This window comes from Crinia signifera, chromosome 1, assembly GCF_055691185.1.
Source record: "Crinia signifera chromosome 1, ASM5569118v1, whole genome shotgun sequence".
Classification (NCBI taxonomy): domain Eukaryota; kingdom Metazoa; phylum Chordata; class Amphibia; order Anura; family Myobatrachidae; genus Crinia; species Crinia signifera.
The window spans coordinates 354,031,717-354,103,805 of record NC_139217.1 but is presented as its reverse complement, the minus strand read 5'-3'; positions in this window follow the sequence as shown (position 1 = coordinate 354,103,805).

The window sequence follows — 72,089 nt, the reverse complement described above, 5'->3', positions numbered from 1 at the left end:
TCTGAGGGCGCTCTTGGGGTATGATGCTCTGAGGCCCCTCCTCGGGCTGGAAGGCCAGAATCCCCTCTTGGGGCTGGATTGGCGGAACCCCCTCTTGGGGCTGGATTGGCGGAACCCCCTCTTGGGGCTGGATTGGCGGAACCCCCTCTTGGGGCTGGATTGGCGGAACCCCCTCTTGGGGCTGGATTGGCGGAACCCCCTCTTGGGGCTGGATTGGCGGAACCCCCTCTTGGGGCTGGATTGGCGGAACCCCCTCTTGGGGCTGGATTGACGGAGCCCCCTCTTGGGGCTGGATTGACGGAGCCCCCTCTTGGGGCTGGATTGACGGAGCCCCCTCTTGGGGCTGGACTGACGGAGCCCCCTCTTGGGGCTGGACTGACGGAGCCCCCTCTTGGGGCTGGACTGACGGAGCCCCCTCTTGGGGCTGGACTGACGGAGCCCCCTCTTGGGGCTGGACTGACGGAGCCCCCTCTTGGGGCTGGACTGACGGAGCCCCCTCCTGGGGCTGGACTGACGGAGCCCCCTCCTGGGGCTGGACTGACGGAGCCCCTTCCTGGGGCTGGACTGACGGAGCCCCCTCCTGGGGCTGGACTGACGGAGCCCCCTCCTGGGGCTGGACTGACGTAACACCCTTTTCAGGGTTTTCAGAATCGGGTTTTTGGCCTTGGAACCGATCATCGATAGAAACATCGGTCATTCCTCCTGATGTTGCAGGAACAGATCTCCCACTGACTTTAAGAGATTTGAAAACTCTCTTTTGAAGTCCAAACCTGTAATTGGGTGCTTTTGTCACAGGACCCCAATCTTGAACTTGAATTCCTCTTTGGACACTCTCCTTAACACCCATAGTCTGAATGGTGCAAACTGGAACTGATGAGGACCCTCGAGATGTTTTATCACTGATGCCATTACTCTGATTCCTGGATTTGCGCAGGGAGCAATTCTCAATGAAATGATCAGGACCCGCACAATAAAGACAAAGTTGCAATTCCTTGCGCCGTTGGCGTTCAGCTTCCGACAACTTGGGCCTTAGAAAGCTCTGATGCCTCTCTCTTTTCTGTCCAGAGAACGTTATCTCAGTTTTTAGGGCTCCTAAATCAACAGACTCCTTAAATGCAGTGCCTTGCGCTGGGGTTTTAATGGAATCAGGCATTTTTTCAAAAAGTTCTGGTAGAAACTGAATAATCCTGATTAATATCTTTTGCAGCTGCTCTAACATCTGCCCAAAAACTCTCAGTCTCACAGAAGTCTGGATACCTGGTGACTGGAGGGTCTGTGAATAATTGTGAGTGGTCCCTTTAACTGATTCATCTGTTTTCAGATTACCAGCAAATTCATTGGAAAAGACTGGAGGAATGCAAGGGTTAACTGAGTCAGCAAAAAGTCTTTGGGACTGAGAAGCCATGGTAAAACAATCAGCTAAATAATGCAACATGGATGCTTGCGACCTCTCACATATCTTCATTAAGTCCACATGAAGGTCTGTCACCTGGGTCTGACCAGCAGTGTCCATTTTTATTGGGCCAGAAGCAATCTGTCACGGATCACAGAGGAGGACACTACCTGTGTGAGAATTTGACTGTACCTGAGCAGAGGCGCGGAGTCTAACCGTGCCAGAGGTTTTCTGCCAGTGACCCCTCCAAGCGGGATTTGGGCTTTTGCGGCACCTGGCACGTCGGTCGCGGCCCTCTGCCCAGGCTTCTCGTACAGGTGCTGGTTACACTGGAAGTAGCAGTAGTCAGACAAGGGTTTAGCAGGTGCAGGTCACAGGTATAGCCGGGTCGGTAGCAAATAACAGATGGCTGGAGGTACACAGGGATTGAGCAGGTTCTTTGTCACAGGAATAGCCAGGTCAGTACCAGATATCAGGGAGCGTAGTGCAGACAAGGATTTAGCAGTTGCAGGTCACAGGGATAGCCAGGTCAGTACCAGATATCAGGGAGTGTAGTGCAGATAAGGATTTAGCAGTTGCAGGTCACAGGGATAGCCAGGTCGGTAACAGTAAATCAGAAGGCTGGATACACACAGGTATAATGCTGGAATGGTGTGAGTACCTGAGACACTGGACACTGATAATACTATGCAGCACTGGATGACTTCAGGTATGAGCTTGAAAGCAACAAGCAGTGAACAGAGACTGAATGAGCAAACTGAGAGTGGATCTCCCCAGGTACTGTGCAGATGGTGATTGCAGTCAGCTGTATAGGCAGGTAACACTGGAGTTTGCAGGATGAGCTTGGTGAACAGGTATTTGCAGGATTGATTACTTGCAGACAAGTACTTAGCTGGAGTGCAGGGAATTACAGCAACAGCAATTCTGGGCCAGATAACAGAATCTTTCACTTGACATGGGAGACAAGGAACAGCATGTAGCTCAGGGAAATAACACCTTGCTTCTGGCACCAGTGGGAATTCTCACAGGGAGTATCACTCAGCTGTAGGGGTGTGATAGGCTGCTGAGATCAGCTGACAAGGTGATGTCAGAGTACCAGGTATTCACACAATATAACAGAGTGTGACAACAGCCCTCAAACTAACTATGTGTGTAGTGCGACACAAACTAACAATACTAACAATTCTACAGAGATGCCCTGCACGGAAAACAGCATACAACACGGTACAAGATTTCACCAACAAAACAGTCCCTTCAATCTTTGCCTAACCTTTGTTGTTACACTCCCTTCCTACCTAGAGCTGGCCAGCATATGCACACTCTAACGATACCAGTTAGCTACTTGGGGAACCACGAGGGGACTGCCGCGGCGCACGTCTACCTGTTAACCCCAACCACCCACCGGGAACCACAAAATGGGGCCTAGAGCCCTTTTACTAATCACTTGCAGGCCTAGTACCTGCCTATTAATTACACCAGTGCCTTACACTACATTCACCCCTAACTACGGCTCAGGCCTAGTGCCTGTCTATGTTCACAAGCCTAGTGCCTGACTAGGGGCACAGGCCTAGAGGCCTGATTCAAGTAGCCCCCGAGCTATGGGGGGGCCTCGGGCCTTACGCCCGGCTATTGTGCAGCGGGCCTAGCGTCCGGCTAAATACACCCACGGGCGTACTGCCCGGCCTATCACAACAGGGGCCACGGGGAGGGGGCCCAGTGGGATACAAAAGGGCCAGGAGGGGCCAACAATCAATTGGCCACGGGCCAAGAGGGCCCGACTACAATGCCCACAGGCCGGAGGGGCCTGTAAGTGCCCACAGGCCGGAGGGGCCTGAAAGTACCCACGGGCCTAGTGCCCGATACCCGGTGGTCTAGGGTAGGGGTAGGTGGCCTGGGACCACCTACCTGATGTTGGGAGAGGCCGCGGGGGGGACCTTCCTCAGCTCTGAAGCTTCCTACCCCCGCTGGCCTCTCCGTGCATGGCCGCCATCTTGTCTTCTGCCACTGGCCAGTCCTGGCCAGCGCCGGCGCCACTTCCTCTCCTCGTCCAGGAGGCGCCGGCGATTCCCCTTCTTGAGCCCGGTGTCTTCTGGCTTCTTCAGTGGCTTCTTCAGCGGCTTCCTTCTTCAGCCGGGGCGCTCCGGCCCTCCGCCGGCGTGGGTCCTTCCTGCTTCACCTCCCGGCGGCGCCTGGCATCAGACGCTGGGGGCGGGGCAGAGTACGGCGTGGCGAGTGCTGATTGGCTCGCCATAGCCGGTTTCTATTGGCTGCCGATTCGGGAGCCGTGATTGGCTCCCGAAGGGCGCCAGGATTCAAATGCCGGGGGCGGCGGTTTCTATTGGCGGCCACAATGGCGCCAACTTCAAACAGCCGCCCCGCCGATCTCCGCCACACTGGCAGCGCTGGGATCAGTGCCCTGATCCCAGCGCTGTCTCTCTCCGCCGCTGCCTGCACTATTGGAACAGGGATCAGACAGCTGATCCCTGCGCCGGGGGAGGCGCATTCCCGTGGGGGACCCAGCCCTACTTCTCCCCGTCCCTGCTGCTGCTGCTCCAGTACTGGGAGCAGGGGAGCTGTCCCAGCACCGGGGCACTCCATTACATCACCACACTGTATACATAAGAAAAGATGGCAAGGTCACCTGCAGTGACCATAGCTGAGGTAACCTGATGGCACTGCATGCCCTGGAAACTGGACGCAAAGCACAGTAGTCCATAGGTGATGACATGGCACAGGCCCTGATACATGGTGACTAATTGATAGGGGATAACTTCAGTTAATGCAATATAAGGCAGAATAATATCATGTAACATATAGATGAAACATATTTGCCTGGTAAATATTTGAAAACTGTGGCAACATGCATATATAATACAAGCATATGACAATGAGAAACCTCTATCACAAATGCATGTTCACAATATACCTGTACAATGCATAGTGAAAAAGTTTTCATAAATACATACGTCCAGTGAGGAGACTCAAAGTCCAACATTGATATCATTGCTGTCATAATACCTGTTGCATAAAAAGAACATATTAATAGCAAATGATTATCCATGCAAAGAGGACAATAATGTCTAGTAGTCTATAAATGACCCTTTGTTAATAGATGGCTTCAGTGTTGTCTAATGGCTATCACAACTAGATGGTAAATGACAAACATTGATGCTATCCAACAAATCTATTGCATAATCATGCTTTATCCTAATGCAAAAAACACCTACTGTATATTGGAGTATATTGGATCCGAAACCATCAGAAGCCATGGCAAGATGCTGTGTTTAAGCCTGATGAAAATACATATTTTGTATTGAACGTTGCTGTGTTAGTCACGGAATAAATTCCCTTTGTTCAAGTGGATGGAGTTCCGTTACTATGTTGAAATGTATTATTGCCGGATAACGGGCACCCTCCCCGCATTGTACTGTTACTATGTTGAAATGTATTATTGCCGGATAACGGGCACCCTCCCCGCATTGTACTAAGTGGCTGTGCCTGACCCATGTGGATTGTGGATTGGAATCAGAGATTCCTGGTCGGGGCACCCCTGCTGTTTTATTACAAATACGCTCATCAAGGTGACTTTTAACCATGAAGAAAAAATATATAGGGTTTGTGTGTTGCGCAATTAGCAGCAGCTGGCACAGGGGTAGTCACTCCCCAATGTAGGCTGAAGGAAAAAAAAAAATATTGGGCCAGCGCTGGCTGAATGAATTTGCAAGATGTTTATAAAATTATATATCAGTTTTTAATAACTACACATGACAAAATGACAAAACATTTATCTAAAAATTCCAGTGTTCATAAAAAAGATATAAATCTAAAATGATGCAATTTTGAAACTGTCCGATGCCTTAATCAGATAAAAAAAACAAGCACAATATAGTTCCCACTGGATGTGAATGAATATTACCAATCCACACTGTGTTGGAGTTGATGCTGGATGTAAATAGCCATAGAGGTGAGAGATGTGGGGTGAAATGTAATATTGTGCGATTTTGCAGTTTTTTGCGATTTTTTTTCGCAAATGGCCAAATTTGCATTTTTTTTTGCAAATTCGCACATTTAATAAATTGCAAGTTGCGTTAAAACTCGCACTTTTTCCCATAAATTCGCACTTGACAGTTGCAATTTTTGATTCTCACTTCAATTCGCATCCAGGTGTTTTAACATTGTTAAATAATTATGGCCACCTGTGAGGTTTTCTGAGGAAGATTTAGCAGAGTGGACTGGAGATTGATAAAAGAGATGATAAAAGCCAATGACACACTTCCCAAGGAAATAATGTTCAAGTGGTAGAAGAAGAAGTGGCCATACGTCACCTTGAGCTGACCACTTAGAGCTCCTATGATGTATCCCAGCAAGTTATATGTTCTACAACCGATAAAGGCCTTGTCATACTTTTCAGCTGTCACTGTGAGATGGGTGTAGGGGCGGTGCGGTGTGGTGCCTGCTGCCGTGCAGGTGTCTCTGGACCACTTACCTGGTGCCGCACCCTCTCACCTTCAGGCGGTGACAAACCACGGTCCTGGAAATTTTCCGGCACCCGGACACGAACACCTAGGAGGAAGGAGAGTAGGTGAGATCTGCTCTGCCTGGATAAAGACCGATGCGCCCTCCGTCCCGCAACGTCTCTACAGAGGCACCCTCCGGGCTCCGGGAAATATAATCATCGGCACACTGCCTCAGAGCCTGGAGTGTCACCTATTGGCACTTGCGCACCTAGGTGATGCCTTGACCTCGCATGGAGATGCAAGGTCCACGTACGCCCTGGATTGATGAAGGAAGGGAGACAGGCAGAGACAAACACACACGACACTCACCGTCGTCAGACTTGTACCCTCTCCAACACGTCCCTTACAGGTCCCTGTAAGGAAGAGACAACACAAAAATAACACAGTGCAGGGCCTAATGCTTACTAGTGTGGTACGTAACTGGGTAACTACATCACACAGTGCCTTACACTACATTCACCCCTAACTACGGCTCAGGCCTAGTGCCTGTCTATGTTCACAAGCCTAGTGCCTGACTAGGGGCACAGGCCTAGAGGCCTGATTCAATTAGCCCCCGAGCTATGGGGGGGCCTCGGGCCTTACGCCCGGCTATTGTGCAGCGGGCCTAGCGTCCGGCTAAATACACCCACGGGCCTACTGCCCGGCCTATCACAACAGGGGCCATGGGGAGGGGGCCCAGTGGGATACAAAAGGGCCAGGAGGGCCCAACAATCAATTGGCCACGGGCCAAGAGGGCCCGACTACAATGCCCACAGGCCGGAGGGGCCTGTAAGTGCCCACAGGCCGGAGGGGCCTGAAAGTACCCACGGGCCTAGTGCCCGATACCCGGTGGTCTAGGGTAGGGGTAGGTGGCCTGGGACCACCTACCTGATGTTGGGAGAGGCCGCGGGGGGGACCTTCCTCAGCTCTGAAGCTTCCTACCCCCGCTGGCCTCTCCGTGCATGGCCGCCATCTTGTCTACTGCCACTGGCCAGTCCTGGCCAGCGCCGGCGCCACTTCCTCTCCTCGTCCAGGAGGCGCCGGCGATTCCCCTTCTTGAGCCCGGTGTCTTCTGGCTTCTTCAGTGGCTTCTTCAGCGGCTTCCTTCTTCAGCCGGGGCGCTCCGGCCCTCCGCCGGCGTGGGTCCTTCCTGCTTCACCTCCCGGCGGCGTCTGGCATCAGACGCTGGGGGCGGGGCAGAGTACGGCGTGGCGAGTGCTGATTGGCTCGCCATAGCCGGTTTCTATTGGCTGCCGATTCGGGAGCCGTGATTTGCTCCCGAAGGGCGCCAGGATTCAAATGCCGGGGGCGGCGGTTTCTATTGGCGGCCACAATGGCGCCAACTTCAAACAGCCTCCCCATCGATCTCCGCCACACTGGCAGCGCTGGGATCAGTGCCCTGATCCCAGCGCTCTCTCTCCGCCGCTGCCTGCACTATTGGAACAGGGATCAGACAGCTGATCCCTGCGCCGGGGGAGGCGCTGTCCCGTGGGGGACCCAGCCCTACTTCTCCCCGTCCCTGCTGCTGCTGCTCCAGTACTGGGAGCAGGGGAGCTGTCCCAGCACCGGGGCACTCCATTACATCACCACACTGTATACATAAGAAAAGATGGCAAGGTCACCTGCAGTGACCATAGCTGAGGTAACCTGATGGCACTGCATGCCCTGGAAACTGGACGCAAAGCACAGTAGTCCATAGGTGATGACATGGCACAGGCCCTGATACATGATGACTAATTGATAGGGGATAACTTCAGTTAATGCAATATAAGGCAGAATAATATCATGTAACATATAGATGAAACATATTTGCCTGGTAAATATTTGAAAACGGCGGCAACATGCATATATAATACAAGCATATGACAATGAGAAACCTCTATCACAAATGCATGTTCACAATATACAATGCATAGTGAAAAAGTTTTCATAAATACATACGTCCAGTGAGGAGACTCAAAGTCCAACATTGATATCATTGCTGTCATAATACCTGTTGCATAAAAAGAACATATTAATAGCAAATGATTATCCATGCAAAGAGGACAATAATGTCTAGTAGTCTATAAATGACCCTTTGTTAATAGATGGCTTCAGTGTTGTCTAATGGCTATCACAACTAGATGGTAAATGACAAACATTGATGCTATCCAACAAATCTATTGCATAATCATGCTTTATCCTAATGCAAAAAACACCTACTGTATATTGGAGTATATTGGATCCGAAACCATCAGAAGCCATGGCAAGATGCTGTGTTTAAGCCTGATGAAAATACATATTTTGTATTGAACGTTGCTGTGTTAGTCACGGAATAAATTCCCTTTGTTCAAGTGGATGGAGTTCCGTTACTATGTTGAAATGTATTATTGCCGGATAACGGGCACCCTCCCCGCATTGTACTAAGTGGCTGTGCCTGACCCATGTGGATTGTGTATTGGAATCAGAGATTCCTGGTCGGGGCACCCCTGCTGTTTTATTACAAATACGCTCATCAAGGTGACTTTTAACCATGAAGAAAAAATATATAGGGTTTGTGTGTTGCGCAATTATCAGCAGCTGGCACAGGGGTAGTCACTCCCCAATGTAGGCTGAAGGAAAAAAAAAAATATTGGGCCAGCGCTGGCTGAATGAATTTGCAAGATGTTTATAAAATTATATATCAGTTTTTAATAACTACACATGACAAAATGACAAAACATTTATCTAAAAATTCCAGTGTTCATAAAAAAAGATATAAATCTAAAATGATGCAATTTTGAAACTGGCCGATGCCTTAATCAGATAAAAAAAACAAGCACAATATAGTTCCCACTGGATGTGAATGAATATTACCAATCCACACTGTGTTGGAGTTGATGCTGGATGTAAATAGCCATAGAGGTGAGAGATGTGGGGTGAAATGTAATATTGTGCGATTTTGCAGTTTTTTGCGATTTTTTTTCGCAAATGGCCAAATTTGCATTTTTTTTTGCAAATTCGCACATTTAATAAATTGCAAGTTGCGTTAAAACTCGCACTTTTTCCCATAAATTCGCACTTGACAGTTGCAATTTTTGATTCTCACTTCAATTCGCATCCAGGTGTTTTAACATTGTTAGATAATTATGGCCACCTGTGAGGTTTTCTGAGGAAGATTTAGCAGAGTGGACTGGCGATTGATAAAAGAGATGATAAAAGCCAATGACACACTTCCCAAGGAAATAATGTTCAGGTGGTAGAAGAAGAAGTGGCCATACGTCACCTTGAGCTGACCACTTAGAGCTCCTATGATGTATCCCAGCAAGTTATATGTTCTACAACCGATAAAGGCCTTGTCATACTTTTCAGCTGTCACTGTGAGATGGGTGTAGGGGCGGTGCGGTGTGGTGCCTGCTGCCGTGCAGGTGTCTCTGGACCACTTACCTGGTGCCGCACCCTCTCACCTTCAGGCGGTGACAAACCACGGTCCTGGAATTCTCCGGCACCCGGACACGAACACCTAGGAGGAAGGAGAGTAGGTTAGATCTGTTCTGCCTGGATAAAGACCGATGCGCCCTCCGTCCCGCAACGTCTCTACAGAGGCACCCTCCGGGCTCCGGGAAATATAATCATCGGCACACTGCCTCAGAGCCTGGAGTGTCACCTATTGGAACTTGCGCACCTAGGTGATGCCTTGACCTCGCATGGAGATGCACGGTCCACGTACGCCGTGGATTGATGAAGGATGGGAGACAGGCAGAGACAAACACACACGACACTCACCGTCGTCAGACTTGTACCCTCTCCAACACGTCCCTTACAGGTCCCTGTAAGGAAGAGACAACACAAAAATAACACAGTGCAGGGCCTAACGCTTACTAGTGTGGTACGTAACTGGGTAACTACATCACACAGCCCTCAAACTAACTATGTGTGTAGTGCGAAACAAACTAACAATACTAACAATTCTACAGAGATGCCCTGCACGAAAAACAGCATACAACACGGTACAAGATTTCACCAACAAAACAGTCCCTTCAATCTTTGCCTAACCTTTGTTGTTACACTCCCTTCCTACCTAGAGCTGGCCAGCATATGCACACTCTAACGATACCAGTTAGCTACTTGGGGAACCACGAGGGGACTGCCGCGGCGCACGTCTACCTGTTAACCCCAACCACCCACCGGGAACCACAAAATGGGGCCTAGAGCCCTTTTACTAATCACTTGCAGGCCTAGTACCTGCCTATTAATTACACCAGTGCCTTACACTACATTCACCCCTAACTACGGCTCAGGCCTAGTGCCTGTCTATGTTCACAAGCCTAGTGCCTGACTAGGGGCACAGGCCTAGAGGCCTGATTCAATTAGCCCCCGAGCTATGGGGGGGCCTCGGGCCTTACGCCCGGCTATTGTGCAACGGGCCTAGCGTCCGGCTAAATCACCCACGGGCCTACTGCCCAGCCTATTACAACAGGGGCCACGGGGAGGGGGCCCAGTGGGATACAAAAGGGCCAGGAGGGCCCAACAATCAATTGGCCACGGGCCAAGAGGGCCCGACTACAATGCCCACAGGCCGGAGGGGCCTGTAAGTGCCCACAGGCCGGAGGGACCTGAAAGTACCCACAGGCCTAGTGCCCGATACCCGGTGGTCTAGGGTAGGGGTAGGTGGCCTGGGACCACCTACCTGATGTTGGGAGAGGCCGCGGGGGGGACCTTCCTCAGCTCTGAAGCTTCCTACCCCCGCTGGCCTCTCCGTGCATGGCCGCCATCTTGTCTTCTGCCACTGGCCAGTCCTGGCCAGCGGCGGCGCCACTTCCTCTCCCCGTCCAGGAGGCGCCGGCGATTCCCCTTCTTGAGCCCGGTGTCTTCTGGCTTCTTCAGTGGCTTCTTCAGCGGCTTCCTTCTTCAGCCGGGGCACTCCGGCCCTCCGCCGGCGTGGGTCCTTCCTGCTTCACCTCCCGGCGGCGGCTGGCATCAGACGCTGGGGGCGGGGCAGAGTACGGCGTGGCGAGTGCTGATTGGCTCGCCATAGCCGGTTTCTATTGGCTGCCGATTCGGGAGCCGTGATTGGCTCCCGAAGGGCGCCAGGATTCAAATGCCGGGGGCGGCGGTTTCTATTGGCGGCCACAATGGCGCCAACTTCAAACAGCCGATCTCTGCCACACTGGCAGCGCTGGGATCAGTGCCCTGATCCCAGCGCTGTCTCTCTCCGCCGCTGCCTGCACTATTGGAACAGGGATCAGACAGCTGATCCCTGCGCCGGGGGAGGCGCTGTCCCATGGGGGACCCAGCCCTACTTCTCCCCGTCCCTGCTGCTGCTGCTCCAGTACTGGGAGCAGGGGAGCTGTCCCAGCACCGGGGCACTCCATTACATCACCACACTGTATACATAAGAAAAGATGGCAAGGTCACCTGCAGTGACCATAGCTGAGGTAACCTGAAGGCACTGCATGTCCTGGAAACTGGACGCAAAGCACAGTAGTCCATAGGTGATGACATGGCACAGGCCCTGATACATGATGACTAATTGATAGGGGATAACTTCAGTTAATGCAATATAAGGCAGAATAATATCATGTAACATATAGATGAAACATATTTGCCTGGTAAATATTTGAAAACTGCGGCAACATGCATATATAATACAAGCATATGACAATGAGAAACCTCTATCACAAATGCATGTTCACAATATACAATGCATAGTGAAAAAGTTTTCATAAATACATAAGTCCAGTGAGGAGACTCAAAGTCCAACATTGATATCATTGCTGTCATAATACCTGTTGCATAAAAAGAACATATTAATAGCAAATGATTATCCATGCAAAGAGGACAATAATGTCTAGTAGTCTATAAATGACCCTTTGTTAATAGAGGGCTTCAGTGTTGTCTAATGGCTATCACAACTAGATGGTAAATGACAAACATTGATGCTATCCAACAAATCTATTGCATAATCATGCTTTATCCTAATGCAAAAAACACCTACTGTATATTGGAGTATATTGGATCCGAAACCATCAGAAGCCATGGCAAGATGCTGTGTTTAAGCCTGATGAAAATACATATTTTGTATTGAACGTTGCTGTGTTAGTCACGGAATAAATTCCCTTTGTTCAAGTGGATGGAGTTCCGTTACTATGTTGAAATGTATTATTGCCGGATAACGGGCACCCTCCCCGCATTGTGCTAAGTGGCTGTGCCTGACCCATGTGGATTGTGTATTGGAATCAGAGATTCCTGGTCGGGGCACCCCTGCTGTTTTATTACAAATACGCTCATCAAGGTGACTTTTAACCATGAAGAAAAAATATATAGGGTTTGTGTGTTGCGCAATTAGCAGCAGCTGGCACAGGGGTAGTCACTCCCCAATGTAGGCTGAAGGAAAAAAAAAATATATTGGGCTAGCGCTGGCTGAATGAATTTGCAAGATGTTTATAAAATTATATATCAGTTTTTAATAACTACACATGACAAAATGACAAAACATTTATCTAAAAATTCCAGTGTTCATAAAAAAGATATAAATCTAAAATGATGCAATTTTGAAACTGGCCGATGCCTTAATCAGATAAAAAAAACAAGCACAATATAGTTCCCACTGGATGTGAATGAATATTACCAATCCACACTGTGTTGGAGTTGATGCTGGATGTAAATAGCCATAGAGGTGAGAGATGTGGGGTGAAATGTAATATTGTGCGATTTTGCAGTTTTTTGCGATTTTTTTTCGCAAATGGCCAAATTTGCATTTTTTTTTTGCAAATTCGCACATTTAATAAATTGCAAGTTGCGTTAAAACTCGCACTTTTTCCCATAAATTCGCACTTGACAGTTGCAATTTTTGATTCTCACTTCAATTCGCATCCAGGTGTTTTAACATTGTTAGATAATTATGGCCACCTGTGAGGTTTTCTGAGGAAGATTTAGCAGAGTGGACTGGAGATTGATAAAAGAGATGATAAAAGCCAATGACACACTTCCCAAGGAAATAATGTTCAGGTGGTAGAAGAAGAAGTGGCCATACGTCACCTTGAGCTGACCACTTAGAGCTCCTATGATGTATCCCAGCAAGTTATATGTTCTACAACAGATAAAGGCCTTGTCATACTTTTCAGCTGTCACTGTGAGATGGGTGTAGGGGCGGTGCGGTGTGGTGCCTGCTGCCGTGCAGGTGTCTCTGGACCACTTACCTGGTGCCGCACCCTCTCACCTTCAGGCGGTGACAAACCACGGTCCTGGAATTCTCCGGCACCCGGACACGAACACCTAGGAGGAAGGAGAGTAGGTGAGATCTGTTCTGCCTGGATAAAGACTGATGCGCCCTCCGTCCCGCAACGTCTCTACAGAGGCACCCTCCGGGCTCCGGGAAATATAATCATCGGCACACTGCCTCAGAGCCTGGAGTGTCACCTATTGGCACTTGCGCACCTAGGTGATGCCTTGACCTCGCATGGAGATGCACGGTCCACGTACGCCCTGGATTGATGAAGGAAGGGAGACAGGCAGAGACAAACACACACGACACTCACCGTCGTCAGACTTGTACCCTCTCCAACACGTCCCTTACAGGTCCCTGTAAGGAAGAGACAACACAAAAATAACACAGTGCAGGGCCTAACGCTTACTAGTGTGGTACGTAACTGGGTAACTACATCACACAGCCCTCAAACTAACTATGTGTGTAGTGCGACGCAAACTAACAATACTAACAATTCTACAGAGATGCCCTGCACGGAAAACAGCATACAACACGGTACAAGATTTCACCAACAAAACAGTCCCTTCAATCTTTGCCTAACCGTTGTTGTTACACTCCCTTCCTACCTAGAGCTGGCCAGCATATGCACACTCTAACGATACCAGTTAGCTACTTGGGGAACCACGAGGGGACTGCCGCGGCGCACGTCTACCTGTTAACCCCAACCACCCACCGGGAACCACAAAATGGGGCCTAGAGCCCTTTTACTAATCACTTGCAGGCCTAGTACCTGCCTATTAATTACACCAGTGCCTTACACTACATTCACCCCTAACTACGGCTCAGGCCTAGTGCCTGTCTATGTTCACAAGCCTAGTGCCTGACTAGGGGCACAGGCCTAGAGGCCTGATTCAATTAGCCCCCGAGCTATGGGGGGGCCTCGGGCCTTACGCCCGGCTATTGTGCAGCGGGCCTAGCGTCCGGCTAAATACACCCACGGGCCTACTGCCCGGCCTATTACAACAGGGGCCACGGGGAGGGGGCCCAGTGGGATACAAAAGGGCCAGGAGGGCCCAACAATCAATTGGCCACGGGCCAAGAGGGCCCGACTACAATGCCCACAGGCCGGAGGGGCCTGTAAGTGCCCACAGGCCGGAGGGGCCTGAAAGTACCCACGGGCCTAGTGCCCGATACCCGGTGGTCTAGGGTAGGGGTAGGTGGCCTGGGACCAACTACCTGATGTTGGGAGAGGCCGCGGGGGGGACCTTCCTCAGCTCTGAAGCTTCCTACCCCCGCTGGCCTCTCCGTGCATGGCCGCCATCTTGTCTTCTGCCACTGGCCAGTCCTGGCCAGCGCCGGCGCCACTTCCTCTCCTCGTCCAGGAGGCACCGGCGATTCCCCTTCTTGAGCCCGGTGTCTTCTGGCTTCTTCAGTGGCTTCTTCAGCGGCTTCCTTCTTCAGCCGGGGCGCTCCGGCCCTCCGCCGGCGTGGGTCCTTCCTGCTTCACCTCCCGGCGGCGTCTGGCATCAGACGCTGGGGGCGGGGCAGAGTACGGCGTGGCGAGTGCTGATTGGCTCGCCATAGCCGGTTTCTATTGGCTGCCGATTCGGGAGCCGTGATTGGCTCCCGAAGGGCGCCAGGATTCCAATGCCGGGGGCGGCGGTTTCTATTGGCGGCCACAATGGCGCCAACTTCAAACAGCCGCCCCGCCGATCTCCGCCACACTGGCAGCGCTGGGATCAGTGCCCTGATCCCAGCGCTGTCTCTCTCCGCCGCTGCCTGCACTATTGGAACAGGGATCAGACAGCTGATCCCTGCGCCGGGGGAGGCGCTGTCCCGTGGGGGACCCAGCCCTACTTCTCCCCGTCCCTGCTGCTGCTGCTCCAGTACTGGGAGCAGGGGAGCTGTCCCAGCACCGGGGCACTCCATTACATCACCACACTGTATACATAAGAAAAGATGGCAAGGTCACCTGCAGTGACCATAGCTGAGGTAACCTGATGGCACTGCATGCCCTGGAAACTGGACGCAAAGCACAGTAGTCCATAGGTGATGACATGGCACAGGCCCTGATACATGATGACTAATTGATAGGGGATAACTTCAGTTAATGCAATATAAGGCAGAATAATATCATGTAACATATAGATGAAACATATTTGCCTGGTAAATATTTGAAAACTGCGGCAACATGCATATATAATACAAGCATATGACAATGAGAAACCTCTATCACAAATGCATGTTCACAATATACAATGCATAGTGAAAAAGTTTTCATAAATACATACGTCCAGTGAGGAGACTCAAAGTCCAACATTGATATCATTGCTGTCATAATACCTGTTGCATAAAAAGAACATATTAATAGCAAATGATTATCCATGCAAAGAGGACAATAATGTCTAGTAGTCTATAAATGACCCTTTGTTAATAGATGGCTTCAGTGTTGTCTAATGGCTATCACAACTAGATGGTAAATGACAAACATTGATGCTATCCAACAAATCTATTGCATAATCATGCTTTATCCTAATGCAAAAAACACCTACTGTATATTGGAGTATATTGGATCCGAAACCATCAGAAGCCATGGCAAGATGCTGTGTTTAAGCCTGATGAAAATACATATTTTGTATTAAACGTTGCTGTGTTAGTCACGGAATAAATTCCCTTTGTTCAAGTGGATGGAGTTCCGTTACTATGTTGAAATGTATTATTGCCGGATAACGGGCACCCTCCCCGCATTGTGCTAAGTGGCTGTGCCTGACCCATGTGGATTGTGTATTGGAATCAGAGATTCCTGGTCGGGGCACCCCTGCTGTTTTATTACAAATACGCTCATCAAGGTGACTTTTAACCATGAAGAAAAAATATATAGGGTTTGTGTGTTGCGCAATTAGCAGCAGCTGGCACAGGGGTAGTCACTCCCCAATGTAGGCTGAAGGAAAAAAAAAAATATTGGGCCAGCGCTGGCTGAATGAATTTGCAAGATGTTTATAAAATTATATATCAGTTTTTAATAACTACACATGACAAAATGACAAAACATTTATCTAAAAATTCCAGTGTTCATAAAAAAGATATAAATCTAAAATGATGCAATTTTGAAACTGGCCGATGCCTTAATCAGATAAAAAAAACAAGCACAATATAGTTCCCACTGGATGTGAATGAATATTACCAATCCACACTGTGTTGGAGTTGATGCTGGATGTAAATAGCCATAGAGGTGAGAGATGTGGGGTGAAATGTAATATTGTGCGATTTTGCAGTTTTTTGCGATTTTTTTTCGCAAATGGCCAAATTTGCATTTTTTTTGCAAATTCGCACATTTAATAAATTGCAAGTTGCGTTAAAACACGCACTTTTTCCCATAAATTCGCACTTGACAGTTGCAATTTTTGATTCTCACTTCAATTCGCATCCAGGTGTTTTAACATTGTTAGATAATTATGGCCACCTGTGAGGTTTTCTGAGGAAGATTTAGCAGAGTGGACTGGAGATTGATAAAAGAGATGATAAAAGCCAATGACACACTTCCCAAGGAAATAATGTTTAGGTGGTAGAAGAAGAAGTGGCCATACGTCACCTTGAGCTGACCACTTAGAGCTCCTATGATGTATCCCAGCAAGTTATATGTTCTACAACAGATAAAGGCCTTGTCATACTTTTCAGCTGTCACTGTGAGATGGGTGTAGGGGCGGTGCGGTGTGGTGCCTGCTGCCGTGCAGGTGTCTCTGGACCACTTACCTGGTGCCGCACCCTCTCACCTTCAGGCGGTAACAAACCACGGTCCTGGAATTCTCCGGCACCCGGACACGAACACCTAGGAGGAAGGAGAGTAGGTGAGATCTGCTCTGCCTGGATAAAGACCGATGCGCCCTCCGTCCCGCAACGTCTCTACAGAGGCACCCTCCGGGCTCCGGGAAATATAATCATCGGCACACTGCCTCAGAGCCTGGAGTGTCACCTATTGGCACTTGCGCACCTAGGTGATGCCTTGACCTCGCATGGAGATGCAAGGTCCACGTACGCCCTGGATTGATGAAGGAAGGGAGACAGGCAGAGACAAACACACACGACACTCACCGTCGTCAGACTTGTACCCTCTCCAACAGGGTTGGGATCATTTGGTCTATTGCATTATGGTCGAAAGTCATTAGGTCGAATCCATTAGGTCGACATGCTAAAAGGTCGACATGATTCTAGGTCGACATGGGAAAAGGTCGACATGATTCTAGGTCGAAAGGTCATTAGTTCGACAGGTCATTAGTTCGACAAGGTCATTAGTTCGACATTGTCTATGTCGACATTCACAAGGTCGACATGGGGTTTTTCACTGTTTTTTTACCTGAATGTCAACACAGTCGACATGGACACAGTTTAAAGTGCACTGCATCCGCTCGCTATGCGTCGGGCACGGTGCCTCGCTACGCTCGGCACACTATTTTATTCTCCCACCACGCCCTAGTGGATGGTAGGGCATGAAATACCGCCTGTCGGCACATGTTGGCTCAAAAAACAGTGAAAAACTCCATGTCGACCTTGTGAATGTCGACATAGACAATGTCGAACTAATGACCTTGTCGAACTAATGACCTGTCGAACTAATGACCTTTCGAACTAGAATCATGTCGACCTTTTCCCATGTCGACCTAGAGTCATGTCGACCTTTTAGCATGTCGACCTAATGGATTCGACCTAATGACTGTCTACCATAATACAGTAGACCAAATGACCGCATCCCCTCCAACACGTCCCTTACAGGTCCCTGTAAGGAAGAGACAACACAAAAATAACACAGTGCAGGGCCTAACGCTTACTAGTGTGGTACGTAACTGGGTAACTACATCACACAGCCCTCAAACTAACTATGTGTGTAGTGCGACACAAACTAACAATACTAACAATTCTACAGAGATGCCCTGCACGGAAAACAGCATACAACACGGTACAAGATTTCACCAACAAAACAGTCCCTTCAATCTTTGCCTAACCTTTGTTGTTACACTCCCTTCCTACCTAGAGCTGGCCAGCAGATGCACACTCTAACGATACCAGTTAGCTACTTGGGGAACCACGAGGGGACTGCCGCGGCGCATGTCTACCTGTTAACCCCAACCACCCACCGGGAACCACAAAATGGGGCCTAGAGCCCTTTTACTAATCACTTGCAGGCCTAGTACCTGCCTATTAATTACACCAGTGCCTTACACTACATTCACCCCTAACTACAGCTCAGGCCTAGTGCCTGTCTATGTTCACAAGCCTAGTGCCTGACTAGGGGCACAGGCCTAGAGGCCTGATTCAATTAGCCCCCGAGCTATGGGGGGGCCTCGGGCCTTACGCCCGGCTATTGTGCAGCGGGCCTAGCGTCCGGCAAAATACACCCACGGGCCTACTGCCCGGCCTATCACAACAGGGGCCACGGGGAGGGGGCCCAGTGGGATACAAAAGGGCCAGGAGGGCCCAACAATCAATTGGCCACGGGCCAAGAGGGCCCGACTACAATGCCCACAGGCCAGAGGGGCCTGTAAGTGCCCACAGGCCGGAGGGGCCTGAAAGTACCCACGGGCCTAGTGCCCGATACCCGGTGGTCTAGGGTAGGGGTAGGTGGCCTGGGACCACCTACCTGATGTTGGGAGAGGCCGTGGGGGGGACCTTCCTCAGCTCTGAAGCTTCCTACCCCCGCTGGCCTCTCCGTGCATGGCCGCCATCTTGTCTTCTGACACTGGCCAGTCCTGGCCAGCGCCGGCGCCACTTCCTCTCCTCGTCCAGGAGGCGCCGGCGATTCCCCTTCTTGAGCCCGGTGTCTTCTGGCTTCTTCAGTGGCTTCTTCAGCGGCTTCCTTCTTCAGCCGGGGCGCTCCGGCCCTCCGCCGGCGTGGGTCCTTCCTGCTTCACCTCCCGGCGGCGTCTGGCATCAGACGCTGGGGGCGGGGCAGAGTACGGCGTGGCGAGTGCTGATTGGCTCGCCATAGCCGGTTTCTATTGGCTGCCGATTCGGGAGCCGTGATTGGCTCCCGAAGGGCGCCAGGATTCAAATGCCGGGGGCGGCGGTTTCTATTGGCGGCCACAATGACGCCAACTTCAAACAGCCGCCCCGCCGATCTCCGCCACACTGGCAGCGCTGGGATCAGTGCCCTGATCCCAGCGCTGTCTCTCTCCGCCGCTGCCTGCACTATTGGAACAGGGATCAGACAGCTGATCCCTGCGCAGGGGGAGGCGCTGTCCCGTGGGGGACCCAGCCCTACTTCTCCCCGTCCCTGCTGCTGCTGCTCCAGTACTGGGAGCAGGGGAGCTGTCCCAGCACTGGGGCACTCCATTACATCACCACACTGTATACATAAGAAAAGATGGCAAGGTCACCTGCAGTGACCATAGCTGAGGTTACCTGATGGCACTGCATGCCCTGGAAACTGGACGCAAAGCACAGTAGTCCATAGGTGATGACATGGCAAAGAGGACAATAATGTCTAGTAGTCTATAAATGACCCTTTGTTAATAGAGGGCTTCAGTGTTGTCTAATGGCTATCACAACTAGATGGTAAATGACAAACATTGATGCTATCCAACAAATCTATTGCATAATCATGCTTTATCCTAATGCAAAAAACACCTACTGTATATTGGAGTATATTGGATCCGAAACCATCAGAAGCCATGGCAAGATGCTGTGTTTAAGCCTGATGAAAATACATATTTTGTATTGAACGTTGCTGTGTTAGTCACGGAATAAATTCCCTTTGTTCAAGTGGATGGAGTTCCGTTACTATGTTGAAATGTATTATTGCCGGATAACGGGCACCCTCCCCGCATTGTGCTAAGTGGCTGTGCCTGACCCATGTGGATTGTGTATTGGAATCAGAGATTCCTGGTCGGGGCACCCCTGCTGTTTTATTACAAATACGCTCATCAAGGTGACTTTTAACCATGAAGAAAAAATATATAGGGTTTGTGTGTTGCGCAATTAGCAGCAGCTGGCACAGGGGTAGTCACTCCCCAATGTAGGCTGAAGGAAAAAAAAAAATATTGGGCCAGCGCTGGCTGAATGAATTTGCAAGATGTTTATAAAATTATATATCAGTTTTTAATAACTACACATGACAAAATGACAAAACATTTATCTAAAAATTCCAGTGTTCATAAAAAAGATATAAATCTAAAATGATGCAATTTTGAAACTGGCCGATGCCTTAATCAGATAAAAAAAACAAGCACAATATAGTTCCCACTGGATGTGAATGAATATTACCAATCCACACTGTGTTGGAGTTGATGCTGGATGTAAATAGCCATAGAGGTGAGAGATGTGGGGTGAAATGTAATATTGTGCGATTTTGCAGTTTTTTGCGATTTTTTTTCGCAAATGGCCAAATTTGCATTTTTTTTTGCAAATTCGCACATTTAATAAATTGCAAGTTGCGTTAAAACTCGCACTTTTTCCCATAAATTCGCACTTGACAGTTGCAATTTTTGATTCTCACTTCAATTCGCATCCAGGTGTTTTAACATTGTTAGATAATTATGGCCACCTGTGAGGTTTTCTGAGGAAGATTTAGCAGAGTGGACTGGAGATTGATAAAAGAGATGATAAAAGCCAATGACACACTTCCCAAGGAAATAATGTTCAAGTGGTAGAAGAAGAAGTGGCCATACGTCACCTTGAGCTGACCACTTAGAGCTCCTATGATGTATCCCAGCAAGTTATATGTTCTACAACCGATAAAGGCCTTGTCATACTTTTCAGCTGTCACTGTGAGATGGGTGTAGGGGCGGTGCGGTGTGGTGCCTGCTGCCGTGCAGGTGTCTCTGGACCACTTACCTGGTGCCGCACCCTCTCACCTTCAGGCGGTGACAAACCACGGTCCTGGAAATTTTCCGGCACCCGGACACGAACACCTAGGAGGAAGGAGAGTAGGTGAGATCTGCTCTGCCTGGATAAAGACCGATGCGCCCTCCGTCCCGCAACGTCTCTACAGAGGCACCCTCCGGGCTCCGGGAAATATAATCATCGGCACACTGCCTCAGAGCCTGGAGTGTCACCTATTGGCACTTGCGCACCTAGGTGATGCCTTGACCTCGCATGGAGATGCAAGGTCCACGTACGCCCTGGATTGATGAAGGAAGGGAGACAGGCAGAGACAAACACACACGACACTCACCGTCGTCAGACTTGTACCCTCTCCAACACGTCCCTTACAGGTCCCTGTAAGGAAGAGACAACACAAAAATAACACAGTGCAGGGCCTAATGCTTACTAGTGTGGTACGTAACTGGGTAACTACATCACACAGTGCCTTACACTACATTCACCCCTAACTACGGCTCAGGCCTAGTGCCTGTCTATGTTCACAAGCCTAGTGCCTGACTAGGGGCACAGGCCTAGAGGCCTGATTCAATTAGCCCCCGAGCTATGGGGGGGCCTCGGGCCTTACGCCCGGCTATTGTGCAGCGGGCCTAGCGTCCGGCTAAATACACCCACGGGCCTACTGCCCGGCCTATCACAACAGGGGCCATGGGGAGGGGGCCCAGTGGGATACAAAAGGGCCAGGAGGGCCCAACAATCAATTGGCCACGGGCCAAGAGGGCCCGACTACAATGCCCACAGGCCGGAGGGGCCTGTAAGTGCCCACAGGCCGGAGGGGCCTGAAAGTACCCACGGGCCTAGTGCCCGATACCCGGTGGTCTAGGGTAGGGGTAGGTGGCCTGGGACCACCTACCTGATGTTGGGAGAGGCCGCGGGGGGGACCTTCCTCAGCTCTGAAGCTTCCTACCCCCGCTGGCCTCTCCATGCATGGCCGCCATCTTGTCTACTGCCACTGGCCAGTCCTGGCCAGCGCCGGCGCCACTTCCTCTCCTCGTCCAGGAGGCGCCGGCGATTCCCCTTCTTGAGCCCGGTGTCTTCTGGCTTCTTCAGTGGCTTCTTCAGCGGCTTCCTTCTTCAGCCGGGGCGCTCCGGCCCTCCGCCGGCGTGGGTCCTTCCTGCTTCACCTCCCGGCGGCGTCTGGCATCAGACGCTGGGGGCGGGGCAGAGTACGGCGTGGCGAGTGCTGATTGGCTCGCCATAGCCGGTTTCTATTGGCTGCCGATTCGGGAGCCGTGATTGGCTCCCGAAGGGCGCCAGGATTCAAATGCCGGGGGCGGCGGTTTCTATTGGCGGCCACAATGGCGCCAACTTCAAACAGCCTCCCCGTCGATCTCCGCCACACTGGCAGCGCTGGGATCAGTGCCCTGATCCCAGCGCTCTCTCTCCGCCGCTGCCTGCACTATTGGAACAGGGATCAGACAGCTGATCCCTGCGCCGGGGGAGGCGCTGTCCCATGGGGGACCCCAGTACTGGGAGCAGGGGAGCTGTCCCAGCACCGGGGCACTCCATTACATCACCACACTGTATACATAAGAAAAGATGGCAAGGTCACCTGCAGTGACCATAGCTGAGGTAACCTGATGGCACTGCATGCCCTGGAAACTGGACGCAAAGCACAGTAGTCCATAGGTGATGACATGGCACAGGCCCTGATACATGATGACTAATTGATAGGGGATAACTTCAGTTAATGCAATATAAGGCAGAATAATATCATGTAACATATAGATGAAACATATTTGCCTGGTAAATATTTGAAAACGGCGGCAACATGCATATATAATACAAGCATATGACAATGAGAAACCTCTATCACAAATGCATGTTCACAATATACAATGCATAGTGAAAAAGTTTTCATAAATACATACGTCCAGTGAGGAGACTCAAAGTCCAACATTGATATCATTGCTGTCATAATACCTGTTGCATAAAAAGAACATATTAATAGCAAATGATTATCCATGCAAAGAGGACAATAATGTCTAGTAGTCTATAAGTGACCCTTTGTTAATAGATGGCTTCAGTGTTGTCTAATGGCTATCACAACTAGATGGTAAATGACAAACATTGATGCTATCCAACAAATCTATTGCATAATCATGCTTTATCCTAATGCAAAAAACACCTACTGTATATTGGAGTATATTGGATCCGAAACCATCAGAAGCCATGGCAAGATGCTGTGTTTAAGCCTGATGAAAATACATATTTTGTATTGAACGTTGCTGTGTTAGTCACGGAATAAATTCCCTTTGTTCAAGTGGATGGAGTTCCGTTACTATGTTGAAATGTATTATTGCCGGATAACGGGCACCCTCCCCGCATTGTGCTAAGTGGCTGTGCCTGACCCATGTGGATTGTGTATTGGAATCAGAGATTCCTGGTCGGGGCACCCCTGCTGTTTTATTACAAATACGCTCATCAAGGTGACTTTTAACCATGAAGAAAAAATATATAGGGTTTGTGTGTTGCGCAATTAGCAGCAGCTGGCACAGGGGTAGTCACTCCCCAATGTAGGCTGAAGGAAAAAAAAAAATATTGGGCCAGCGCTGGCTGAATGAATTTGCAAGATGTTTATAAAATTATATATCAGTTTTTAATAACTACACATGACAAAATGACAAAACATTTATCTAAAAATTCCAGTGTTCATAAAAAAAGATATAAATCTAAAATGATGCAATTTTGAAACTGGCCGATGCCTTAATCAGATAAAAAAAACAAGCACAATATAGTTCCCACTGGATGTGAATGAATATTACCAATCCACACTGTGTTGGAGTTGATGCTGGATGTAAATAGCCATAGAGGTGAGAGATGTGGGGTGAAATGTAATATTGTGCGATTTTGCAGTTTTTTGCGATTTTTTTTTCGCAAATGGCCAAATTTGCATTTTTTTTTGCAAATTCGCACATTTAATAAATTGCAAGTTGCGTTAAAACTCGCACTTTTTCCCATAAATTCGCACTTGACAGTTGCAATTTTTGATTCTCACTTCAATTCGCATCCAGGTGTTTTAACATTGTTAGATAATTATGGCCACCTGTGAGGTTTTCTGAGGAAGATTTAGCAGAGTGGACTGGCGATTGATAAAAGAGATGATAAAAGCCAATGACACACTTCCCAAGGAAATAATGTTCAGGTGGTAGAAGAAGAAGTGGCCATACGTCACCTTGAGCTGACCACTAAAGGTGGCCATACACACGCAGATTTATCTTCAGATCTGTCTGGTTGGAACAAAAACCTGGTTATGGATGAGAGCAAATGACAGTTGACCATTTCCTTGGAAATGCTTGAAAACTGCCAAACTGTCACTCATCCATAACCATGTTTTTGTTCCAAACAGCCAGATCTGCAGATAAATCTTACTAGTGTATGGGTACCTTTAGAGCTCCTATGATGTATCCCAGCAAGTTATATGTTCTACAACCGATAAAGGCCTTGTCATACTTTTCAGCTGTCACTGTGAGATGGGTGTAGGGGCGGTGCGGTGTGGTGCCTGCTGCCGTGCAGGTGTCTCTGGACCACTTACCTGGTGCCGCACCCTCTCACCTTCAGGCGGTGACAAACCACGGTCCTGGAATTCTCCGGCACCCGGACACGAACACCTAGGAGGAAGGAGAGTAGGTTAGATCTGTTCTGCCTGGATAAAGACTGATGCGCCCTCCGTCCCGCAACGTCTCTACAGAGGCACCCTCCGGGCTCCGGGAAATATAATCATCGGCACACTGCCTCAGAGCATGGAGTGTCACCTATTGGCACTTGCGCACCTAGGTGATGCCTTGACCTCGCATGGAGATGCACGGTCCACGTACGCCCTGGATTGATGAAGGAAGGGAGACAGGCAGAGACAAACACACACGACACTCACCGTCGTCAGACTTGTACCCTCTCCAACACGTCCCTTACAGGTCCCTGTAAGGAAGAGACAACACAAAAATAACACAGTGCAGGGCCTAACGCTTACTAGTGTGGTACGTAACTGGGTAACTACATCACACAGCCCTCAAACTAACTATGTGTGTAGTGCGACGCAAACTAACAATACTAACAATTCTACAGAGATGCCCTGCACGGAAAACAGCATACAACACGGTACAAGATTTCACCAACAAAACAGTCCCTTCAATCTTTGCCTAACCTTTGTTGTTACACTCCCTTCCTACCTAGAGCTGGCCAGCATATGCACACTCTAACGATACCAGTTAGCTACTTGGGGAACCACAAGGGGACTGCCGCGGCGCACGTCTACCTGTTAACCCCAACCACCCACCGGGAACCACAAAATGGGGCCTAGAGCCCTTTTACTAATCACTTGCAGGCCTAGTACCTGCCTATTAATTACACCAGTGCCTTACACTACATTCACCCCTAACTACGGCTCAGGCCTAGTGCCTGTCTATGTTCATAAGCCTAGTGCCTGACTAGGGGCACAGGCCTAGAGGCCTGATTCAATTAGCCCCCGAGCTATGGGGGGGCCTCGGGCCTTACGCCCGGCTATTGTGCAGCGGGCCTAGCGTCCGGCTAAATACACCCACGGGCCTACTGCCCGGCCTATCACAACAGGGGCCACGGGGAGGGGGCCCATTTGGATACAAAAGGGCCAGGAGGGCCCAACAATAAATTGGCCACGGGCCAAGAGGGCCCGACTACAATGCCCACAGGCCGGAGGGGCCTGTAAGTGCCCACAGGCCGGAGGGGCCTGAAAGTACCCACGGGCCTAGTGCCCGATACCCGGTGGTCTAGGGTAGGGGTAGGTGGCCTGGGACCACCTACCTGATGTTGGGAGAGGCCGCGGGGGGGACCTTCCTCAGCTCTGAAGCTTCCTACGCCCGCTGGCCTCTCCGTGCATGGCCGCCATCTTGTCTTCTGCCACTGGCCAGTCCTGGCCAGCGCCGGCGCCACTTCCTCTCCTCGTCCAGGAGGCGCCGGCGATTCCCCTTCTTGAGCCCGGTGTCTTCTGGCTTCTTCAGTGGCTTCTTCAGCGGCTTCCTTCTTCAGCCGGGGCGCTCCGGCCCTCCGCCGGCGTGGGTCCTTCCTGCTTCACCTCCCGGCGGCGTCTGGCATCAGACGCTGGGGGCGGGGCAGAGTACGGCGTGGCGAGTGCTGATTGGCTCGCCATTGCCGGTTTCTATTGGCTGCCGATTCGGGAGCCGTGATTGGCTCCCGAAGGGCGCCAGGATTCAAATGCCGGGGGCGGCGGTTTCTATTGGCGGCAACAATGGCGCCAACTTCAAACAGCCTCCCCGCCGATCTCCGCCACACTGGCAGCGCTGGGATCAGTGCCCTGATCCCAGCGCTGTCTCTCTCCGCCGCTGCCTGCACTATTGGAACAGGGATCAGACAGCTGATCCCTGCGCCGGGGGAGGCGCTGTCCCGTGGGGGACCCAGCCCTACTTCTCCCCGTCCCTGCTGCTGCTGCTCCAGTACTGGGAGCAGGGGAGCTGTCCCAGCACCGGGGCACTCCATTACATCACCACACTGTATACATAAGAAAAGATGGCAAGGTCACCTGCAGTGACCATAGCTGAGGTAACCTGATGGCACTGCATGCCCTGGAAACTGGACGCAAAGCACAGTAGTCCATAGGTGATGACATGGCACAGGCCCTGATACATGATGACTAATTGATAGGGGATAACTTCAGTTAATGCAATATAAGGCAGAATAATATCATGTAACATATAGATGAAACATATTTGCCTGGTAAATATTTAAAAACTGCGGCAACATGCATATATAATACAAGCATATGACAATGAGAAACCTCTATCACAAATGCATGTTCACAATATACAATGCATAGTGAAAAAGTTTTCATAAATACATACGTCCAGTGAGGAGACTCAAAGTCCAACATTGATATCATTGCTGTCATAATACCTGTTGCATAAAAAGAACATATTAATAGCAAATGATTATCCATGCAAAGAGGACAATAATGTCTAGTAGTCTATAAATGACCCTTTGTTAATAGATGGCTTCAGTGTTGTCTAATGGCTATCACAACTAGATGGTAAATGACAAACATTGATGCTATCCAACAAATCTATTGCATAATCATGCTTTATCCTAATGCAAAAAACACCTACTGTATATTGGAGTATATTGGATCCGAAACCATCAGAAGCCATGGCAAGATGCTGTGTTTAAGCCTGATGAAAATACATATTTTGTATTGAACGTTGCTGTGTTAGTCACGGAATAAATTCCCTTTGTTCAAGTGGATGGAGTTCCGTTACTATGTTGAAATGTATTATTGCCGGATAACGGGCACCCTCCCCGCATTGTGCTAAGTGGCTGTGCCTGACCCATGTGGATTGTGTATTGGAATCAGAGATTCCTGGTCGGGGCACCCCTGCTGTTTTATTACAAATACGCTCATCAAGGTGACTTTTAACCATGAAGAAAAAATATATAGGGTTTGTGTGTTGCGCAATTAGCAGCAGCTGGCACAGGGGTAGTCACTCCCCAATGTAGGCTGAAGGAAAAAAAAAAATATTGGGCCAGCGCTGGCTGAATGAATTTGCAAGATGTTTATAAAATTATATATCAGTTTTTAATAACTACACATGACAAAATGACAAAACATTTATCTAAAAATTCCAGTGTTCATGAAAAAAGATATAAATCTAAAATGATGCAATTTTGAAACTGGCCGATGCCTTAATCAGATAAAAAAAACAAGCACAATATAGTTCCCACTGGATGTGAATGAATATTACCAATCCACACAGTGTTGGAGTTGATGCTGGATGTAAATAGCCATAGAGGTGAGAGATGTGGGGTGAAATGTAATATTGTGCGATTTTGCAGTTTTTTGCGATTTTTTTTCGCAAATGGCCAAATTTGCTTTTTTTTTTGCAAATTCGCACATTTAATAAATTGCAAGTTGCGTTAAAACACGCACTTTTTCCCATAAATTCGCACTTGACATTTGCAATTTTTGATTCTCACTTCAATTCGCATCCAGGTGTTTTAACAGTGTTAGATAATTATGGCCACCTGTGAGGTTTTCTGAGGAAGATTTAGCAGAGTGGACTGGAGATTGATAAAAGAGATGATAAAAGCCAATGACACACTTCCCAAGGAAATAATGTTCAGGTGGTAGAAGAAGAAGTGGCCATACGTCACCTTGAGCTGACCACTTAGAGCTCCTATGATGTATCCCAGCAAGTTATATGTTCTACAACAGATAAAGGCCTTGTCATACTTTTCAGCTGTCACTGTGAGATGGGTGTAGGGGCGGTGCGGTGTGGTGCCTGCTGCCGTGCAGGTGTCTCTGGACCACTTACCTGGTGCCGCACCCTCTCACCTTCAGGCGGTGACAAACCACGGTCCTGGAATTCTCCGGCACCCGGACACGAACACCTAGGAGGAAGGAGAGTAGGTGAGATCTGTTCTGCCTGGATAAAGACCGATGCGCCCTCCGTCCCGCAACGTCTCTACAGAGGCACCCTCCGGGCTCCGGGAAATATAATCATCGGCACACTGCCTCAGAGCCTGGAGTGTCACCTATTGGCACTTGCGCACCTAGGTGATGCCTTGACCTCGCATGGAGATGCAAGGTCCACGTGCGCCCTGGATTGATGAAGGAAGGGAGACATGCAGAGACAAACACACACGACACTCACCGTCGTCAGACTTGTACCCTCTCCAACACGTCCCTTACAGGTCCCTGTAAGGAAGAGACAACACAAAAATAACACAGTGCAGGGCCTAACGCTTACTAGTGTGGTACGTAACTGGGTAACTACATCACACAGCCCTCAAACTAACTATGTGTGTAGTGCGACACAAACTAACAATACTAACAATTCTACAGAGATGCCCTGCACGGAAAACAGCATACAACACGGTACAAGATTTCACCAACAAAACAGTCCCTTCAATCTTTGCCTAACCTTTGTTGTTACACTCCCTTCCTACCTAGAGCTGGCCAGCATATGCACACTCTAACGATACCAGTTAGCTACTTGGGGAACCACGAGGGGACTGCCGCGGCGCACGTCTACCTGTTAACCCCAACCACCCACCGGGAACCACAAAATGGGGCCTAGAGCCCTTTTACTAATCACTTGCAGGCCTAGTACCTGCCTATTAATTACACCAGTGCCTTACACTACATTCACCCCTAACTACGGCTCAGGCCTAGTGCCTGTCTATGTTCACAAGCCTAGTGCCTGACTAGGGGCACAGGCCTAGAGGCCTGATTCAATTAGCCCCCGAGCTATGGGGGGGCCTCGGGCCTTACGCCCGGCTATTGTGCAGCGGGCCTAGCGTCCGGCTAAATACACCCACGGGCCTACTGCCCGGCCTATCACAACAGGGGCCACGGGGAGGGGGCCCATTTGGATACAAAAGGGCCAGGAGGGCCCAACAATAAATTGGCCACGGGCCAAGAGGGCCCGACTACAATGCCCACAGGCCGGAGGGGCCTGTAAGTGCCCACAGGCCGGAGGGGCCTGAAAGTACCCACGGGCCTAGTGCCCGATACCCGGTGGTCTAGGGTAGGGGTAGGTGGCCTGGGACCACCTACCTGATGTTGGGAGAGGCCGCGGGGGGGACCTTCCTCAGCTCTGAAGCTTCCTACGCCCGCTGGCCTCTCCGTGCATGGCCGCCATCTTGTCTTCTGCCACTGGCCAGTCCTGGCCAGCGCCGGCGCCACTTCCTCTCCTCGTCCAGGAGGCGCCGGCGATTCCCCTTCTTGAGCCCGGTGTCTTCTGGCTTCTTCAGTGGCTTCTTCAGCGGCTTCCTTCTTCAGCCGGGGCGCTCCGGCCCTCCGCCGGCGTGGGTCCTTCCTGCTTCACCTCCCGGCGGCGTCTGGCATCAGACGCTGGGGGCGGGGCAGAGTACGGCGTGGCGAGTGCTGATTGGCTCGCCATTGCCGGTTTCTATTGGCTGCCGATTCGGGAGCCGTGATTGGCTCCCGAAGGGCGCCAGGATTCAAATGCCGGGGGCGGCGGTTTCTATTGGCGGCAACAATGGCGCCAACTTCAAACAGCCTCCCCGCCGATCTCCGCCACACTGGCAGCGCTGGGATCAGTGCCCTGATCCCAGCGCTGTCTCTCTCCGCCGCTGCCTGCACTATTGGAACAGGGATCAGACAGCTGATCCCTGCGCCGGGGGAGGCGCTGTCCCGTGGGGGACCCAGCCCTACTTCTCCCCGTCCCTGCTGCTGCTGCTCCAGTACTGGGAGCAGGGGAGCTGTCCCAGCACCGGGGCACTCCATTACATCACCACACTGTATACATAAGAAAAGATGGCAAGGTCACCTGCAGTGACCATAGCTGAGGTAACCTGATGGCACTGCATGCCCTGGAAACTGGACGCAAAGCACAGTAGTCCATAGGTGATGACATGGCACAGGCCCTGATACATGATGACTAATTGATAGGGGATAACTTCAGTTAATGCAATATAAGGCAGAATAATATCATGTAACATATAGATGAAACATATTTGCCTGGTAAATATTTAAAAACTGCGGCAACATGCATATATAATACAAGCATATGACAATGAGAAACCTCTATCACAAATGCATGTTCACAATATACAATGCATAGTGAAAAAGTTTTCATAAATACATACGTCCAGTGAGGAGACTCAAAGTCCAACATTGATATCATTGCTGTCATAATACCTGTTGCATAAAAAGAACATATTAATAGCAAATGATTATCCATGCAAAGAGGACAATAATGTCTAGTAGTCTATAAATGACCCTTTGTTAATAGATGGCTTCAGTGTTGTCTAATGGCTATCACAACTAGATGGTAAATGACAAACATTGATGCTATCCAACAAATCTATTGCATAATCATGCTTTATCCTAATGCAAAAAAGACCTACTGTATATTGGAGTATATTGGATCCGAAACCATCAGAAGCCATGGCAAGATGCTGTGTTTAAGCCTGATGAAAATACATATTTTGTATTGAACGTTGCTGTGTTAGTCACGGAATAAATTCCCTTTGTTCAAGTGGATGGAGTTCCGTTACTATGTTGAAATGTATTATTGCCGGATAACGGGCACCCTCCCCGCATTGTGCTAAGTGGCTGTGCCTGACCCATGTGGATTGTGTATTGGAATCAGAGATTCCTGGTCGGGGCACCCCTGCTGTTTTATTACAAATACGCTCATCAAGGTGACTTTTAACCATGAAGAAAAAATATATAGGGTTTGTGTGTTGCGCAATTAGCAGCAGCTGGCACAGGGGTAGTCACTCCCCAATGTAGGCTGAAGGAAAAAAAAAAATATTGGGCCAGCGCTGGCTGAATGAATTTGCAAGATGTTTATAAAATTATATATCAGTTTTTAATAACTACACATGACAAAATGACAAAACATTTATCTAAAAATTCCAGTGTTCATGAAAAAAGATATAAATCTAAAATGATGCAATTTTGAAACTGGCCGATGCCTTAATCAGATAAAAAAAACAAGCACAATATAGTTCCCACTGGATGTGAATGAATATTACCAATCCACACAGTGTTGGAGTTGATGCTGGATGTAAATAGCCATAGAGGTGAGAGATGTGGGGTGAAATGTAATATTGTGCGATTTTGCAGTTTTTTGCGATTTTTTTTCGCAAATGGCCAAATTTGCTTTTTTTTTTGCAAATTCGCACATTTAATAAATTGCAAGTTGCGTTAAAACACGCACTTTTTCCCATAAATTCGCACTTGACATTTGCAATTTTTGATTCTCACTTCAATTCGCATCCAGGTGTTTTAACAGTGTTAGATAATTATGGCCACCTGTGAGGTTTTCTGAGGAAGATTTAGCAGAGTGGACTGGAGATTGATAAAAGAGATGATAAAAGCCAATGACACACTTCCCAAGGAAATAATGTTCAGGTGGTAGAAGAAGAAGTGGCCATACGTCACCTTGAGCTGACCACTTAGAGCTCCTATGATGTATCCCAGCAAGTTATATGTTCTACAACAGATAAAGGCCTTGTCATACTTTTCAGCTGTCACTGTGAGATGGGTGTAGGGGCGGTGCGGTGTGGTGCCTGCTGCCGTGCAGGTGTCTCTGGACCACTTACCTGGTGCCGCACCCTCTCACCTTCAGGCGGTGACAAACCACGGTCCTGGAATTCTCCGGCACCCGGACACGAACACCTAGGAGGAAGGAGAGTAGGTGAGATCTGTTCTGCCTGGATAAAGACCGATGCGCCCTCCGTCCCGCAACGTCTCTACAGAGGCACCCTCCGGGCTCCGGGAAATATAATCATCGGCACACTGCCTCAGAGCCTGGAGTGTCACCTATTGGCACTTGCGCACCTAGGTGATGCCTTGACCTCGCATGGAGATGCAAGGTCCACGTGCGCCCTGGATTGATGAAGGAAGGGAGACATGCAGAGACAAACACACACGACACTCACCGTCGTCAGACTTGTACCCTCTCCAACACGTCCCTTACAGGTCCCTGTAAGGAAGAGACAACACAAAAATAACACAGTGCAGGGCCTAACGCTTACTAGTGTGGTACGTAACTGGGTAACTACATCACACAGCCCTCAAACTAACTATGTGTGTAGTGCGACACAAACTAACAATACTAACAATTCTACAGAGATGCCCTGCACGGAAAACAGCATACAACACGGTACAAGATTTCACCAACAAAACAGTCCCTTCAATCTTTGCCTAACCTTTGTTGTTACACTCCCTTCCTACCTAGAGCTGGCCAGCATATGCACACTCTAACGATACCAGTTAGCTACTTGGGGAACCACGAGGGGACTGCCGCGGCGCACGTCTACCTGTTAACCCCAACCACCCACCGGGAACCACAAAATGGGGCCTAGAGCCCTTTTACTAATCACTTGCAGGCCTAGTACCTGCCTATTAATTACACCAGTGCCTTACACTACATTCACCCCTAACTACGGCTCAGGCCTAGTGCCTGTCTATGTTCACAAGCCTAGTGCCTGACTAGGGGCACAGGCCTAGAGGCCTGATTCAAGTAGCCCCCGAGCTATGGGGGGGCCTCGGGCCTTACGCCCGGCTATTGTGCAGCGGGCCTAGCGTCCGGCTAAATACACCCACGGGCGTACTGCCCGGCCTATCACAACAGGGGCCACGGGGAGGGGGCCCAGTGGGATACAAAAGGGCCAGGAGGGCCCAACAATCAATTGACCACGGGCCAAGAGGGCCCGACTACAATGCCCACAGGCCGGAGGGGCCTGTAAGTGCCCACAGGCCGGAGGGGCCTGAAAGTACCCACGGGCCTAGTGCCCGATACCCGGTGGTCTAGGGTAGGGGTAGGTGGCCTGGGACCACCTACCTGATGTTGGGAGAGGCCGCGGGGGGGACCTTCCTCAGCTCTGAAGCTTCCTACCCCCGCTGGCCTCTCCGTGCATGGCCGCCATCTTGTCTTCTGCCACTGGCCAGTCCTGGCCAGCGCTGGCGCCACTTCCTCTCCTCGTCCAGGAGGCGCCGGCGATTCCCCTTCTTGAGCCCGGTGTCTTCTGGCTTCTTCAGTGGCTTCTTCAGCGGCTTCCTTCTTCAGCCGGGGCGCTCCGGCCCTCCGCCGGCGTGGGTCCTTCCTGCTTCACCTCCCGGCGGCGTCTGGCATCAGACGCTGGGGGCGGGGCAGAGTACGGCGTGGCGAGTGCTGATTGGCTCGCCATAGCCGGTTTCTATTGGCTGCCAATTCGGGAGCCGTGATTGGCTCCCGAAGGGCGCCAGGATTCAAATGCCGGGGGCGGCGGTTTCTATTGGCGGCCACAATGGCGCCAACTTCAAACAGCCGCCCCGCCGATCTCCGCCACACTGGCAGCGCTGGGATCAGTGCCCTGATCCCAGCGCTGTCTCTCTCCGCCGCTGCCTGCACTATTGGAACAGGGATCAGACAGCTGATCCCTGCGCCGGGGGAGGCGCTGTCCCGTGGGGGACCCAGCCCTACTTCTCCCCGTCCCTGCTGCTGCTGCTCCAGTACTGGGAGCAGGGGAGCTGTCCCAGCACTGGGGCACTCCATTACATCACCACACTGTATACATAAGAAAAGATGGCAAGGTCACCTGCAGTGACCATAGCTGAGGTAACCTGAAGGCACTGCATGCCCTGGAAACTGGACGCAAAGCACAGTAGTCCATAGGTGATGACATGGCACAGGCCCTGATACATGATGACTAATTGATAGGGGATAACTTCAGTTAATGCAATATAAGGCAGAATAATATCATGTAACATATAGATGAAACATATTTGCCTGGTAAATATTTGAAAACTGCGGCAACATGCATATATAATACAAGCATATGACAATGAGAAACCTCTATCACAAATGCATGTTCACAATATACAATGCATAGTGAAAAAGTTTTCATAAATACATACGTCCAGTAAGGAGACTCAAAAGTCCAACATTGATATCATTGCTGTCATAATACCTGTTGCATAAAAAGAACATATTACCGTATATACTCGAGTATAAGCCGAGTTTTTCAGTCCTGTTTTTTGGCTGAAAAAGCCCTACTCGGCTTATACTCGAGTGTGGGTCTGGGCAGGCATTTGCCTGGGGCATCTGGAATGCCTAGGGGCCGGCTGAGGGTCACAGACAATGGTGGGTTAAGGCAGAAAACAGGCTGTGGTATTGCGCGGTCAGCTCAGACATATGCTGAGCCTCTGCAGCGAGGGAGCGGGTACCTTCAGAGGGACAGGCGGCAGGACGCTGCACATAATAAATATGCTGGTGTAACGCTGGAGCGGGTACATGCAGAGGGACAGGCGGCTGGACGCTGCGCAGAATACATATGCTGGAGTGACGATGCGGCCGACCGCTGGCAGTGCTCACATACTGTAGCTACGGCAAACTGGATTACAAGCACAGTGTGCAGACAGCATATACGCGCCGCGCGCTGCGCGGCCAGTCTGCACACTGTGCTTGTAATCCGGTTTGCCGTAGCTACAGTATGTGAGCTCTGCCAGCGGTCGGCCGCATCGTCACTCCAGCATATGTATTCTGCGCAGCGTCCAGCCGCCTGTCCCTCTGCATGTACCCGCTCCAGCATTACACCAGCATATTTATTATGTGCAGCGTCCTGCCACCTGTCCCTCTGAAGGTACCCGCTCCAGCGCTCCCTCACGCTGCAGAGGCTCAGCATATGACTGAGCTGACCGCGCAATACAGTAGGAGTACCACACTCTCATATTTATTCTGTGCAGCGTCCAGCCTGTACTTACAGTGGATGCGAGGAGGCTGGCTGCCACTGTCAAAGATGGCTGCCGGTCCTTAAGGAGTGCTGCTGAGAGCAGCTCATCCCATGGGCCTTTGCGGAGTCTGAGATTTGTTGCTCGTGACTCCGTGAAGTGTGCCAGTGCAGCCAGCCACCTTCCTTAACTGAAGTGCAGGGGTATATTTAAAAAAGTAAGTTTATTTTAAATAAAGATTTGTGTCCAAGAAAATAAAATATAGCAGACTGTCCACAGGGGCAGATTTATAAAGCCCAGTGAACTGAAAAGGTGGCTGGTAATTTTTCACCAGCCACTCAGCTACTAACTGCCAAGTTACAGGCTGGGTTTGAAATATGAGCGTTAGGAGCTGATTGGTCGGTGATAAAGTACCAGCCACATTATCACTACACCAAGCTTAATAAATCTCCAATTGTTTTGGTTGACCCTCTTTTCCACTGAAAGAGCTAGCTTGTTTACTGTGTTTCTGATAAATAAATATTCAGAAACATTTAACCTACTGATGTGTCAAATAAATTTACCAGTAGCTGCGGCATTTCCCACCCTAGGCTTATACTCGAGTCAATAAGTTTTCCCAGTTTTTTGTGGTAAAATTAGGTGCCTCGGCTTATATTCGGGTCGACTTATACTCGAGTATATACGGTAATAGCAAATGATTATCCATGCAAAGAGGACAATAATGTCTAGTAGTCAGGGGCGGATTGGGTTAGAAAACCAGCCCGGGAAATTTCTGGTGAGAAACGCATGAGCTTTATTAAAAGGGAAACTTTGTTTTCCTGGAAACTTACACTATACATATGGGTACCACCATGTAGGGTGCATAAGTGCAGCAAACTATCTACTTCTAATCCACAGTATATATATTTTTATATAAATTACAGCCTGCTATGATTTTTCTGTCCCCAGTATATTCCGAACAAGGAAAAAAATTGCACATTTTCATGACCAAAAATCGCACAAAATCACATGTGAATTCCATTTCTACCCCTAAAACAACATTCTGTTACATTTGAAAATTTGGCAAAAAAATTGTGATTTTAAAACATGCGATTTTGTGCCCTTACCAAAAATTGCATCCTAATACATGTCACCCTACATGTGTATTACAGTATTTGCTAGTAGATGCTTCCACATGACCATTATAGACCACCATTTTCTTCCACATGCCCTTTATAAGCCATCAATGCAGTGTGAATGTGATTACTAGAGACAGGATTATATGCATTTGCATATTTGCATATGTATTTGCATATTTTGCCCATTCTCACTGGTTATTGCATATTTTACCTAAAATCTAGTGATGGTGCATATTTATTCATATTCCCACCCGCGAGTCACAGCACTGCTTTGCCCTGTTGCTGCTGGCCAGGTAGTGGTAGAGTGTGCAGGCTGGGGCAATATGTGCGCAGAGTGGGGAACCTTGGATGTACACTATGTCTGACACTGCTCTAGGCTGCCAATCCATGTTGATATAAGTCAGTCGGGTCGGATGCCATTACGAAGCTCTTGAACCTTTGCCTGCCCCTGGCCTGGGACTTTACAACAAGAGACAGACTTCTGAAGCAGAGGAGGCGGGCAGAAGGGTTGTGACATCACGTGGTGCGGAGAAAATGTCGGTCTCAGTGAGTATGCGGCGCAGGGAGGAAGCCTTCCACTGCACCGCCCTCACACACTATGCTGACATTTGATCCATCGGTGCTGGAGATGAGGGTCCGTGTAGTTGATGCAAGAAGCGCTTTGGACGCTGCAGTCTGCTGTAGCGGCCAGGGAGAAAAAAAATCCTGTGTACAGCACTAGACATCTGCAGATGCTGTGGGCCTATTTTTGAGGTTTATTTGCAACTAATTTTATGCAGATTTTTTAATAAATAAGTTAAAAATTCCTTTTTTTTATTATTTAATGTAGCATATTTTAACACTTTTCATGCATATTTTAAGTATTTTTCATGCATATTTGCATGCATATTTCAAGCTTTTTTTGTTGCATATAATCCTGTCTCTAGTGATTACAATTGTGAGATTTCATTTAAATTTGTATAATGCTATGAGCAAGAACACTATGGCAAGTTATCAAACAGCATCCAGTAATATTGCACATAAAGGGGAAAATTTACTAAGATGTGTATTCTACTTCACATGTGATGTTGCTATGGGCAACCAATCAGATCCTGTCTACTATCTTCTAGAGGGTGCTAAATAAATAAGAAGTAGATTCTGATTGGTTGCCCATAGCAACATCACATGTGAAGTACAATACACATCTTAGGAAACTTTTTCTTAGTGGTAACGATAGCGAGCATGCTATCGTGCGCGCTATCGATACTAGCAACTAGGGGAGTGGCTACATGACAATAAAGGGGTGGCCACACACTGTAATGCCGCTTACACATTATGCCACACACCGTAATGCCCATTACACATTATTGCATACACCATAATGCCTATTACACTTTATTTCACACCATCATGCCCCCCTACACATTATGCCACACACCGTCATGCCTTACTCATGATGATACACACCATAATGCCCATTACATATTATGCCACACAATGTAATACCCCTTATACATAATGCCCCCACCAGTGCCCCCCTATGCATATTGCCCCCACCAGTACCCCTTAAAGATAATGCCAGTGGACTCACCGCACTATGCACTGTTCCTCCATGTGCTTTTCCATCCCCCAGCTCTGTTTCTCCATGTCCTGTCCCTCCATGGCCTCACTGAAAAGTATGGCAGGCAGGCTGTGCAGATCAGCGGTGGTAGCCTCTCCAGGCAGTCACAAGCCAGCGGTGCTTGCATGGTGTCCCGCCGTGTCCTGCCGTCGGGGCTGGCAACAGAAATCTTGGGGCATAGTACTCTGAAATCTCTGGGGCCCCATATATACAAACATTATATGATATGTATTTTTGCTGGTGACTGTAAGTGAGAAAGACCTGAGGGAGAGACCAAAGACAGAGAGAGAAAGAGAGAGTACAGGGGAAGAAAGAGAGAGACCAGGGGCAGAAACATAGAGATCAGGGGAAGAGAGAGACAGACTAGGGCAATGGAGAGAGACCAGGGAATGGGAGAGAGACAATAATGTGTGGGGAAAAAGGACTGCACAAGTGTGCCCTGGGTTTGTGGATTAAATTAATTATATTGCAATGCAAGAATATTAAAAAAAAAAATCATGTAAAATAAACATATATAAATAAAATAGTAAATAATAAAAATCATATAGATTATAAAGACGTACTAATATTAAAACAATTATGAATAACAATAATGGATATAAATGGGTTTTCCTTAAAATATTGCGATGGGGATTGGACCATATAGGTAGTGGTCAGTTCATCTAAACCAGATAAGGTCCTTGGTTTACAATACAAAGTTAAAATATCGTGGTCACTGATATTATCAGTGTATATGTATTTTCTCCTGGTTTGCTGGTTGTTATATATGTTTAGTTTACATTAAAAAAAAATTATTAATATCCTTGCATTGCAATATCATTTATTTTGATCCACAAACCCAGGGCACACTTGTGCAGTCCTTTTTTCCACACATTAATCTCACCTTAATTTGGGTGACCCACACAGATAGCTGCAGTGAGCCTAGGATTTGTGGATACAATTTATTGTACCTATAGATTCCTATACAATAATAATTTCTTTCCTTTAGCAGAGGGACAGGCGGCTGGACGCTGCGCAGAATACATATGCTGGAGTGACGATGCGGCCGACCGCTGGCAGTGCTCACATACTGTAGCTACGGCAAACTGGATTACAAGCACAGTGTGCAGACAGCATATACGCGCCGCGCGCTGCGCGGCCAGTCTGCACACTGTGCTTGTAATCCGGTTTGCCGTAGCTACAGTATGTGAGCTCTGCCAGCGGTCGGCCGCATCGTCACTCCAGCATATGTATTCTGCGCAGCGTCCAGCCGCCTGTCCCTCTGCATGTACCCGCTCCAGCATTACACCAGCATATTTATTATGTGCAGCGTCCTGCCACCTGTCCCTCTGAAGGTACCCGCTCCAGCGCTCCCTCACGCTGCAGAGGCTCAGCATATGACTGAGCTGACCGCGCAATACAGTAGGAGTACCACACTCTCATATTTATTCTGTGCAGCGTCCAGCCTGTACTTACAGTGGATGCGAGGAGGCTGGCTGCCACTGTCAAAGATGGCTGCCGGTCCTTAAGGAGTGCTGCTGAGAGCAGCTCATCCCATGGGCCTTTGCGGAGTCTGAGATTTGTTGCTCGTGACTCCGTGAAGTGTGCCAGTGCAGCCAGCCACCTTCCTTAACTGAAGTGCAGGGGTATATTTAAAAAAGTAAGTTTATTTTAAATAAAGATTTGTGTCCAAGAAAATAAAATATAGCAGACTGTCCACAGGGGCAGATTTATAAAGCCCAGTGAACTGAAAAGGTGGCTGGTAATTTTTCACCAGCCACTCAGCTACTAACTGCCAAGTTACAGGCTGGGTTTGAAATATGAGCGTTAGGAGCTGATTGGTCGGTGATAAAGTACCAGCCACATTATCACTACACCAAGCTTAATAAATCTCCAATTGTTTTGGTTGACCCTCTTTTCCACTGAAAGAGCTAGCTTGTTTACTGTGTTTCTGATAAATAAATATTCAGAAACATTTAACCTACTGATGTGTCAAATAAATTTACCAGTAGCTGCGGTATTTCCCACCCTAGGCTTATACTCGAGTCAATAAGTTTTCCCAGTTTTTTGTGGTAAAATTAGGTGCCTCGGCTTATATTCGGGTCGACTTATACTCAAGTATATACGGTAATAGCAAATGATTATCCATGCAAAGAGGACAATAATGTCTAGTAGTCAGGGGCGGATTGGGTTAGAAAACCAGCCCGGGAAATTTCTGGTGAGAAACGCATGAGCTTTATTAAAAGGGAAACTTTGTTTTCCTGGAAACTTACACTATACATATGGGTACCACCATGTAGGGTGCATAAGTGCAGCAAACTATCTACTTCTAATCCACAGTATATATATTTTTATATAAATTACAGCCTGCTATGATTTTTCTGTCCCCAGTATATTCCGAACAAGGAAAAAAATTGCACATTTTCATGACCAAAAATCGCACAAAATCACATGTGAATTCCATTTCTACCCCTAAAACAACATTCTGTTACATTTGAAAATTTGGCAAAAAAATTGTGATTTTAAAACATGCGATTTTGTGCCCTTACCAAAAATTGCATCCTAATACATGTCACCCTACATGTGTATTACAGTATTTGCTAGTAGATGCTTCCACATGACCATTATAGACCACCATTTTCTTCCACATGCCCTTTATAAGCCATCAATGCAGTGTGAATGTGATTACAATTGTGAGATTTCATTTAAATTTGTATAATGCTATGAGCAAGAACACTATGGCAAGTTATCAAACAGCATCCAGTAATATTGCACATAAAGGGGAAAATTTACTAAGATGTGTATTCTACTTCACATGTGATGTTGCTATGGGCAACCAATCAGATCCTGTCTACTATCTTCTAGAGGGTGCTAAATAAATAAGAAGTAGATTCTGATTGGTTGCCCATAGCAACATCACATGTGAAGTACAATACACATCTTAGGAAACTTTTTCTTAGTGGTAACGATAGCGAGCATGCTATCGTGCGCGCTATCGATACTAGCAACTAGGGGAGTGGCTACATGACAATAAAGGGGTGGCCACACACTGTAATGCCGCTTACACATTATGCCACACACCGTAATGCCCATTACACATTATTGCATACACCATAATGCCTATTACACTTTATTTCACACCATCATGCCCCCCTACACATTATGCCACACACCGTCATGCCTTACTCATGATGATACACACCATAATGCCCATTACATATTATGCCACACAATGTAATACCCCTTATACATAATGCCCCCACCAGTGCCCCCCTATGCATATTGCCCCCACCAGTACCCCTTAAAGATAATGCCAGTGGACTCACCGCACTATGCACTGTTCCTCCATGTGCTTTTCCATCCCCCAGCACTGTTTCTCCATGTCCTGTCCCTCCATGGCCTCACTGAAAAGTATGGCAGGCAGGCTGTGCAGATCAGCGGTGGTAGCCTCTCCAGGCAGTCACAAGCCAGCGGTGCTTGCATGGTGTCCCGCCGTGTCCTGCCGTCGGGGCTGGCAACAGAAATCTTGGGGCATAGTACTCTGAAATCTCTGGGGCCCCCATATATACAAACATTATATGATATGTATTTTTGCTGGTGACTGTAAGTGAGAAAGACCTGAGGGAGAGACCAAAGACAGAGAGAGAAAGAGAGAGTACAGGGGAAGAAAGAGAGAGACCAGGGGCAGAAACATAGAGATCAGGGGAAGAGAGAGACAGACTAGGGCAATGGAGAGAGACCAGGGAATGGGAGAGAGACAATAATGTGTGGGGAAAAAGGACTGCACAAGTGTGCCCTGGGTTTGTGGATTAAATTAATTATATTGCAATGCAAGAATATAAAAAAAAAAAATCATGTAAATTAAACATATATAAATAAAATAGTAAATAATAAAAATCATATAGATTATAAAGACGTACTAATATTAAAACAATTATGAATAACAATAATGGATATAAATGGGTTTTCCTTAAAATATTGCGATGGGGATTGGACCATATAGGTAGTGGTCAGTTCATCTAAACCAGATAAGGTCCTTGGTTTACAATACAAAGTTAAAATATCGTGGTCACTGATATTATCAGTGTATATGTATTTTCTCCTGGTTTGCTGGTTGTTATATATGTTTAGTTTACATTAAAAAAAATTATTAATATCCTTGCATTGCAATATCATTTATTTTGATCCACAAACCCAGGGCACACTTGTGCAGTCCTTTTTTCCACACATTAATCTCACCTTAATTTGGGTGACCCACACAGATAGCTGCAGTGAGCCTAGGATTTGTGGATACAATTTATTGTACCTATAGATTCCTATACAATAATAATTTCTTTCCTTTAGCAGAGGGACAGGCGGCTGGACGCTGCGCAGAATACATATGCTGGAGTGACGATGCGGCCGACCGCTGGCAGAGCTCACATACTGTAGCTACGGCAAACTGGATTACAAGCACAGTGTGCAGACAGCATATACGCGCCGCGCGCTGTGCGGCCAGTCTGCACACTGTGCTTGTAATCCGTTTTGCCGTAGCTACAGTATGTGAGCTCTGCCAGCGGTCGGCCGCATCGTCACTCCAGCATATGTATTCTGCGCAGCGTCCAGCCGCCTGTCCCTCTGCATGTACCCGCTCCAGCATTACACCAGCATATTTATTATGTGCAGCGTCCTGCCACCTGTCCCTCTGAAGGTACCCGCTCCAGCGCTCCCTCACGCTGCAGAGGCTCAGCATATGACTGAGCTGACCGCGCAATACAGTAGGAGTACCACACTCTCATATTTATTCTGTGCAGCGTCCAGCCTGTACTTACAGTGGATGCGAGGAGGCTGGCTGCCACTGTTAAAGATGGCTGCCGGTCCTTAAGGAGTGCTGCTGAGAGCAGCTCATCCCATGGGCCTTTGCGGAGTCTGAGATTTGTTGCTCGTGACTCCGTGAAGTGTGCCAGTGCAGCCAGCCACCTTCCTTAACTGAAGTGCAGGGGTATATTTAAAAAAGTAAGTTTATTTTAAATAAAGATTTGTGTCCAAGAAAATAAAATATAGCAGACTGTCCACAGGGGCAGCTTTATAAAGCCCAGTGAACTGAAAAGGTGGCTGGTAATTTTTCACCAGCCACTCAGCTACTAACTGCCAAGTTACAGGCTGGGTTTGAAATATGAGCGTTAGGAGCTGATTGGTCGGTGATAAAGTACCAGCCACATTATCACTACACCAAGCTTAATAAATCTCCAATTGTTTTGGTTGACCCTCTTTTCCACTGAAAGAGCTAGCTTGTTTACTGTGTTTCTGATAAATAAATATTCAGAAACATTTAACCTACTGATGTGTCAAATAAATTTACCAGTAGCTGCGGCATTTCCCACCCTAGGCTTATACTCGAGTCAATAAGTTTTCCCAGTTTTTTGTGGTAAAATTAGGTGCCTCGGCTTATATTCGGGTCGACTTATACTCGAGTATATACGGTAATAGCAAATGATTATCCATGCAAAGAGGACAATAATGTCTAGTAGTCAGGGGCGGATTGGGTCAGAAAACCAGCCCGGGAAATTTCTGGTGAGAAACGCATGAGCTTTATTAAAAGGGAAACTTTGTTTTCCTGGAAACTTACACTATACATATGGGTACCACCATGTAGGGTGCATAAGTGCAGCAAACTATCTACTTCTAATCCACAGTATATATATTTTTATATAAATTACAGCCTGCTATGATTTTTCTGTCCCCAGTATATTCCGAACAAGGAAAAAAATTGCACATTTTCATGACCAAAAATCGCACAAAATCACATGTGAATTCCATTTCTACCCCTAAAACAACATTCTGTTACATTTGAAAATTTGGCAAAAAAATTGTGATTTTAAAACATGCGATTTTGTGCCCTTACCAAAAATTGCATCCTAATACATGTCACCCTACATGTGTATTACAGTATTTGCTAGTAGATGCTTCCACATGACCATTATAGACCACCATTTTCTTCCACATGCCCTTTATAAGCCATCAATGCAGTGTGAATGTGATTACAATTGTGAGATTTCATTTAAATTTGTATAATGCTATGAGCAAGAACACTATGGCAAGTTATCAAACAGCATCCAGTAATATTGCACATAAAGGGGAAAATTTACTAAGATGTGTATTCTACTTCACATGTGATGTTGCTATGGGCAACCAATCAGATCCTGTCTACTATCTTCTAGAGGGTGCTAAATAAATAAGAAGTAGATTCTGATTGGTTGCCCATAGCAACATCACATGTGAAGTACAATACACATCTTAGGAAACTTTTTCTTAGTGGTAACGATAGCGAGCATGCTATCGTGCGCGCTATCGATACTAGCAACTAGGGGAGTGGCTACATGACAATAAAGGGGTGGCCACACACTGTAATGCCGCTTACACATTATGCCACACACCGTAATGCCCATTACACATTATTGCATACACCATAATGCCTATTACACTTTATTTCACACCATCATGCCCCCCTACACATTATGCCACACACCGTCATGCCTTACTCATGATGATACACACCATAATGCCCATTACATATTATGCCACACAATGTAATACCCCTTATACATAATGCCCCCACCAGTGCCCCCCTATGCATATTGCCCCCACCAGTACCCCTTAAAGATAATGCCAGTGGACTCACCGCACTATGCACTGTTCCTCCATGTGCTTTTCCATCCCCCAGCTCTGTTTCTCCATGTCCTGTCCCTCCATGGCCTCACTGAAAAGTATGGCAGGCAGGCTGTGCAGATCAGCGGTGGTAGCCTCTCCAGGCAGTCACAAGCCAGCGGTGCTTGCATGGTGTCCCGCCGTGTCCTGCCGTCGGGGCTGGCAACAGAAATCTTGGGGCATAGTACTCTGAAATCTCTGGGGCCCCATATATACAAACATTATATGATATGTATTTTTGCTGGTGACTGTAAGTGAGAAAGACCTGAGGGAGAGACCAAAGACAGAGAGAGAAAGAGAGAGTACAGGGGAAGAAAGAGAGAGACCAGGGGCAGAAACATAGAGATCAGGGGAAGAGAGAGACAGACTAGGGCAATGGAGAGAGACCAGGGAATGGGAGAGAGACAATAATGTGTGGGGAAAAAGGACTGCACAAGTGTGCCCTGGGTTTGTGGATTAAATTAATTATATTGCAATGCAAGAATATTAAAAAAAAAAATCATGTAAAATAAACATATATAAATAAAATAGTAAATAATAAAAATCATATAGATTATAAAGACGTACTAATATTAAAACAATTATGAATAACAATAATGGATATAAATGGGTTTTCCTTAAAATATTGCGATGGGGATTGGACCATATAGGTAGTGGTCAGTTCATCTAAACCAGATAAGGTCCTTGGTTTACAATACAAAGTTAAAATATCGTGGTCACTGATATTATCAGTGTATATGTATTTTCTCCTGGTTTGCTGGTTGTTATATATGTTTAGTTTACATTAAAAAAAAATTATTAATATCCTTGCATTGCAATATCATTTATTTTGATCCACAAACCCAGGGCACACTTGTGCAGTCCTTTTTTCCACACATTAATCTCACCTTAATTTGGGTGACCCACACAGATAGCTGCAGTGAGCCTAGGATTTGTGGATACAATTTATTGTACCTATAGATTCCTATACAATAATAATTTCTTTCCTTTAGCAGAGGGACAGGCGGCTGGACGCTGCGCAGAATACATATGCTGGAGTGACGATGCGGCCGACCGCTGGCAGTGCTCACATACTGTAGCTACGGCAAACTGGATTACAAGCACAGTGTGCAGACAGCATATACGCGCCGCGCGCTGCGCGGCCAGTCTGCACACTGTGCTTGTAATCCGGTTTGCCGTAGCTACAGTATGTGAGCTCTGCCAGCGGTCGGCCGCATCGTCACTCCAGCATATGTATTCTGCGCAGCGTCCAGCCGCCTGTCCCTCTGCATGTACCCGCTCCAGCATTACACCAGCATATTTATTATGTGCAGCGTCCTGCCACCTGTCCCTCTGAAGGTACCCGCTCCAGCGCTCCCTCACGCTGCAGAGGCTCAGCATATGACTGAGCTGACCGCGCAATACAGTAGGAGTACCACACTCTCATATTTATTCTGTGCAGCGTCCAGCCTGTACTTACAGTGGATGCGAGGAGGCTGGCTGCCACTGTCAAAGATGGCTGCCGGTCCTTAAGGAGTGCTGCTGAGAGCAGCTCATCCCATGGGCCTTTGCGGAGTCTGAGATTTGTTGCTCGTGACTCCGTGAAGTGTGCCAGTGCAGCCAGCCACCTTCCTTAACTGAAGTGCAGGGGTATATTTAAAAAAGTAAGTTTATTTTAAATAAAGATTTGTGTCCAAGAAAATAAAATATAGCAGACTGTCCACAGGGGCAGATTTATAAAGCCCAGTGAACTGAAAAGGTGGCTGGTAATTTTTCACCAGCCACTCAGCTACTAACTGCCAAGTTACAGGCTGGGTTTGAAATATGAGCGTTAGGAGCTGATTGGTCGGTGATAAAGTACCAGCCACATTATCACTACACCAAGCTTAATAAATCTCCAATTGTTTTGGTTGACCCTCTTTTCCACTGAAAGAGCTAGCTTGTTTACTGTGTTTCTGATAAATAAATATTCAGAAACATTTAACCTACTGATGTGTCAAATAAATTTACCAGTAGCTGCGGTATTTCCCACCCTAGGCTTATACTCGAGTCAATAAGTTTTCCCAGTTTTTTGTGGTAAAATTAGGTGCCTCGGCTTATATTCGGGTCGACTTATACTCAAGTATATACGGTAATAGCAAATGATTATCCATGCAAAGAGGACAATAATGTCTAGTAGTCAGGGGCGGATTGGGTTAGAAAACCAGCCCGGGAAATTTCTGGTGAGAAACGCATGAGCTTTATTAAAAGGGAAACTTTGTTTTCCTGGAAACTTACACTATACATATGGGTACCACCATGTAGGGTGCATAAGTGCAGCAAACTATCTACTTCTAATCCACAGTATATATATTTTTATATAAATTACAGCCTGCTATGATTTTTCTGTCCCCAGTATATTCCGAACAAGGAAAAAAATTGCACATTTTCATGACCAAAAATCGCACAAAATCACATGTGAATTCCATTTCTACCCCTAAAACAACATTCTGTTACATTTGAAAATTTGGCAAAAAAATTGTGATTTTAAAACATGCGATTTTGTGCCCTTACCAAAAATTGCATCCTAATACATGTCACCCTACATGTGTATTACAGTATTTGCTAGTAGATGCTTCCACATGACCATTATAGACCACCATTTTCTTCCACATGCCCTTTATAAGCCATCAATGCAGTGTGAATGTGATTACAATTGTGAGATTTCATTTAAATTTGTATAATGCTATGAGCAAGAACACTATGGCAAGTTATCAAACAGCATCCAGTAATATTGCACATAAAGGGGAAAATTTACTAAGATGTGTATTCTACTTCACATGTGATGTTGCTATGGGCAACCAATCAGATCCTGTCTACTATCTTCTAGAGGGTGCTAAATAAATAAGAAGTAGATTCTGATTGGTTGCCCATAGCAACATCACATGTGAAGTACAATACACATCTTAGGAAACTTTTTCTTAGTGGTAACGATAGCGAGCATGCTATCGTGCGCGCTATCGATACTAGCAACTAGGGGAGTGGCTACATGACAATAAAGGGGTGGCCACACACTGTAATGCCGCTTACACATTATGCCACACACCGTAATGCCCATTACACATTATTGCATACACCATAATGCCTATTACACTTTATTTCACACCATCATGCCCCCCTACACATTATGCCACACACCGTCATGCCTTACTCATGATGATACACACCATAATGCCCATTACATATTATGCCACACAATGTAATACCCCTTATACATAATGCCCCCACCAGTGCCCCCCTATGCATATTGCCCCCACCAGTACCCCTTAAAGATAATGCCAGTGGACTCACCGCACTATGCACTGTTCCTCCATGTGCTTTTCCATCCCCCAGCACTGTTTCTCCATGTCCTGTCCCTCCATGGCCTCACTGAAAAGTATGGCAGGCAGGCTGTGCAGATCAGCGGTGGTAGCCTCTCCAGGCAGTCACAAGCCAGCGGTGCTTGCATGGTGTCCCGCCGTGTCCTGCCGTCGGGGCTGGCAACAGAAATCTTGGGGCATAGTACTCTGAAATCTCTGGGGCCCCCATATATACAAACATTATATGATATGTATTTTTGCTGGTGACTGTAAGTGAGAAAGACCTGAGGGAGAGACCAAAGACAGAGAGAGAAAGAGAGAGTACAGGGGAAGAAAGAGAGAGACCAGGGGCAGAAACATAGAGATCAGGGGAAGAGAGAGACAGACTAGGGCAATGGAGAGAGACCAGGGAATGGGAGAGAGACAATAATGTGTGGGGAAAAAGGACTGCACAAGTGTGCCCTGGGTTTGTGGATTAAATTAATTATATTGCAATGCAAGAATATAAAAAAAAAAAATCATGTAAATTAAACATATATAAATAAAATAGTAAATAATAAAAATCATATAGATTATAAAGACGTACTAATATTAAAACAATTATGAATAACAATAATGGATATAAATGGGTTTTCCTTAAAATATTGCGATGGGGATTGGACCATATAGGTAGTGGTCAGTTCATCTAAACCAGATAAGGTCCTTGGTTTACAATACAAAGTTAAAATATCGTGGTCACTGATATTATCAGTGTATATGTATTTTCTCCTGGTTTGCTGGTTGTTATATATGTTTAGTTTACATTAAAAAAAATTATTAATATCCTTGCATTGCAATATCATTTATTTTGATCCACAAACCCAGGGCACACTTGTGCAGTCCTTTTTTCCACACATTAATCTCACCTTAATTTGGGTGACCCACACAGATAGCTGCAGTGAGCCTAGGATTTGTGGATACAATTTATTGTACCTATAGATTCCTATACAATAATAATTTCTTTCCTTTAGCAGAGGGACAGGCGGCTGGACGCTGCGCAGAATACATATGCTGGAGTGACGATGCGGCCGACCGCTGGCAGAGCTCACATACTGTAGCTACGGCAAACTGGATTACAAGCACAGTGTGCAGACAGCATATACGCGCCGCGCGCTGTGCGGCCAGTCTGCACACTGTGCTTGTAATCCGTTTTGCCGTAGCTACAGTATGTGAGCTCTGCCAGCGGTCGGCCGCATCGTCACTCCAGCATATGTATTCTGCGCAGCGTCCAGCCGCCTGTCCCTCTGCATGTACCCGCTCCAGCATTACACCAGCATATTTATTATGTGCAGCGTCCTGCCACCTGTCCCTCTGAAGGTACCCGCTCCAGCGCTCCCTCACGCTGCAGAGGCTCAGCATATGACTGAGCTGACCGCGCAATACAGTAGGAGTACCACACTCTCATATTTATTCTGTGCAGCGTCCAGCCTGTACTTACAGTGGATGCGAGGAGGCTGGCTGCCACTGTCAAAGATGGCTGCCGGTCCTTAAGGAGTGCTGCTGAGAGCAGCTCATCCCATGGGCCTTTGCGGAGTCTGAGATTTGTTGCTCGTGACTCCGTGAAGTGTGCCAGTGCAGCCAGCCACCTTCCTTAACTGAAGTGCAGGGGTATATTTAAAAAAGTAAGTTTATTTTAAATAAAGATTTGTGTCCAAGAAAATAAAATATAGCAGACTGTCCACAGGGGCAGCTTTATAAAGCCCAGTGAACTGAAAAGGTGGCTGGTAATTTTTCACCAGCCACTCAGCTACTAACTGCCAAGTTACAGGCTGGGTTTGAAATATGAGCGTTAGGAGCTGATTGGTCGGTGATAAAGTACCAGCCACATTATCACTACACCAAGCTTAATAAATCTCCAATTGTTTTGGTTGACCCTCTTTTCCACTGAAAGAGCTAGCTTGTTTACTGTGTTTCTGATAAATAAATATTCAGAAACATTTAACCTACTGATGTGTCAAATAAATTTACCAGTAGCTGCGGCATTTCCCACCCTAGGCTTATACTCGAGTCAATAAGTTTTCCCAGTTTTTTGTGGTAAAATTAGGTGCCTCGGCTTATATTCGGGTCGACTTATACTCGAGTATATACGGTAATAGCAAATGATTATCCATGCAAAGAGGACAATAATGTCTAGTAGTCAGGGGCGGATTGGGTCAGAAAACCAGCCCGGGAAATTTCTGGTGAGAAACGCATGAGCTTTATTAAAAGGGAAACTTTGTTTTCCTGGAAACTTACACTATACATATGGGTACCACCATGTAGGGTGCATAAGTGCAGCAAACTATCTACTTCTAATCCACAGTATATATATTTTTATATAAATTACAGCCTGCTATGATTTTTCTGTCCCCAGTATATTCCGAACAAGGAAAAAAATTGCACATTTTCATGACCAAAAATCGCACAAAATCACATGTGAATTCCATTTCTACCCCTAAAACAACATTCTGTTACATTTGAAAATTTGGCAAAAAAATTGTGATTTTAAAACATGCGATTTTGTGCCCTTACCAAAAATTGCATCCTAATACATGTCACCCTACATGTGTATTACAGTATTTGCTAGTAGATGCTTCCACATGACCATTATAGACCACCATTTTCTTCCACATGCCCTTTATAAGCCATCAATGCAGTGTGAATGTGATTACAATTGTGAGATTTCATTTAAATTTGTATAATGCTATGAGCAAGAACACTATGGCAAGTTATCAAACAGCATCCAGTAATATTGCACATAAAGGGGAAAATTTACTAAGATGTGTATTCTACTTCACATGTGATGTTGCTATGGGCAACCAATCAGATCCTGTCTACTATCTTCTAGAGGGTGCTAAATAAATAAGAAGTAGATTCTGATTGGTTGCCCATAGCAACATCACATGTGAAGTACAATACACATCTTAGGAAACTTTTTCTTAGTGGTAACGATAGCGAGCATGCTATCGTGCGCGCTATCGATACTAGCAACTAGGGGAGTGGCTACATGACAATAAAGGGGTGGCCACACACTGTAATGCCGCTTACACATTATGCCACACACCGTAATGCCCATTACACATTATTGCATACACCATAATGCCTATTACACTTTATTTCACACCATCATGCCCCCCTACACATTATGCCACACACCGTCATGACTTACTCATGATGATACACACCATAATGCCCATTACATATTATGCCACACAATGTAATACCCCTTATACATAATGCCCCCACCAGTGCCCCCCTATGCATATTGCCCCCACCAGTACCCCTTAAAGATAATGCCAGTGGACTCACCGCACTATGCACTGTTCCTCCATGTGCTTTTCCATCCCCCAGCACTGTTTCTCCATGTCCTGTCCCTCCATGGCCTCACTGAAAAGTATGGCAGGCAGGCTGTGCAGATCAGCGGTGGTAGCCTCTCCAGGCAGTCACAAGCCAGCGGTGCTTGCATGGTGTCCCGCCGTGTCCTGCCGTCGGGGCTGGCAACAGAAATCTTGGGGCATAGTACTCTGAAATCTCTGGGGCCCCCATATATACAAACATTATATGATATGTATTTTTGCTGGTGACTGTAAGTGAGAAAGACCTGAGGGAGAGACCAAAGACAGAGAGAGAAAGAGAGAGTACAGGGGAAGAAAGAGAGAGACCAGGGGCAGAAACATAGAGATCAGGGGAAGAGAGAGACAGACTAGGGCAATGGAGAGAGACCAGGGAATGGGAGAGAGACAATAATGTGTGGGGAAAAAGGACTGCACAAGTGTGCCCTGGGTTTGTGGATTAAATTAATTATATTGCAATGCAAGAATATAAAAAAAAAAAATCATGTAAATTAAACATATATAAATAAAATAGTAAATAATAAAAATCATATAGATTATAAAGACGAACTAATATTAAAACAATTATGAATAACAATAATGGATATAAATGGGTTTTCCTTAAAATATTGCGATGGGGATTGGACCATATAGGTAGTGGTCAGTTCATCTAAACCAGATAAGGTCCTTAGTTTACAATACAAAGTTAAAATATCGTGGTCACTGATATTATCAGTGTATATGTATTTTCTCCTGGTTTGCTGGTTGTTATATATGTTTAGTTTACATTAAAAAAAATTATTAATATCCTTGCATTGCAATATCATTTATTTTGATCCACAAACCCAGGGCACACTTGTGCAGTCCTTTTTTCCACACATTAATCTCACCTTAATTTGGGTGACCCACACAGATAGCTGCAGTGAGCCTAGGATTTGTGGATACAATTTATTGTACCTATAGATTCCTATACAATAATAATTTCTTTCCTTTAGCAGAGGGACAGGCGGCTGGACGCTGCGCAGAATACATATGCTGGAGTGACGATGCGGCCGACCGCTGGCAGTGCTCACATACTGTAGCTACGGCAAACTGGATTACAAGCACAGTGTGCAGACAGCATATACGCGCCGCGCGCTGCGCGGCCAGTCTGCACACTGTGCTTGTAATCCGGTTTGCCGTAGCTACAGTATGTGAGCTCTGCCAGCGGTCGGCCGCATCGTCACTCCAGCATATGTATTCTGCGCAGCGTCCAGCCGCCTGTCCCTCTGCATGTACCTGCTCCAGCATTACACCAGCATATTTATTATGTGCAGCGTCCTGCCACCTGTCCCTCTGAAGGTACCCGCTCCAGCGCTCCCTCACGCTGCAGAGGCTCAGCATATGACTGAGCTGACCGCGCAATACAGTAGGAGTACCACACTCTCATATTTATTCTGTGCAGCGTCCAGCCTGTACTTACAGTGGATGCGAGGAGGCTGGCTGCCACTGTCAAAGATGGCTGCCGGTCCTTAAGGAGTGCTGCTGAGAGCAGCTCATCCCATGGGCCTTTGCGGAGTCTGAGATTTGTTGCTCGTGACTCCGTGAAGTGTGCCAGTGCAGCCAGCCACCTTCCTTAACTGAAGTGCAGGGGTATATTTAAAAAAGTAAGTTTATTTTAAATAAAGATTTGTGTCCAAGAAAATAAAATATAGCAGACTGTCCACAGGGGCAGATTTATAAAGCCCAGTGAACTGAAAAGGTGGCTGGTAATTTTTCACCAGCCACTCAGCTACTAACTGCCAAGTTACAGGCTGGGTTTGAAATATGAGCGTTAGGAGCTGATTGGTCGGTGATAAAGTACCAGCCACATTATCACTACACCAAGCTTAATAAATCTCCAATTGTTTTGGTTGACCCTCTTTTCCACTGAAAGAGCTAGCTTGTTTACTGTGTTTCTGATAAATAAATATTCAGAAACATTTAACCTACTGATGTGTCAAATAAATTTACCAGTAGCTGCGGCATTTCCCACCCTAGGCTTATACTCGAGTCAATAAGTTTTCCCAGTTTTTTGTGGTAAAATTAGGTGCCTCGGCTTATATTCGGGTCGACTTATACTCAAGTATATACGGTAATAGCAAATGATTATCCATGCAAAGAGGACAATAATGTCTAGTAGTCAGGGGCGGATTGGGTTAGAAAACCAGCCCGGGAAATTTCTGGTGAGAAACGCATGAGCTTTATTAAAAGGGAAACTTTGTTTTCCTGGAAACTTACACTATACATATGGGTACCACCATGTAGGGTGCATAAGTGCAGCAAACTATCTACTTCTAATCCACAGTATATATATTTTTATATAAATTACAGCCTGCTATGATTTTTCTGTCCCCAGTATATTCCGAACAAGGAAAAAAATTGCACATTTTCATGACCAAAAATCGCACAAAATCACATGTGAATTCCATTTCTACCCCTAAAACAACATTCTGTTACATTTGAAAATTTGGCAAAAAAATTGTGATTTTAAAACATGCGATTTTGTGCCCTTACCAAAAATTGCATCCTAATACATGTCACCCTACATGTGTATTACAGTATTTGCTAGTAGATGCTTCCACATGACCATTATAGACCACCATTTTCTTCCACATGCCCTTTATAAGCCATCAATGCAGTGTGAATGTGATTACAATTGTGAGATTTCATTTAAATTTGTATAATGCTATGAGCAAGAACACTATGGCAAGTTATCAAACAGCATCCAGTAATATTGCACATAAAGGGGAAAATTTACTAAGATGTGTATTCTACTTCACATGTGATGTTGCTATGGGCAACCAATCAGATCCTGTCTACTATCTTCTAGAGGGTGCTAAATAAATAAGAAGTAGATTCTGATTGGTTGCCCATAGCAACATCACATGTGAAGTACAATACACATCTTAGGAAACTTTTTCTTAGTGGTAACGATAGCGAGCATGCTATCGTGCGCGCTATCGATACTAGCAACTAGGGGAGTGGCTACATGACAATAAAGGGGTGGCCACACACTGTAATGCCGCTTACACATTATGCCACACACCGTAATGCCCATTACACATTATTGCATACACCATAATGCCTATTACACTTTATTTCACACCATCATGCCCCCCTACACATTATGCCACACACCGTCATGACTTACTCATGATGATACACACCATAATGCCCATTACATATTATGCCACACAATGTAATACCCCTTATACATAATGCCCCCACCAGTGCCCCCCTATGCATATTGCCCCCACCAGTACCCCTTAAAGATAATGCCAGTGGACTCACCGCACTATGCACTGTTCCTCCATGTGCTTTTCCATCCCCCAGCACTGTTTCTCCATGTCCTGTCCCTCCATGGCCTCACTGAAAAGTATGGCAGGCAGGCTGTGCAGATCAGCGGTGGTAGCCTCTCCAGGCAGTCACAAGCCAGCGGTGCTTGCATGGTGTCCCGCCGTGTCCTGCCGTCGGGGCTGGCAACAGAAATCTTGGGGCATAGTACTCTGAAATCTCTGGGGCCCCCATATATACAAACATTATATGATATGTATTTTTGCTGGTGACTGTAAGTGAGAAAGACCTGAGGGAGAGACCAAAGACAGAGAGAGAAAGAGAGAGTACAGGGGAAGAAAGAGAGAGACCAGGGGCAGAAACATAGAGATCAGGGGAAGAGAGAGACAGACTAGGGCAATGGAGAGAGACCAGGGAATGGGAGAGAGACAATAATGTGTGGGGAAAAAGGACTGCACAAGTGTGCCCTGGGTTTGTGGATTAAATTAATTATATTGCAATGCAAGAATATAAAAAAAAAAAATCATGTAAATTAAACATATATAAATAAAATAGTAAATAATAAAAATCATATAGATTATAAAGACGTACTAATATTAAAACAATTATGAATAACAATAATGGATATAAATGGGTTTTCCTTAAAATATTGCGATGGGGATTGGACCATATAGGTAGTGGTCAGTCCATCTAAACCAGATAAGGTCCTTGGTTTACAATACAAAGTTAAAATATCGTGGTCACTGATATTATCACTGTATATGTATTTTCTCCTGGTTTGCTGGTTGTTATATATGTTTAGTTTACATTAAAAAAAATTATTAATATCCTTGCATTGCAATATCATTTATTTTGATCCACAAACCCAGGGCACACTTGTGCAGTCCTTTTTTCCACACATTAATCTCACCTTAATTTGGGTGACCCACACAGATAGCTGCAGTGAGCCTAGGATTTGTGGATACAATTTATTGTACCTATAGATTCCTATACAATAATAATTTCTTTCCTTTAGCAGAGGGACAGGCGGCTGGACGCTGCGCAGAATACATATGCTGGAGTGACGATGCGGCCGACCGCTGGCAGAGCTCACATACTGTAGCTACGGCAAACTGGATTACAAGCACAGTGTGCAGACAGCATATACGCGCCGCGCGCTGTGCGGCCAGTCTGCACACTGTGCTTGTAATCCGTTTTGCCGTAGCTACAGTATGTGAGCTCTGCCAGCGGTCGGCCGCATCGTCACTCCAGCATATGTATTCTGCGCAGCGTCCAGCCGCCTGTCCCTCTGCATGTACCCGCTCCAGCATTACACCAGCATATTTATTATGTGCAGCGTCCTGCCACCTGTCCCTCTGAAGGTACCCGCTCCAGCGCTCCCTCACGCTGCAGAGGCTCAGCATATGACTGAGCTGACCGCGCAATACAGTAGGAGTACCACACTCTCATATTTATTCTGTGCAGCGTCCAGCCTGTACTTACAGTGGATGCGAGGAGGCTGGCTGCCACTGTCAAAGATGGCTGCCGGTCCTTAAGGAGTGCTGCTGAGAGCAGCTCATCCCATGGGCCTTTGCGGAGTCTGAGATTTGTTGCTCGTGACTCCGTGAAGTGTGCCAGTGCAGCCAGCCACCTTCCTTAACTGAAGTGCAGGGGTATATTTAAAAAAGTAAGTTTATTTTAAATAAAGATTTGTGTCCAAGAAAATAAAATATAGCAGACTGTCCACAGGGGCAGCTTTATAAAGCCCAGTGAACTGAAAAGGTGGCTGGTAATTTTTCACCAGCCACTCAGCTACTAACTGCCAAGTTACAGGCTGGGTTTGAAATATGAGCGTTAGGAGCTGATTGGTCGGTGATAAAGTACCAGCCACATTATCACTACACCAAGCTTAATAAATCTCCAATTGTTTTGGTTGACCCTCTTTTCCACTGAAAGAGCTAGCTTGTTTACTGTGTTTCTGATAAATAAATATTCAGAAACATTTAACCTACTGATGTGTCAAATAAATTTACCAGTAGCTGCGGCATTTCCCACCCTAGGCTTATACTCGAGTCAATAAGTTTTCCCAGTTTTTTGTGGTAAAATTAGGTGCCTCGGCTTATATTCGGGTCGACTTATACTCGAGTATATACGGTAATAGCAAATGATTATCCATGCAAAGAGGACAATAATGTCTAGTAGTCAGGGGCGGATTGGGTCAGAAAACCAGCCCGGGAAATTTCTGGTGAGAAACGCATGAGCTTTATTAAAAGGGAAACTTTGTTTTCCTGGAAACTTACACTATACATATGGGTACCACCATGTAGGGTGCATAAGTGCAGCAAACTATCTACTTCTAATCCACAGTATATATATTTTTATATAAATTACAGCCTGCTATGATTTTTCTGTCCCCAGTATATTCCGAACAAGGAAAAAAATTGCACATTTTCATGACCAAAAATCGCACAAAATCACATGTGAATTCCATTTCTACCCCTAAAACAACATTCTGTTACATTTGAAAATTTGGCAAAAAAATTGTGATTTTAAAACATGCGATTTTGTGCCCTTACCAAAAATTGCATCCTAATACATGTCACCCTACATGTGTATTACAGTATTTGCTAGTAGATGCTTCCACATGACCATTATAGACCACCATTTTCTTCCACATGCCCTTTATAAGCCATCAATGCAGTGTGAATGTGATTACAATTGTGAGATTTCATTTAAATTTGTATAATGCTATGAGCAAGAACACTATGGCAAGTTATCAAACAGCATCCAGTAATATTGCACATAAAGGGGAAAATTTACTAAGATGTGTATTCTACTTCACATGTGATGTTGCTATGGGCAACCAATCAGATCCTGTCTACTATCTTCTAGAGGGTGCTAAATAAATAAGAAGTAGATTCTGATTGGTTGCCCATAGCAACATCACATGTGAAGTACAATACACATCTTAGGAAACTTTTTCTTAGTGGTAACGATAGCGAGCATGCTATCGTGCGCGCTATCGATACTAGCAACTAGGGGAGTGGCTACATGACAATAAAGGGGTGGCCACACACTGTAATGCCGCTTACACATTATGCCACACACCGTAATGCCCATTACACATTATTGCATACACCATAATGCCTATTACACTTTATTTCACACCATCATGCCCCCCTACACATTATGCCACACACCGTCATGACTTACTCATGATGATACACACCATAATGCCCATTACATATTATGCCACACAATGTAATACCCCTTATACATAATGCCCCCACCAGTGCCCCCCTATGCATATTGCCCCCACCAGTACCCCTTAAAGATAATGCCAGTGGACTCACCGCACTATGCACTGTTCCTCCATGTGCTTTTCCATCCCCCAGCACTGTTTCTCCATGTCCTGTCCCTCCATGGCCTCACTGAAAAGTATGGCAGTCAGGCTGTGCAGATCAGCGGTGGTAGCCTCTCCAGGCAGTCACAAGCCAGCGGTGCTTGCATGGTGTCCCGCCGTGTCCTGCCGTCGGGGCTGGCAACAGAAATCTTGGGGCATAGTACTCTGAAATCTCTGGGGCCCCCATATATACAAACATTATATGATATGTATTTTTGCTGGTGACTGTAAGTGAGAAAGACCTGAGGGAGAGACCAAAGACAGAGAGAGAAAGAGAGAGTACAGGGGAAGAAAGAGAGAGACCAGGGGCAGAAACATAGAGATCAGGGGAAGAGAGAGACAGACTAGGGCAATGGAGAGAGACCAGGGAATGGGAGAGAGACAATAATGTGTGGGGAAAAAGGACTGCACAAGTGTGCCCTGGGTTTGTGGATTAAATTAATTATATTGCAATGCAAGAATATAAAAAAAAAAAATCATGTAAATTAAACATATATAAATAAAATAGTAAATAATAAAAATCATATAGATTATAAAGACGTACTAATATTAAAACAATTATGAATAACAATAATGGATATAAATGGGTTTTCCTTAAAATATTGCGATGGGGATTGGACCATATAGGTAGTGGTCAGTTCATCTAAACCAGATAAGGTCCTTAGTTTACAATACAAAGTTAAAATATCGTGGTCACTGATATTATCAGTGTATATGTATTTTCTCCTGGTTTGCTGGTTGTTATATATGTTTAGTTTACATTAAAAAAAATTATTAATATCCTTGCATTGCAATATCATTTATTTTGATCCACAAACCCAGGGCACACTTGTGCAGTCCTTTTTTCCACACATTAATCTCACCTTAATTTGGGTGACCCACACAGATAGCTGCAGTGAGCCTAGGATTTGTGGATACAATTTATTGTACCTATAGATTCCTATACAATAATAATTTCTTTCCTTTAGCAGAGGGACAGGCGGCTGGACGCTGCGCAGAATACATATGCTGGAGTGACGATGCGGCCGACCGCTGGCAGTGCTCACATACTGTAGCTACGGCAAACTGGATTACAAGCACAGTGTGCAGACAGCATATACGCGCCGTGCGCTGCGCGGCCAGTCTGCACACTGTGCTTGTAATCCGGTTTGCCGTAGCTACAGTATGTGAGCTCTGCCAGCGGTCGGCCGCATCGTCACTCCAGCATATGTATTCTGCGCAGCGTCCAGCCGCCTGTCCCTCTGCATGTACCTGCTCCAGCATTACACCAGCATATTTATTATGTGCAGCGTCCTGCCACCTGTCCCTCTGAAGGTACCCGCTCCAGCGCTCCCTCACGCTGCAGAGGCTCAGCATATGACTGAGCTGACCGCGCAATACAGTAGGAGTACCACACTCTCATATTTATTCTGTGCAGCGTCCAGCCTGTACTTACAGTGGATGCGAGGAGGCTGGCTGCCACTGTCAAAGATGGCTGCCGGTCCTTAAGGAGTGCTGCTGAGAGCAGCTCATCCCATGGGCCTTTGCGGAGTCTGAGATTTGTTGCTCGTGACTCCGTGAAGTGTGCCAGTGCAGCCAGCCACCTTCCTTAACTGAAGTGCAGGGGTATATTTAAAAAAGTAAGTTTATTTTAAATAAAGATTTGTGTCCAAGAAAATAAAATATAGCAGACTGTCCACAGGGGCAGATTTATAAAGCCCAGTGAACTGAAAAGGTGGCTGGTAATTTTTCACCAGCCACTCAGCTACTAACTGCCAAGTTACAGGCTGGGTTTGAAATATGAGCGTTAGGAGCTGATTGGTCGGTGATAAAGTACCAGCCACATTATCACTACACCAAGCTTAATAAATCTCCAATTGTTTTGGTTGACCCTCTTTTCCACTGAAAGAGCTAGCTTGTTTACTGTGTTTCTGATAAATAAATATTCAGAAACATTTAACCTACTGATGTGTCAAATAAATTTACCAGTAGCTGCGGCATTTCCCACCCTAGGCTTATACTCGAGTCAATAAGTTTTCCCAGTTTTTTGTGGTAAAATTAGGTGCCTCGGCTTATATTCGGGTCGACTTATACTCAAGTATATACGGTAATAGCAAATGATTATCCATGCAAAGAGGACAATAATGTCTAGTAGTCAGGGGCGGATTGGGTTAGAAAACCAGCCCGGGAAATTTCTGGTGAGAAACGCATGAGCTTTATTAAAAGGGAAACTTTGTTTTCCTGGAAACTTACACTATACATATGGGTACCACCATGTAGGGTGCATAAGTGCAGCAAACTATCTACTTCTAATCCACAGTATATATATTTTTATATAAATTACAGCCTGCTATGATTTTTCTGTCCCCAGTATATTCCGAACAAGGAAAAAAATTGCACATTTTCATGACCAAAAATCGCACAAAATCACATGTGAATTCCATTTCTACCCCTAAAACAACATTCTGTTACATTTGAAAATTTGGCAAAAAAATTGTGATTTTAAAACATGCGATTCTGTGCCCTTACCAAAAATTGCATCCTAATACATGTCACCCTACATGTGTATTACAGTATTTGCTAGTAGATGCTTCCACATGACCATTATAGACCACCATTTTCTTCCACATGCCCTTTATAAGCCATCAATGCAGTGTGAATGTGATTACAATTGTGAGATTTCATTTAAATTTGTATAATGCTATGAGCAAGAACACTATGGCAAGTTATCAAACAGCATCCAGTAATATTGCACATAAAGGGGAAAATTTACTAAGATGTGTATTCTACTTCACATGTGATGTTGCTATGGGCAACCAATCAGATCCTGTCTACTATCTTCTAGAGGGTGCTAAATAAATAAGAAGTAGATTCTGATTGGTTGCCCATAGCAACATCACATGTGAAGTACAATACACATCTTAGGAAACTTTTTCTTAGTGGTAACGATAGCGAGCATGCTATCATGCGCGCTATCGATACTAGCAACTAGGGGAGTGGCTACATGACAATAAAGGGGTGGCCACACACTGTAATGCCGCTTACACATTATGCCACACACCGTAATGCCCATTACACATTATTGCATACACCATAATGCCTATTACACTTTATTTCACACCATCATGCCCCCCTACACATTATGCCACACACCGTCATGCCTTACTCATGATGATACACACCATAATGCCCATTACATATTATGCCACACAATGTAATACCCCTTATACATAATGCCCCCACCAGTGCCCCCCTATGCATATTGCCCCCACCAGTACCCCTTAAAGATAATGCCAGTGGACTCACCGCACTATGCACTGTTCCTCCATGTGCTTTTCCATCTCCCAGCACTGTTTCTCCATGTCCTGTCCCTCCATGGCCTCACTGAAAAGTATGGCAGGCAGGCTGTGCAGATCAGCGGTGGTAGCCTCTCCAGGCAGTCACAAGCCAGCGGTGCTTGCATGGTGTCCCGCCGTGTCCTGCCGTCGGGGCTGGCAACAGAAATCTTGGGGCATAGTACTCTGAAATCTCTGGGGCCCCCATATATACAAACATTCTATGATATGTATTTTTGCTGGTGACTGTAAGTGAGAAAGACCTGAGGGAGAGACCAAAGACAGAGAGAGAAAGAGAGAGTACAGGGGAAGAAAGAGAGAGACCAGGGGCAGAAACATAGAGATCAGGGGAAGAGAGAGACAGACTAGGGCAATGGAGAGAGACCAGGGAATGGGAGAGAGACAATAATGTGTGGGGAAAAAGGACTGCACAAGTGTGCCCTGGGTTTGTGGATTAAATTAATTATATTGCAATGCAAGAATATTAAAAAAAAAATCATGTAAATTAAACATATATAAATAAAATAGTAAATAATAAAAATCATATAGATTATAAAGACGTACTAATATTAAAACAATTATGAATAACAATAATGGATATAAATGGGTTTTCCTTAAAATATTGCGATGGGGATTGGACCATATAGGTAGTGGTCAGTTCATCTAAACCAGATAAGGTCCTTGGTTTACAATACAAAGTTAAAATATCGTGGTCACTGATATTATCAGTGTATACTGTATGTATTTTCTCCTGGTTTGCTGGTTGTTATATATGTTTAGTTTACATTAAAAAAAATTATTAATATCCTTGCATTGCAATATCATTTATTTTGATCCACAAACCCAGGGCACACTTGTGCAGTCCTTTTTTCCACACATTAATCTCACCTTAATTTGGGTGACCCACACAGATAGCTGCAGTGAGCCTAGGATTTGTGGATACAATTTATTGTACCTATAGATTCCTATACAATAATAATTTCTTTCCTTTAAGTGCCAAGGTTGGTTTTTTCAAAGAGAGAGAGAGAAAGAGACTGTGGAAAGAGACCGGAGAGAGAGACATACAGAACAGTGAGAGAGCTAGAGAGACAGACCAGATAAAGAGAGAGAGACCAATGGCAGAGAGAGAGAGACGAGGGGCAGAGAGAGATAGAGAGACCAAGGGAAGAGAGACCAGGGAGAGAGAGAGACAGACCAGGGAAAGATAAAGAGACCAGAGAGACAGACAGACAGACTGGGGAAAGAGACCGGAGAGAGAGAGAGAGACAGACAGAGAAGGGAGGGAGAGACATACAGACCAGGGAGAGAGCTAGAGAGACAGACCAGATAAAAAGAGAGAGCGAGAGAGAGACCAAGGGGAGAGAGAGAGAGTGTCCAGGGAAAGAGAAAGACAGACCAGGGGAAGATACAGACCAGAGAGAGAGAGTCGGACTGGTGAAAGAGAGACAGAGAGAGAGACCAGGGAAAAAGAGAGAGAGAGACAGACCAAGGAAAGATAAAGAGACCAGAGAGAAAGAGAGAGACAGACAGACTGGGGAAAGAGACAGGAGAGAGAGAGAGCAGGGAGGGAGAGACATACAGACCAGGGAGAGAGCTAGAGAGACAGAGCAGATAAAGAGAGAGAGACCAAGGGCAGAGAGAGAGACAGACCAGCGGGCAGAGAGAGAGAGACAGACCAGGGGGCAGAGAGAGAGAGACCAAGGGCAGAGAGAGAGACAGACAGACTGGGGAAAGAGATCGGAGAGAGAGAGACAGACAGAGAAGGGAGGGAGAGACATACAGACCAGGGAGAGAGCTAGAGAGACAGACCAGATAAAAAGAGAGAGCGAGAGAGAGACCAAGGGGAGAGAGAGAGAGTGTCCAGGGAAAGAGAAACACAGACCAGGGATAGATAGAGACCAGAGAGAGAGAGGCAGACTGGGGAAAGAGAGACAGAGAGAGAGACCAGGGAAAGAGAGAGAGAGACAGACCAAGGAAAGATAAAGAGACCAGAGAGAGAGAGAGAGACAGACAGACTGGGGAAAGAGACAGGAGAGAGACAGACAGACAGAGCAGGGAGGGAGAGACATACAGACCAGGGAGAGAGCTAGAGAGACAGAGCAGATAAAGAGAGAGACCAAGGGCAGAGAGAGAGAGACAGAGAGACAGACCAGGGGGCAGAGAGAGAGAGAGAGACCAAGGGCAGAGAGAGAGAGAGAGACCAAGGGCAGAGAGAGAGACCAAGGGCAGAAAGAGACAGACCAGGGGGCAGAGAGAGAGAGAGACCAAGGACAGAGAGAGAGACAGACAGACAGATAGACCAGGGGGCAGAGAGGTGGAGACCAGTGTTTTGACAGCTCACACAGCTCCAGGGAAAATGTTAGTTTCTGCTATGCTGGGGATGGCACAGCTCCTCCTGCTGAAGCCCTGCTGCCTGCTTTCCCTGCAATGAAAGTGAAACTAACCTCGGTGAGAAGATCTGATTAGTCCAACGTCCTGCATGCTGATCTCAGTGGAGGTGCGCTGGATCCCTGGACATCCTGCCAGTGCTGACACACACCACTGCTTTACTGTTTCCCCTCCACTCAGGCTCAGCTCTCGTCTCCGCTATCTTCCGGCCACTGTGTGATAGGGATGGGTAATCATATGATGTTTTATCGGTAACATCGGATTTATGGTTCCAATGTTCGATGTTTAACCCTGCAATGTTGAGGATCCAATGTTTCATCTACATCGCTAGATTTCTCCCCCGATGTTTTTCTCAATCTTCCAATGTTTTTTCTTTTGTGTGTCAATGTGTGCTGCTTTCAATGCTTTGCAGCAAGCTCACTCTCTCCTTGATTTATATTCATTAAAAACTTAAGAGACTGATAAAAAAAACATTAACAAACATGACAGTATCACTGCTGGCTGGGCTTTCATATGTGTGTGTGGCTGTGTGCTGCTGCTGTGGGTGGTAGCTGACAGTGAAAGACAGTCTGGCCAGCCATTCAGCAGCAGCACACAGGACAGCCCCACCCCTGCCTCACTGCAACTGGTGCTGTTAGTGAGTCACTGTCGCACAGGTCTGGTTTGCATATCAGTGCTGATATACAGACCACACTGTGCTAGAAGCACTACAGCAGACAGCGACACTCCAGGCAGGGAAGAGGAACTGCATGGGTTTTCAGAGATAGCGGATGCTAGAATGAACAGTATAATACGATAGTCACTAGTAGTGACATAGTGGTGAACTCCCTTCATATTTATTTTATTTATTTATAGTTTCTTATATAGCGCAGCATATTCACTTGCGCTTTACAATAGGAGACAGTGATACAACAAACTGGGTATTTACAGTCAGTCAAAGGTATGAGGGCCCTGCTCGCAAGCTTACAATCTATCAATTGATTTATTATTATGCAGCAAGCATATCACAGCACCTTACAAAGGGCCTGATTCAGTTGTGGATGCAGACATTTGCACAGTTTATTTCTGTGCAGTGATTTATTAGTAACAGCGGCTGCAGATACTGAGTGACAGGTACAGTAGTTTCAATTTGAGGGAGGGGATGGGGGCTGGTTTGTCAAATGCAGACGTGTTTCAAACATTAATTTGCAGTTGCACTGGCTCCAGCGTCTTTGTTCTGATGGTTATTCTAAGCAACAATAGGGTTGCTCAGATGTTTGATATTGGCAATGTTGCATCTTTTATACTTAAGTGGTGGATTTGAGAGTGCAACTGCATCCACCTCTGAATTAGGCCCAAAGTTTTTCCATATTGAAACAATCGTGATAAATGTATTTAAATTAAAGTATTTTTTTATGAATTAGCAATAGCTTGCTATTACAAATGCCAGCATAGTCATGTTTTTTTTTATAACTTGTAACGGAGAGTATCATAGAGAACCCACTAAGATTCTGGAAACTGATGGAACCAACATACCCAAATCTTGCCAAAATAGCTAGACGATATTCAACAACTGTGGCCACTTCAGTACCTTCAGAACGCCTGTTCTCTAAAGCTGGTGAAATTAAAGGTAAAACCAGGAATAGGCTAGATGGGAAACTACTGTCAAAATTACTATTTCTGCACAATGTGGATAAGAAAATTTGGGGGCCAGTTTGAAAGTATGCTGGACTGGAGTCTCCCCTTCCCCAATTTCTGTTATTCTCCTCCCAGTTTTTATTTTGTTTTATCCACCTGTATTGTGAGGCCCATAATTAATGTACCTCAATAGTAAATTCCTATTTTGCTACAAAGAGTTTTTTTCAATGTACTATGTGATTGTTCTATGTAGTATGTTCTATGTTGCACTGTGTGTACAGTTTTTTTGTTATTTTCTATGATGAACATAAGATATAAACTTAATAGAGGGATTATTTATCATTTCAGAAACTTATTAGTGTATTATATGCTTTGGTAACCAGTTTATTTTAAAAAATATCGAAACATCGGTTAACATCGGGTTCACAGTACCAATGTTTAGGTCTAAATGATGTTTTGCAACCAATGTTGAAAAACATCATTTGACCGATGTTTTCTTCCGATGTCCCATCCCTACTGTGTGATACTCCTCTCTTCCTGTTCCTCGGCGCCAGGAAGAGGCAGGAACACAAGAAGACGCAGTGTAATGACGTTAGTCCAGTGCCCCCCCCCCCCCCCCCTCCGTAGACGTACTAAGTGACATGACATGGTAAGGGGGCGGCATTATCTTGCAATGGGTGGGCGGGCCGCAGACAAGTCATTAATTAGACTAATTAAATAAAGTAAATGACAGCACAGCAGGCAGGTGGGCAGAACAAGACTGACCAGACGAGCACACACACTGCAAAGCTCCGCGGGAGGAGCTGCGTGCAGCCGCACATGCGCAGCAGCCCTCCCGTGGCCATTTTGACTACTGTCAGAACGGCCTGGCTGCGCATGCAGCCATTTTTGATTGGGGAAGTGCTGCTGCCGTGGCCGGTAACATGCATCACGATCGTGCGGTCCATGGGGTAGAGGGTAGAGCGGCCTGGTTCCGTATCTTATGGGCCGGCCCACAGGGAAATGGCCCGGTTTCCCGCCAGGCCAATCCACCCCTACTAGTAGTCTACAAATGACCCTTTGTTAATAGATGGCTTCAGTGTTGTCTAATGGCTAACACAACTAGATGGTAAATGACAAACATTGATGCTAGCCAACAAATCTATTGCATAATCATGCTTTATCCTAATGCAAAAAACACCTACTGTATATTGGAGTATATTGGATCCGAAACCATCAGAAGCCATGGCAAGATGCTGTGTTTAAGCCTGATGAAAATACATATTTTGTATTGAACGTTGCTGTGTTAGTCACGGAATAAATTCCCTTTGTTCAAGTGGATGGAGTTCCGTTACTATGTTGAAATGTATTATTGCCGGACAACGGGCACCCTCCTCGCATTGTGCTAAGTGGCTGTGCCGGACCCATGTGGATTGTGTATTGGAATCAGAGATTCCTGGTCGGGGCACCCCTGCTGTTTTATTACAAATACCCTCATCAAGGTGACTTTTAACCGTGAAGAAAAAATATATAGGGTTTGTGTGTTGCGCAATTAGCAGCAGCTGGCACAGGGGTAGTCACTCCCCAATGTAGGCTGAAGGAAGAAAATATTATATTGTGCCAGCGCTGGCTGAATGAATTTGCAAGATGGTTATACAATTATATATCAGTTTTTAATAACTACACATGACAAAATGACAAAACATTTATCTAAAAATTCCACAGTGTTCATAAAAAGATATAAATCTAAAATGATGCCATTTTGAAACTGGCCGATGTCTTAATCAGATAAAAAAGCAAGCACAATATAGTTCCCACTGGATATGAATGAATATTACCAATCCACACTGTGTTGGAGTTGATGCTGGATGTAAATAGCCATAGAGGTGAGAGATGTGGGGCGAAATGTAATATTGTGCGATTTTGCCGTTTTTTGCAAAAAAAAAATTTCGCAAATGGCCAAATTTGCATTTTTTTTTTTTGAAAATTCGCACATTTAATAAATTGCAAGTTGCCTTAAAACTCGCACTTTTCCCCATAAATTCGCACTTGTGACAATTGCAATTTTTGATTCTCCATTTCGCATCCAGATGTTTTAACATTGTAAATTAACTAAATCGCATATTTAATGGGATGCGAATTAAGTGCCTACAATTCGCAAACTAAATAGACCAGGTTCTGATGGACGATTTGGCCCCAGAACAACAATGAGCAAAGTGAGAAATTATTAATAGCCTCACAGGTTACCCATATTGGAATGTGAAAATACCCTACATATACCCCTAGATAATTATGGCCACCTGTGAGGTTTTCTGAGGGAGATTTAGCAGAGTGGACTGGAGATTGATAACAGAGATGATAAAAGCCACTGACACACTTCCCAAGGAAATAATGTTCAGGTGGTAGAAGAAGTGGCCATACGTCACCATGAGCTGACCACTTAGAGCTCCTATGATGTATCCCAGCAAGTTATATGTTCTACAACAGATAAAGGCCTTGTCATACTTTTCAGCTGTCACTGTGAGATGGGTGTAGGGGCGGTGCGGTGTGGTGCCTGCTGCCGTGCAGGTGTCTCCGGACCACTTACCTGGCGCCGCACCCTCTCACCTTCAGGCCGTGACAAACCATGGTCCTGGAATTCTCTGGCACCGGGACATGAACACCTAGGAGGAAGGAGAGTAGGTGAGATCTGTTCCGCCTGGATGAAGACCGATGCGCCCTCCGTCCCGCAACGTCTCTACAGAGGCACCCTCCAGGCTCCGGAAATATAATCATCGGCACACTGCCTCAGAGCCTGGAGTGTCACATATTGGCACTTGCGCACCTAGGTGATGCCTTGACCTCGCATGGAGATGCAAGGTCCACGTATGCCCTGGATTGATGAAGGGAGACAGGCAGAGACAAACACACACGACACTCACCGTCGTCAGACTTGTACCCTCTCCAACACGTCCCTTACAGGTCCCTGTAAGGAAGAGACAACACAAAAACAACACCGTGCAGGGCCTAACGCTTACTAGTGTGGCACGTAACTGGGTAACTACATCACACAGCCCTCAAACTAAATATGTGTGTAGTGCGACACAAACTAACAATACTAACAATTCTACAGAGATGCCCTGCACGGAAAACAGCATACAACACGGTACAAGATTTCACCAACAAAACAGTCCCTTCAATCTTTGCCTAACCTTTGTTGTTACACTCCCTTCCTACCTAGAGCTGGCCAGCATATGCACACTCTGACGATACCAGTTAGCTACTTGGGGAACCACGAGGGGACTGCCGCGGAGCACGTCTACCTGTTAACCCCAACCACCCACCGGGAACCATAAAATGGGGCCTAGAGCCCTTTTACTGATCACTTGCAGGCCTAGTACCTGCCTATTAATTACACCAGTGCCTTACACTACATTCACCCCTAACTACCCTCACCTTGGTAAGACCTCACCTAGAGTATTGTGTTCAGTTCTGGAGGCCATATCTCCAGAAGGATATAAATACATTAGAGACTGTACAAAGAAGAGCAACTAAAATGGTGCATGGCCTACATCACAAAACGTACCAGGAAAGACTAAAAGATCTTAATATGTATACTTTAGAGCAGAGAAGGGAAAGGGGGGACATGATAGAAACTTTCAAATATATCAAGGGCTTTAACAAGGTACAGGTGGGAGACATTCTTCACAGGAAGAGGAGCAACAGAACACGAGGACATGCACCGAAACTAGAGGGAGGAAGATTCAGGGGAAATGCGAGGAAGAATTTTTTCACAGAAAGAGTAGTAGATAAGTGGAATAGCCTCCCAACAGAGGTGGTAGATGCAAATACAGTAGTACAATTTAAACATGCTTGGGATAAGCATATTGATATCCTTACAAAAAAATAAGGATCAAATATGGTTTGAGGTAACATGTTTAAAAAAAGGGGCAGACTAGATGGGCCAAGTGGTTCTTATCTGCCGTCAAATTCTATGTTTCTATGTTTCTAACTACGGCTCAGGCCTAGTGCCTGTCTGTGTCCACAAGCCTAGTGTCTGACTGGGGGCACAGGCCTAGAGGCCTGATTCAATTAGCCCCAGAGCTATGGGGGGGCCTTACGCCCAGCTATTGTGCAACGGGCCTAGCGCCCGGCTAAATACACCCACGGGCCTACTGCCCGGCCTATCACAACAGGGGCCACGGGGAGGGGGCCCAGCGAGATACAAAAGGGCCAGGAGGGCCCAACAATCAATTGGCCACGGGCCGAGAGGGCCCGACTACAATGCCCACAGGCCGGAGTGCCTGTAAGTGCCCACAGGCCGGAGGGGCCTGAAAGTACCCACGGGCCTAGTGCCCGATACCCGGTGGTCTAGGGTAGGGGTAGGTGGCCTGGGACCACCTACCTGATGTTGGGAGAGGCCGCGGGGGGGAGCTTCCTCAGCTCTGAAGCTTCCCACCCCCGCTGGCCTCTCCGTGCATGGCCGCCATCTTGTCTTCTGCCACTGGCCAGTCCTAGCCAGCGGCGGCGCCACTTCCTCTGCTCGTCCAGGAGGCGCCGGCGATTCCCCTTCTTGAGCCCGGTGTCTTCTGGCTTCTTTAGTGGCCGCCGGAGCTCTTCTTCCCGCCGCAGTCTTCTGCGCCATCCTTCGGCGGCTTCCTTCTTCTGCCGGGGCGCTCCTGCCCTCCGCCGGCGTGGGTCCTTCCTGCTTCACCTCCCGGTGGCGTCTGACATCAGACGGCGGGGGCGGGGCACAGTACGGCGTGGCGAGTGCTGATTGGCTCGCCGTGGCCGGTTTCTATTGGCTGCCGATTCGGGAGCCGTGATTGGCTCCCGAAGGGCGCCAGGATTCAAACGCCGGGGGCGGCGTTTTCTATTGGCGGCCACAATGGCGCCAACTTTAAACAGCCGCGCCGCCGATCTCCGCTGCACTGGCAGCGCTGGGATTGGTGCCCTGATTACTTGTGAAAGTTGCGATTTTTGATTCTCACTTCAATTCGCATCCAGATGTTTTAACATTGTAAAATATATAAATGGCATATTTAATGGAATGCGAATTAGGAATTTGCATCCCAAAAGTGCCTACAAATCGCAAACTAAATAGACCAGGTTCTGATGGGCGATTTGGCCCCAGAACAACAATGAACAAGGTGAGAAATTATTAATAGCCTCACAGGTGACCAATATTGGAATGTGAAAATACCCTGCATGTACCCCTAGATGATTATGGCCACCTGTGAGGTTTTCTGAGGGAGATTTAGCAGAGTGGACTGGAGATTGTTGTTTGTGTGGCCACATGTTGACATTTTGCATGTTGATCTAATGGTTGCCCACCATCATGCTGTAGAAGCAATGACCATATACCCTACTAAGTTCCAGTGTTATGAAATTGTATTGCCACCCAGGCCACATCATTAAAATGTTTAGCAAATGTGAAAATAATGAAACATTATTATGTGTGGTAACTTTTTTGGAGTGAAAAATATGGAAACATGTAAATAAACATGAAAAGCCAAAACAATTGCAAATTTGTGTGACACACAGTAACAGCATCCTACTAGTGTCATTACTAGTTGTGTCTAAATTTATGGGTTTTTACCCTTCCCACGGGAGCTAACACCCTTCCCTGAACTACTCAGGCCACCCCTGGTGCATACACTCCTACGAGGAGGACTAGTCGGTGAGCTGCTCATAGGGGGGTTGGAGAGGCTGCTTGCTGTAGAGGCAGCTGGGGCTAAGTGACTGGGGTTGCTTTGCTGTAAGTGTGTCTGAAGAGACACTAAAGCTGATGTTTGTGCAATCAGTGCTTGCGTCTGGGCACATATTTTGGCATTTGCCTGCCCTAATGTGGTGTTTTGGGCCTGTATGGCCTGGCTTATGTCACCAAGACGCCTGTCTAGTGTGGCTACCATCCTTATTTGTGTGCCTACACTGACACGCACACTGTGAGCCACCCTGGAGAGGTGGTGGAACTCCGTTCCCCTAAGATGCCCCCCCCCCCCCCCCGCCCATCCCCCATTAGGTGGAGCCTAGACCAGTGCCAGGGAATTTGTGAGCTACCACACAGTAGCACAATCGTATACACATTACACCGCATGTAATGCCTCTTCACTTTACATTGCATACGCTGTACCGTAAGAAGAAGCCACTGGGACAGGATTTTTTGTTGGAATTACTGTTCAGGACTGTGGTAGAGGTGGAACTCAGTTCCACCCCGTTCCCCCTCACTTTAACCCCTGGCCATCATGTAAGCTATTTGAAAATGAATGCATGTGCAAAATGCATCACACCACCCTACTTTGGGTGTGGAACATGCCCTGATTTGTGTTATACCAATAGCATCAGTTGTGGAACTACTGAACCCAGCATACCACACAATAGTGAAATGATCCAAGAACACTTTCCCAATGGCACCTTGCTGGGATGTGTAGTACCACAACATCACATCTATGCTTGGAACATAGAAACACAACATAATATCATTTTTACATAACAATGGTAAGTTGTAGGGGTACATTTGGTTTCACTTACCAGCTTGAGGTGGAATTTGACGGCGATCCATATCCTCAATATGTAGTCCTGGCAGGGGTGGGCTGGGCCGGGGGGCAGGGTGCCATCTGCCCCCCAGGCCGCTCTGGGAGGTGTGCTGCGGGCCGCCGCCGTGTCCGAAGTCGCCTTACAGGTTTTTTTGCACTGCCGGCGGCCATGTTCCTGTGGTCTTTTGAAGGATGCCTGCGGCCACAGGAATATGGCCGCCGGCCTCCACGGCTACGTGGAGGAGGGCCCGGCAGCTTGTTCCCTCTTATCGAGGCAGTGGCAGACGCTGGGTGGGGACGTCATGACGATGGCGCCTCCCACCCACGCGTCTGCAGAGAGGAAGGAAGGCAGGCCGCAGGACGAGTCGGGGGACCGCAGCAGGAGAGTGGATTGAAATTAATGGAGCCACAGCAGCAGCAGTAAAG